This window comes from Setaria italica, chromosome I (genome assembly GCF_000263155.2).
Source record: "Setaria italica strain Yugu1 chromosome I, Setaria_italica_v2.0, whole genome shotgun sequence".
In the NCBI taxonomy this organism is placed as follows: Eukaryota; Viridiplantae; Streptophyta; class Magnoliopsida; order Poales; family Poaceae; genus Setaria; species Setaria italica.
The window spans coordinates 38,623,803-38,695,891 of NC_028450.1; the positions used below are offsets into that span (position 1 = coordinate 38,623,803).

The 72,089-nt window shown below is 48.9% G+C and overlaps 2 protein-coding genes and 1 pseudogene across 2 annotated transcripts; 2 read left to right on the plus strand and 1 right to left on the minus strand.

The window, feature by feature from the left end:
• Window positions 1–4,322: 4,322 nt before the first annotated feature.
• LOC101760738 (transcription factor bHLH94) lies at window positions 4,323–6,933 on the minus strand. Its single transcript, XM_004953927.4, has 3 exons — window positions 5,838–6,933; window positions 4,726–5,163; window positions 4,323–4,625 (listed from the first exon to the last, which is right to left on the minus strand). Exons 1-3 carry the CDS (start codon window positions 6,318–6,320, stop codon window positions 4,515–4,517), a joined length of 1,032 nt encoding a protein of 343 aa, XP_004953984.1. The 5' UTR covers window positions 6,321–6,933; the 3' UTR covers window positions 4,323–4,514.
• A 4,033-nt stretch (window positions 6,934–10,966) lies between these two features.
• Window positions 10,967–12,659, plus strand: LOC101761141 (E3 ubiquitin-protein ligase ATL31-like). Its single transcript, XM_004953928.2, has one exon. It carries the CDS (start codon window positions 11,032–11,034, stop codon window positions 12,301–12,303), a length of 1,272 nt encoding a protein of 423 aa, XP_004953985.1. The 5' UTR covers window positions 10,967–11,031; the 3' UTR covers window positions 12,304–12,659.
• Window positions 12,660–14,146: 1,487 nt separating this feature from the next.
• On the plus strand, window positions 14,147–51,102 carry LOC111258146 (annotated as a pseudogene).
• The last annotated feature ends 20,987 nt before the right edge of the window (window positions 51,103–72,089 follow it).

A 72,089-nucleotide genomic window follows, 5' to 3' on the forward strand; every position in this document is an offset into this window, starting at 1 on the left:
ATAGTTTGTTTCCTTAAAAATAGCTTGTTTCCTTAGAGGTAGATATCATATTTTACGACAAAAACTAGAAGTCTTGTGCTTAGGCTATAAATAGAGGCCCTGCGGGGTTTGTAAGGGAGACACATCATAATCAATACAAATCTACTATTCTCGCAATTTACTTTCAAGTCGGAGACTTCGCCATTATTTTCTTTTCTTCACAAGTTCTTCCAAGCTAGTTGGGCTGCATCGCTTCGATCTCCAGCTGGACTGTAAGTTCCGCATCTACTGAATACTTTCTAGGCTTTAACTTCGGGCGCATCACTGTTGTTTTGTCTAGATTTATTCACAAGTTATCGATATTTGCTAGATCTGCAAGCTTTATCCGTTAAATCTTGTTGTTTACCTTTTATCCTAGTTATCCAGCTTGGAACACGTTCCGATCGGCTTTTACCTTGTTTTTCTGATCAATCTACTGTCACACAGCCGATTAGATCTATTTCGAGTATTGTTCGCATAGTACTGTCTAGGTTGCGTTCATGTTTCCTCTGCATCTACTGCGCATACATCGGTTGATCTAGCCGATCGTTCTATCTCCGCATCGGCTGCTTGGCCGATACAATCCTTGGAGCTAATCAGAACACCAGCCGATTCGCTCTAATATTTAACGTCTTTTTATCCTTGTCAATCAGCAAGTCAGATTGACTGGCACGTCGCGGATCGAGAGGGCTATAACCCGAATAGGAGCAAAGCAGATTCTCCCGGGTTTCGTGTGTTAGCGCATGAAGGTCGTCTCCTAATTTTTTACGTCAACAGATATGCATAGCAACTCTAGATTTTCTGTTGAAATAACTCCTGAATATACTACACCTGTTGAGTCTTCTGAACAACCCGATGAACATGAGCATGAGGATATCCTAGAGAAGGATGACAGTGCAGCTCCTAGAAGGAGCAAGAGACAGAGGGTTGCAAAATCCTTTGGTGATGATTTCACCGTGTACCTTGTGGACAATACTCCCACATCCATCACTGAGGCGTATGCATCTCCAGATGCAGACGATTGAAAAGAAGCTGTCCAAAGTGAGATGGATTCGATTCTTACTAATGGGATATGGGAGCTCACTGAACAACCCTATGGTTGCAAACTAGTGGGTTGTAAATGAGTATTCAAGAAGAAGCATAGGCCTGATGGTACTATTGAAAAGTATAAGGCTAGGCTTGTGGCCAAAAGTTGCACACAAAAAGAAGGTGAAGACTTCTTCGATACCTATTCACCTGTCGCTAGACTGACCTCTATTCAAGCACTACTTTCTCTGGCTGCCTCGTATGATCTTATCATCCACCAGATGGATGTAAAGACAGCTTTCCTAAATGGAGAGTTGGATGAGGAGATCTATATGGATCAGCCTGATGGGTTTGTGGTGAAGGGTTAAGAAAGCAAGGTATGTAAGTTGTTGAAGTTTTTGTATGGCCTGAAACAAGCACCTAAGCAATGGCATGATAAGTTTGACAGAAGTTCTGCGGGCTTTGTTATTAACACTGATAGATGTGTGTACTATCATCATGGTGGGGGTGAAAGAGTTATATTGTACTTGTATGTGGATGACATACTGATCTTTGGCACAAACATTGATGTGATCAATGAGGTCAAGTCCTTTCTATCACAGAACTTTGATATGAAAGATCTGGGAGAAGCTGATGTTATTCTGAACATCAAGCTAGTTAAGGATGAGAACGAGATTACTCTTTCGCAATCCCATTATGTGGAGAAGGTCCTAAACTGTTTTGGTTATATGGACAATAAGTTTTCTCCAACACTTTATGATCCCAGCGTGATACTCAGAAAGAACAAGAAAACTGCGAAAGATCAATTGAGATACTCTCAGACTATCGGTTCACTCATGTACTTATCTAGCGCAACAAGGCTCGACATATCTTTTGCTGTGAGAAAATTGAGCAGGTTCATGTTAAACCCGGGCATTGATCATTGTCATGCACTTGAAAGGGTTATGCGCTACTTGGTGGGTACTATGAGTTATGGGATTCACTATTTTGGGCAGCCTGCTGTGCTTGAGGGATATAGTGATTCGAACTAGATTTCAGATGCTGATGACCTATATGCCACGAGTGTGTATGTGTTTACCCTTGGAGGTGGTGCAATATCATGGAGGTTTTGCAAACAGACAATTCTGACGAGGTCAACCATGGAAGCAAACTTACTACTTTAGAAACAGTCACTGTTGAGGCAGAGTGGCTGCGTGATCTCTTGATGGACTTACCTGTAGTTGATAAACTAGTGCCGGCAATCCTTATGAACTGTGGCAATCAAACGGTTGAACAGTGCTTAGGATAATGCAAAGTCATCAAGACATGTCAAAAGACGACTGAAGTCTATCAGAAAGTTGAGAAACTCCGAAGTAATAGGTGTGACTTATATTCAAATAGACAAAAACCTGACAGATCCATTTATAAAAGGGCTATCACGAAATGTGATAGAATGGGCATCGAGGGAGACGGGTATGAGACCAGTTTGAGTCACCGAGTGGTAACCTAACCTATGTAATCGGAGATTCCGCGAATTAGGATTTGGGAAAAATAAGCTGTCGGTTGACTGAGGAGAGTGATTATTAAACCCTCTTTATGTGAAGATGCAATACTCTCAAATGCTATAAAGAAGGTTAGCAATATGCTTTAATGTGCTTCTATTGACTTGATTAAGCGAAGATGCTGTCTTACAGAGCATTCTTGAAAGAACACATTTATATGAGCCTGACTGCAGAACGTCGCAGTCTATGAGACTTGATTGATCTCTAGTAATCTCATGAAGAGACCAAGGAGTATGACGAATATGCTCCACCCACGGAGTAGGTTACTGGCAGTCAGGTACTAGTTCCGACTTTGAGTGAAACTTGTCCGCACAAAACTTGCAATTCAAGGCTTAGCCCATTGTTCAAGTTGTGGATGAATGTAGCTTGAAGCTCTAGGCGAGAGTTCAACTTAACAGTCCTTGCTGAAACACTAGTATATCAAACAGTACTGAGAAAAACGCAAAACACTTAAATAGGTATTTGAGATCGGGTGGAGGATTGTTTGATATATAGGCTTGGCCCATATAAATAATTCTGAATAAATCTCAAAGGCCCATTAGTGTAAGAGGGGTACACCATCTATTAGTCCCGTATTGCTAATGACGAGGGTGTTTGGTGTTTTCCTCCCTATATATACGGGCCACCTCCCTCATGGAAAAGGTGCATCATAGACTACTATACGGGAAGAGCCCCCAGGTTAGGGTATCCCCAAGGTGATCTATACGAGTTAGGTTTTGCTTCTTCTCATTGTTGTGCCGTCACCGTAGTCAACTCCATCCTGAGCGCCGGCATGCACTGGCGAACGGGAGAGCAGGTATCCGAAACCTCTCACTCTTGTGATTCTGCACCGGGAGAGAGCGAATAAGGTTTTTGGGAAGCACTCCGCGCGACTGCTCAAGGTCTTCACCACAGCTCGTCGTCTGTCCCAGTCCGGCGTTGCGGCGTACCATCATCTTCGACATCGTCTGCTGCGTTCCGTCTGCAACACCGTCGTTGTTTCGTCAGTACCGCTTGTTATCACGGCTGCACCCGCTAAGTACGTACGTCGTGATCTGATTTGTTATTTCAACATGTTTTCTAAGATAATGAAGTTGTGCTTGATATTGCCTAGTATATCAGAGATTTGCATGCTAGATTTTATTCTTGTTACGATAAATCTAGTTCAAAAATTAATCATGCAGTTATCTAATTTTCCAACAACTTCATTGCACAATGCCATCATTCCGAAATGATGCCAATCAGGAAAGACTTATCGCTTAATCATTCAGATCCGAGAAAAGACACTCATGGCTGGGAAAAGGACTCCGATTCTGCAAGTTCTTGCCCTTATCAGTGGCCGCAGAATGATGTGAGCGAAAGCTCTACGCCATGCCAGCAGGTTCATCCACACCTTCTTGCACTTCAGGACTTGCGGAGCAAATGAGCGCGACGTATCACTGAAGATCGCTCTTCATGTGTAATCTCGAAACCTGGAGCGATCAAAGTACACGGGAGATTGCAGCCGGCCGATTCCATCAACAAGACTGCAATGCCCCACTAGTCTCTGAATAATCCATGCTAACTCTTATCTGGTGAAAGCGTGCTGACTCGTCAGAGAAAACATCGTTCAGAAGCAAAACTCGTCAGAGAAAGCTGGTCCACCCAGTTCATCGATCGATCTGATCCCCCGTGTGCACACGCAGGAGTCTCGACTGATGGGCGCTCGCTAATAATTGGTACTTGCGAGATGTGACTGGAATTCTGGATACACACAAATTAGTAGTACTGCGCTGCAAAACATATAATTAAGCTGGTCCAATCGATACATGTTTTCTTGCACGCAAACATGGAGTTCATAGTACTGCCCTGACAGTGGCGCGATTTGCCACTTGCCAGAGTTATCCATGTACTAGGATCAAATTGATGCTACAATACATGACACTTGCTTAGCACTGTTCTTCCAGCTAATTAATAAGCAGCTAATAACTGGCTGACGCGCTCGTCGAAGACCTTCGCGACGATCTCGTTCACCGCGGCGGCGATGTCGTCGACCGACGATAGCCGGCATTCGTCCTCCATCTGCAAACATAAGCGACGAGATGTTCAGATTCAGACAAAAGGCTGACATGGCAGATTGGCTGATCATTTGCTGTGCCGATATATAGTTTCAGTTTGTTACCTTAAGGCTGAAGGAGTAGAAGGCCATGTGGTCGGCGGTGGTGGTGACGTTGAGGTGGAGCACGGTGAGGCCGAGGCACTGCAGCGCCACTACCATCCTCAGCAGCTGCCTGGGCCGCCGCGGCGCGAGCACCTTCACGTTCGCGTGGCTCTCCGCCACGGCCACCTCGATGTCGGCCACGCCCCGCCGCGCCCCTGCGCAGCCGCCGCCGCCGCTCTGATCACCGCCAGCGGAACTAGAACTATCACTGGAGCCGACAGCACCGGTCGCGCCGGTCGAGTACTGAGGGAACGTGAAGAAGCCGGCGAATGGCGCCGCCGCCGGCTGTGGTTCGGTGCACGAGCCCGCGCGCCGCTTCTGCGCCTCAAGCGACTGCAGCAGCTGCTCCAGCTCCTTGACGAAGTTGATGGCGCCCGCCACGATCGACGCCTGGTCACCCTGCACGCGCCGTGCCCATCAGCACACGTTACGTTACAAACCGCACATGCCATCCGGTCGCGACCAAGAGCTTGGCGCACAAGAAGGTGCGGCTTTTGATGCGGGGAGCAGTGGCGGAGTACACGATCGCTAGAGATTCCGTGACGGATGCAACCAAGGCCATGTTTAGTTACTCCCAACTCCCAACTTTGACACTATGCAAAAAGAAGATTCCCCATCACATCAAACTTGCGGTACATGCATAGAGTACTAAATGTAGATGAAATTAAAAACTAATTGCACAGTTTTGTTGTACTTTGCGAGACGAATCTTTTGAGCCTAATTAGTCAATATTTGGACAATAATTCACAAATACAAACGAAACGCTACAGTGTGCTACAGTGCTGTAACAGTAATTTGGCACCTCCCAAATTCCCCAACTAAACAAGGCCCAAAGCGGCGAGGCAGCAGCAGTCAGCAGATGGCCAGGCCAGGCCAGGGGGCAGCAAGATTTGACGTCCTTTACAGTAAAAGTTGGGGGGACAGCGGCAATCAACGACGCGGTGAACGCCAAGCCGTTCGTGCACATGCATGGTGACGTGACCCGCGAAGCTCTTGCAGCTAGGACGATGCTGCCGGAGAGCGCGGTGTACGCTTAACACGGCTGGAGCCATGGAGATCGTACTCGTACGTACCCGCTGCGCGTAGGAGGGCGGCATGACGGAGCGGAGCACGGCGAGGTACTCGTTCATCTGCCGCCGCCGGTTGCGCTCCACGGCAATGTGGTTGCGCCGCTGGCTCTCCATCTCCTCCGTGTTCTTCACCGCCTTGGGGCGCCGCCGCCGCCTCCGCGCCGCCGACGCGGCCGCCTTGCCGCGCCCGGGCGCCACCGGCACCGGCGGCGGCGACGCGGAGAGGCGTCGCTGCGCGTCCCAGCACTCCTCCACGGCGCCAGGAGCGACGGAGCACGGGCAGAGCGCCGCGTCCCATGCGGTGGCCGCGCTGGCACCGAGCGGCAGCGCGGCGGCGGCGGCCTCCTCTTGCAGAACAACGCCGCCCTTCTCCTCGAGGTCGTCAATGTCGAAGCCGCACCCCAGTGACGCCAGGTGCGCGGCCACGCCCGCCTTGGCCGTGCACGCGAGGTGCTCCTTCGGGAACACCACGGCTTCGAGCGCCATGGCCAGGCCTTCCGCTCCTCCGTAGCAAGACCAACCTCTACCTATCAGTTGTCACGACTAGGTAGAACACGGATTGGGTTAGAGCTGCATACTAGGTAGGCGGAGCTATGACTAATGCTCAGCTGGGCTCCCCTCGACGCTCGCCACCATGACCACACCAAGGACATTGGAGGGAGGAGGAGCGACGGGGTGGTCCCTATAAAGGGGTTGTGGAATAACATGGACGTGCAATGGAGACAACGACCCGGTCTGCCACGGGGCATGGGGCCATGGAGTGCGATGCGTCTGCGAGGACGGGGAGAGCGTGAGGGTCAGGGGAGGCAAAACGACACGTATCCGCGCATGTCCGCCCTGTCGCCCAGGAGTCACTTACGTTTAGTATGGTTGGTGGCGTACCTGAGCATGAGATTAACTAAGTGATCACTCTCTGCCGTGCCTTCCCCTTGATTTTTTTTTGGGTGTACGGACGGGGGTAATTTTCTAGTGATGCTAGATTGATTCTTTCTCGCTAGGGTTGATGATGCAAGGGTGGACGGATTAACATACTCGAGTCTGACTATTCAGTCCAAGTTAAAGAAAAAAAACTGATTGCAATGGTAGAGAGAGAGAGAGAGAGAGAGAGAGAGAGAGAGAGAGAGAGAGAGAGAGAGAGAGAGAGAGAGAGAGAACCAACAGTTAGGCGTGCAGCTGCAAACCTGACGACCACCTGGCCTCCAGCTGCAAGGAACTGAACAAGGGCAGGTCACCATTGCCCGTTTGCATGCCCCCGCGACGCTGAAAGCTGCACGCGTTTGCACAGTGACGTGCTCTCACGCAGCGCTGGCGTCGCAGTCGGGAACCACGAGCGCGAGGCGTCTTGCCGCTGCAAAGAGTTCCCCGATTCAGAGAGCCCAAGCACACGCACCTGCCACCGGCGACGAGTAACCAAAAGCTCGCAAGGAACTGACTGACCTCAGCAAGCAAGCACGCTGCCGGATGCCGCCGGTCTCGTGGCAATCCCGGTCTCGAAGGCTTTTCGGCCCTGATTTCAGGGGAAAGATCGATGGGATTCCACGGCCGCTTAGCTGCCAATTAACGCCACCGGTGAGCTCCTCTCTTCTTTTGGACGCACCCTCAGCAACTTGGTCGAGTACAAACAGTCGCCATGTTGACTAAACTGCCCATTGCCATCACTACCGCGAAAGGAACCGGTCGTTACGGGTCTCCCCTGCGGCCCTGCCCACGCGCTGATCCGTTCACCTCAGACGCCCCCGACTGGCTGCCTGCGTGCATGCCATGACCGACGGCGGCCAACCATGTTCAGAGACACTACTCGAGAAATGCGCCATCACATCGCGGACGCGAGAGCCCCAGACAGGGACGGCACCAATGCGAGAGAACTCTTCGTTCCATGCAAAAGGGATCGATCGAGCCGAGCGAAGAGATTGCCGGGCTGGCCCCCTGCCCGGCCTCCAGGATGCAAAGGGAGCCGACGAGACCGGGGAAAAGATGGATGCACGTCGTCGGTAGTACGACTGTACGAGCGGGCGTGGCCGGCTGCCTGCTCGCCGCGCCGGGGCCGGGCGGAATCCGGAAAGCCCCTGGTGTCCCGCGGTGGCCGCTCGCGGCTGTTGGATGGCACTGTTGGTTGATGCCGCGATGGTGCACCGGCGCGGGGCTTTGTGGCAGTGGGCACTGTCGGGGAGCCTTTGGTGGCGCGGGGCAATCGGGATCTTGCAGTACGCGCGGTCACTGTGCGCGGGCAGTAGAGTGGAGAGACTGAATGCTGGTTTCAGATGGGTAGTAGACCAGTAGTAGTAGCATTGTAGCAGGAGTTGCCCGCGGCAGGCTCGGTACACGTACGTATCGAGATGCCGGTATACCGTCCGTATACGGGAGTGAGGATTGACGACGGCGGAGAAGTAAATGCAAATCGGGCCATGCCCCGGACTTCATTCATATTGATCGTGGTTCCTGCAGGCCCATTGTTTACGGCCCATGCATGGTACTACTTGCTTTGCTCGCGGTACTAAAAGGCTCGAAACACTACTTGCCAATGGACCGGCCCAATAGTATAACCTGCTCAACAAAAAAAGAGCCACCACGCCTGCTGTTTACTGTCCCAAACACTTCTAAAAAAAAAAAACTATCCCAAACAAGGAAACTCAGCACCAACAGGTCAGGTCAAGGATGGACCATGGGGCGTTGCCACATTGGCGATGGCGAATGTTGCCAAACGAAACAACGATAGATGCCTGATGCCTCTCTTTCTCTCTGAACAAGTGAACAACAATGACGGAAGCCTAACACAACGCGATGGCCGATGGCAGCGACGCGCTGCCAAATTCAGGGAGAAATGAAACATCGACCATCGCTAGGAGAAACCAGAACGTGAAATGAAATATAAACATTGACCATGCTAACACAGACGAATACAAGACTGAAGAAATAAGTCCCATTGGACACTTTTTCTTCCCCCTTTTCCGGTGTTTTTTTTTAGCATGACCAGCCACTGGCAGAAAAAACGCAAATTAACGTGCCGAACGACGCTGGACTTCCAGGGTTACGTGCCCGCAAAGCGCGCCATCCTCGTACTGTTGTACCCTGCCGTGCAGTACTGGCGCCGTTTGCAATCCCCCGGCGTCCGGTGTGAGAAAAGAAGTACACCGATTTTCCAACGGAACAGCCTGGCGCTGTGGTCGTCAACTCTAGGTTCGTGTGTGTGACAGACTGACTTCCAACTCTATAATCTTCATTTAATCATGTCATCAGTCGCCGTCAAACCGCTCATGGCTGAGTTAGCAGAGGATAAAGTTCAACGAGAACGTCTGGATCCTTCAGAGTTCAGAACTCTCCAGAGACGCGGAACCTGACGAGGAAACGAGGGCACGGGGTGTTTTGCACCAGACGTGCATGCAGGACGAACGTCAAAGATCCTCCATAACTTGACCTCCAAAGCTTCCTCGACACGTATACCTCGTCGCTCCTCGAAGCACTGCTCGCCCGTTTGTCACTTCCGCCGCCCGGAGCCGGAGCCTTGCCCTCCTCAAACTGTCGAACAGTGCGTGCGCGCACCTGTCGCCGTGCTAATGGTGGCGCGGCACGGCGGTGCCGCATGAAGCCGTCGGAGCCCCACGCCGGGACGAGCGAGCGAGGCCGCGAGCGATCGCGACTTGACCCGGCCGGGACCCGCGAGGTGTGGACGTGCACGAGCGCCTCTCTCCCCCGTGGTCCAGCCGGGTTTACCAGGTCGCGAGCGGGAGTGTGGCCCTCGCTTGCCGTCTCGTTCGGGTCTCGCCGCTCGGCTGGGCACGCGGCCGCGGCCACTAGCCCACTAGCGAGCAGCGGCAGGCTGGCATAGCGCAGCTGGACAACGCGTAGACTGGGACGTCCGGACGTGTACACGGCGGGGCCGACGCCCACCCCTGTCTGTACGTGCGCACTGTCGTCTCCCGTGGCAAGGGGGTGGCATCGAATCCGAGCCCTTGTTCGCGTGATCGGCGCTCGGCGGTTAGTTTCGGCCGACTGGCCGAGCCCGTCGCGTCTCAGCTGACGCTGACGGGACAGGCGTCTCTGTTGTCCCGTAGGAACAGGGCGGGAGAAGTCAAGTGCTCTGAAGTCTGACGTCCATGCCGGGATCCAAAAGCTCACCTGGTCGATCCATCGCCGGGTTATATTGGTTTTACACGCGGTTGGTTTGTTTCACCGACATGGCGACATGTCTTTTCGTTTTTAGAGCTCATGCGCTAAAAGTCAAATTTCTAGATATGCTACTACCCGAGAATAAGAGGAGGACGCTCTTTCTCACAGTCGTATCCGTTTAGCGTCGTAATGGGAAAAATTATGTAAGGATAGACCTCATAAGAGTTGGAACATAGGATATTTTTTTTTCATTTTTCTGTTGGAATTGGCACATTCTCGAGAAAAATTGCTATTGTTCTCACACATCCTTGGGTGACATATATGATATATGTTAATTATTCTATTCTTTCATTTTTATAAGTTGCCCACCCAACCCAAGATTTGATCTCTTTAATCTATACCAACATTTAGTCTAAGGATATGTAAATTCTATCACACAAATTTCCTATCATTGGTTTCACATTTAAAATGATTTCATATGATACCAACTTCATGGTTACTACATTATAAAGTGGGGCATTGGAGACTTACGTCAAGTCAAACCACGCCTTATAAAAGGAAAATGAGGGAGTCTGTTGCAAGGAAAATCTTGGAGAGCTGCAATACAATCATCATAGCAATAACTATATCTTCTCATATAAAAAAGGAGGCGCATGACCGTATTACCATCTGTACTGCTCTTGCGTCAATCCGTGCCCAAACGATTGCTGATATGAGCAGTCTCCCTTTTTGGTCGATTCACGATAAGCATGTTAACCCGATAAGCAGAGTGTTAATTTACACGCGGTTGAATTCAGACTTCACAGGAGTACACACAAATTCCAACTCCAACGGCCGTGCCCAGTCATGGCTTCTGAACACCTGGATAGACGGCCAGTCAAAAGTGCCAAACAAAGCGCACGCCTGGCCCGCAGCTTCCTCCCGCCATACCCGGCGCGCGCCGCGGGATCGCGACCTTCTTGGCGGCTCAGGCGCTCAGCTCCTTGGCCTCTATATAGCCCGGGCTCTACACTGCATGCTGCGCAGACAGGCTAGTCAACCCGCCCACACGTCTCCCGGTCCCCCCGCCTCTGCCCCGGCGCGCGCAAGGATGCCCACGCCTCGCCACGGCCGCGCGCTGCTCGCCGCGCTCCTCGCGTCCGCGCTCGCCGCGGCCAGCGCGCAGCCGGCGTCGCCTGGCGTCGACGATGACTACATGTCCGGCCAGGTGCACGTCAGCAAGGCCATGATCGCGCTCCTCGCCGCCGTCGTCGCGGTGTTCGTCTTCATCGCCTTCTTCACCGTCTACCTCCGCCACTGCACCGGCGGCTACGCGGCCAGGTCCGACGACGACCGCGCCGCCGTCCCCAATTTCGACGCCTTCATCTCGCGGTCGCGGAGGCAGCGGCGCCCGCGCGGGCTCGACGCCGAGGTGGTCGAGGCGTTCCCCACCATGAGGTACGCCGAGGCCAAGGCGCTCCGGATCGGGAAGGGCGGCGCGCTCGAGTGCGCGGTGTGCCTCAGCGAGTTCGAGGATGAGGAGCGGCTCAGGCTGTTGCCCAAGTGCAGCCACGCCTTCCACCCGGACTGCATCGGCGAGTGGCTCGCCAGCCACGTGACCTGCCCCGTCTGCCGCTGCAACCTCGACCCAAACAAGGACACGAGTAGCGATGAGGAGCCGAGCTTCGGATCGATTCCGGTAGCGAGCAGCATCTCCAGCGAAACAGTGGTTGCACGGCAAGGTGATGGTCCGCTACCGGTGGCCGTGGTGATCGACGTGGTAACCGAGGAGGAGGAAGAGGAGCGGAGGCAGGAGGCGCTGGAGCTGCAGCAGATAGGGTCCCAGCGGAGAGCCATGCGGCCGCGGTCGGGGCGCCGGCCGGCGACGGCGCAGCTTGCCCGGTCGCACTCCACCGGCCACTCCCTCGCCGTCCGGCTCGACCGCGACCTGGAGCGGTTCACGCTGCGGCTGCCGGAGCACGTGCGCAGGGAGATGGCCGCCGCGAGCGAGCACAGCTTGCAATCGCGTCGCGGGCGAAGAGCCGGGGAAGGAAGCAGCCGCGACGGCCGCAGCGCCCCGCTCTGCCAGCCGAGCAGATGGCAGTCGATTCTCGCGAGGACGTTCTCTGGGAAGCTTTCCTTCTTTTCGTTTTCGGCGTCGAGGATGACGTTTAGCTCCGACAGGGGAGAAGTGTCTTCCTCGTCGTTCACGAGGCTCAGAGAGAAGCGCGTGGCCGCCGTTGATGCCGCCGATGTTCCTACTAAGGGGAGCGTTCTCCTGGACTGCATTGGAGGCAGCGCATCCTGTGCAAAAGCTGGTGCTGCGTCCCGCGAGGTGGCGGTGGACGAGGAGAAGGCAGTTACGCAGCGGCTTCCGACGTAGAACGGGAACAGCAGGTTTGAACGTAGAAACCTGAAAAGTGATCTTGTTTCACACGCGAAAGAAATGGATCTTTCGGTCTGTGGGCAACAGGGTGCTGATTTCCTGCTGTAATCAACGTGGTAGTGCTCGAAATTCCGTTGAAAAAATTGAGATGTACAAATTGTAGTTGTAATTTTGTACAGGAGCAGAACCATAAGCTACAAGCAGTAGAGATGTCTGAACAAATGTCTGAATTTCTTCTCTGATTATGCATCGTCTAGATTCTGAAGTTGCGTACTTGTGTTTTACTTTGTACCCCCGGAATCTGTTTCGTTGCTATGCATTTTAGCAGACTTCATCATGCGTTTTCTTCAGAACTAGGACTGCGAATTGACATCGTAGTCATGTTTATCATGCTCTGAATCTTAGTAGTATGGTGTGTATCCAATGAAGTGAAACACATACTTCGCCTTAAAACATTTGCAATCGATCAAAGTAAGTACTCCTGCTATAAGTTCAGTTAGTAAATCATACCATCGAAGAATTAAAGAGCTGCTTGTTCTTCATTCAGCCATAAAACGGGAGCGAAATAATCCATTGGCTAGACAATGGGTAAATGAAGAAATGCTGCAACCATCGCCAGAAGAAGTGCGCTCATGGTTCAGAACCAAGCAGCAGCAGCTTTGTTTACACCTCTTTTTTTTTTTTTATGGAAGCTTTGTTCACAATTTAAACTTCTGCCGGAAATTCTTACCCTTAATCACCAGAAGTTAAATCTAAAAACTTCATAGCAACTAACCTCGATATGAATTTGGGCAATCGGCTAAGGAAAAGGCATGCATCGCCCTTGATTCCCTTATAGATGGAAACACAAGAGGACCGGACAAAATGTTTGTAATGACAGCAGTTCCCATCGATGAGACTTGAGAGGTCGGCGGGAGAGAAGAAACGAAGACATTTTACCCGACTTTCTGCGTGCACGCAGCGAAGAAAAAACGGATCAACAAGCACGAAGACTCGAAGAACGGGGATGGAAAACGGAAAGCCACAGCGAGTTGGTCAAACTGTCTGACAGTCTGAGACAACACGGAGTTATTACAGCTGTTACAAGCAAATGCAGTATTTATCATTGTCGCCATTTCGAGAAGATTGGAAGATCTAGATGTCTAAGGAAATTGTGCGTATAAATAACTTACTTCTTAGTTTAGAGTACTATATATTTATAACTATAATACTACATTTTATGTTTCTGTTTCAGTTGTTTCTGAATAAGCCCGTATGGCTGTCGATCTGGCCCAGCTGTTAGCTTAGACCTACCCACAATCCAGCCCACTGAGTCCAACTCCGACCCAAACTTGAATCCCAACGGTGCCGACCGACTTCGGAGGTGTTTGGATACGAGGTGCTAAACTTTAACAGTGTTACATCGGATGTTCAGATGCTAATTAGGAGGACTAAACATGAGCTAATTATAAAACTAATTGCAGAATCCTGTGCTAATTCGCGATACGAATCTATTAAGCCTAATTAATCCATCATTAGCAAATGGTTACTGTAGCACCACATTGTCAAATCATAGACTAATTAGGCTTAATAGATTCATCTCGTGAATTATACTCCTAATTAATAGATTCATCTTGTGAATTATACTCCATCTTTGTAATTAGTTTTGTATAGTATTCAAACATCCGATCTGTGTTAAACTTTAATAGGGGTATCCAAATACCCCTTCATCTTCCACTCTTTCCCTCTCCCGCCGCAACTCGCGAGTGGCAATCGTGATTTGTGAATCCGGCCGAAGCTCTCCTCTTCCCGCCGCATCTCAACCAAATCCTAAAGCACGCAACGGGCGGAGGATTGAGCCATGGAGCAGGCGGCGCTTCCGCAGCAACAGGAAGGTGTTCGAGACTTCGAGTACCACTTCGACGACGAGGGCAACAAGGTTAAGGTCACCACCACCACCCTCACCCGCAAGCTCGCACGCGCTCGCCTCTTTAGTAGCCCAAGTTCGGAGATGCCATGAACGATGACGCCAGGTTGCGGCTCACCATGGATTCCCCTGACGAGATTCTCCTCGAGCGTCCACGCCCTCAAGCAGGCAGCAAAGCTGAGGAACCAGCTGCTTCTGGTACCCATTGGCTATGGCAAGCAACGGAGGTGTTCTCACGGTTCGCGGAATCTGTGGGAAGAAGGATGACCACTTGACCTCAAATTGTCCGTACACGGACCTTGTTCAACAGACCAAATCCTTTGCTGACAGGCCTCCTACTGCCGATGCCGATGGCTTTGAAGCACGAGGTGGATCCCTTAAGGAAGCGCATCCTCTTTCATTTATGATGGAAGATGGTTATAGAATTAGAGACGTCGTGAAGGGGGGTATCTATGATGATAGATGTGCCCGTGTGACCAACATCTCAGAGCAAAACCGTGAAGTTGATCTGGCCGAGCTGTTTGGCTTTTTTGGCTATATTCTGTGTGTCTATCTTCCTGTGGATGAGAAGACTGGATCAGGCAGGGGGGTCGGCTTTGTCAAATTTGATCGGAGATGCGAAGCTGAGGCTGCTATCAGGAGACTTAACATACTTATGTCAAAGCACTCTATGTTGACGGCAAATAGCACGCCAAGTTGCGAACCGTTGACGGCAAATAGCACGTCAAGTTGCGAACCGCGAGCGTACGGATCATCTAGCTTTTTTCTTAGAATATTTTATCCAAAGTTTATCAATCTGTGGATTGACAGTGACTAACTAGATTTTTCCATCTAATCTAACGGATCTAATCCTAACATGAAGTATAGATTGCATACGAAGGGTAACCTTGATATAAAGATTAACATTATGAATAAGTTTATATCACATCCACAGATATATATGTATAACATCATCAAGGATAGCAAAAACCTTTCATCTTCTCGTTGTAGTCCAGCCAAAGCGGTTGTTGGCGCTAGAAATCGGTCAACCGAATCCCCAGCGTCTGACACACGACCCGGGAGAATCTGTTTAACTCCTGTTCAGGTGATTGCCCTGGTGCGGTTCGCGCGGCGTGCCAGCCAATCTGACCTGTTGATTGGCAAGGAAGAATACGTGTCAGATCCAAAAGTCACGATCGGCTAAATTTCCGATCTCGAGGGAGCTTATCAGCGAATCGGCCGATTTGCCGTAATAAAGAAATCGGCTATGAAGCAGCCGACTATCAGGTAGCGTGAATCGACGACTAATTGAAGTAATCGGTACAACGCTACAGTGGCAACACTAGGAACAGATCTAATCGGCTATGCGTGGAATAAGTAATTTAAACAACAGAATATAAGAAAAGCCGAAACTGCCGATTCCTAGCTGGATAACTGGTGATAAAAACTAGAAAAACAGGTAAAACCTACGATTCTAGTAAATATCGATAACTAGTGAATAAATCTAAACGAAACAACAGCGATGCGCCCGAAGTTAAAGTTTAGAATTTACTTGATAAACGGAACTTACAAGATCGGCCGGAGGTCAAGTCGATGCAGTCCTGCCAACCCGTACGAACTCGTGAAAAAGAAGAAAGTATTTGGCGAAGTCGCCTGCTTGAAAGTAAGTGCGAGGAAAATAGTAATTGGTTGTATTGAATCGTTGATGATTACAGATCTACAAAGGTAGCTATTTATAGCCCCGTACAGAGGACTCCTTATCTGACTAGAACTCTATCCCTAATTCAAATAGAAAACGAATATTTACAAGTACGATTCGTACTAGGTTGGTTATTATACGCTTCACGGGCTAATTTCCTCTTCATCCTTCTGCTCCCTTTCAAGCCCATACCGGCCCAATTATTTCCAACCTCCTAATCGGCCGATTCCTCATCGGCAAAGGGTAACCGATCGGGAACCTGGCGTGTCCGATCCACACCCCAAGGGTTAAGCGAGGCAGAAGTCCTAAAGATCCATCGGCCGATCCTGTACTGTAGCATCGGCCGATCTTGGACTGTAGCGCCAACCAACCGATCTCTAACTGTAGCGCCATTCGGCCGATTTCCAACTGTCACCCCCGCATTCTGCTGTACCTTCCCATTTCCTCTTCTCCTGGCGCCGATTTCACTTGTGACGAAATCTGGCATCAACACATGCCCCCCCAGTTTCGGAGTAAAACATAGTCTTTTACTTCGAAATTCTTTTCAACTTCCCCTCCGAAACAGCCGCAATGAAAATATCCTTCCGTTTCGCGGTCTTCCAGCTGATGATTGCAATCTTTTCGAAACGGGCGCCCACGACAACCACTACTCCCGAAAAACTCGAAACGCCGGCGCGGTAAAAATTCCACTTTTACCCTTCATCAGGCGCCCTTTAAATGCAGTTCACCCCGCACCTCCTTTTTAGGCGGATAGACATCGCATCACTATCCATCTTACGGGAAATCCCGGCCTTATCTGTCTCGGACCCATGGGGAACCTAGATCCAACCGAGCTCATCAATTTAGAAACCCACAGAATCCCCTTCAAACAATCCACCATGGACCTGGATCACTGGTTGGGCACCTTTAGGTCTTGGCCGAATGAAACCCCTGGTTGGAGGGAGTGGTACCAACGGATAGCCGAATCGAAGAGGGTCCAATGGGACGAGCTCAAAATCGGCCAATGCATCAACCTATCTTTGTCCCAGATGGAGCGAAATGAACCATTGGTGATAGCAGCCTCTTACTTTTGGTCTGATGCCCTCAATGCATTCTTGTTTGGGCATGGACCTATGACCCCCACACTGGCCGATGTGGTTCTGCTAACCGGCCTTGACATCTCCTCCCCGAACACACCTTTCCGCCTCTTAGCCGCAACATCGCATCGGCTGGACACAAGATGAATCGGCGGGTGGAAAGGATTTATCAGATGCAACAAAAGGGCCGGGTCGGTTGAAAATAGGGAGCATACGGCCTTTTTAATGATGTGGTTGGAAAAGCACTTCTTTTGCGGGAGAGCAGCCGGCCCATCAACCAATACCCAAGCCTTAGCCAAAGCATTATCAATAGGAACTCCTGTTCCTCTCGGAAAACACTTGCTAGGGGCAACCTACCACATGCTCCACCAAATCGGCACTAAACTTTCCAAGGGGGAGCCGATTGGAAATCCAGGCGGACCCTGGTGGTTCATCAATTTGTGGCTGAACCTTTATATGAGCAAGATCTCTCAGCAGAGGGTGGAACACATGATGTTCCCCAACATTGAATCGGCAGAAGATCCTACTGCTCGTCGCCGATGCACATCTTTTGGTGAAGCGGCGTCGGCCTTCCCGGGTTGCTTGTACTCTGCTACAAAAGTGGCCGAGTACTTCCGATGCTTTTACAACGGCTTTAATGAAGATGCAACCGTCTGGTTTCCTTATCAGCGAGATGACCCAATCTTCAAACTCCCAACTTGCTTCGACTCGACCACTGGCCGATTCGACGAAGAACTCACCGATGAGTTAATCAAGCCAGGAATCCTGCCAGCCAACTTCTTTTCGGGGAAAGATGCCCCTACATATGAGTTCTACAATCCATCTGCTGCAGCACGCCAACTCGGCATGGGTCAGCTGCCGATTCAAGTATATTTTGCTGGCCGAGCCAAGTTCAGAGATGGGCTCACAACAGGTCTGGACTACAGTCGGCTGCGAGACCGGATCCCAGACTCTACCACCATTGACCTGAACAACTGGATAGTAGCTCCCTTCGCTGTCCAGCCATTCAAGCTTTGGTGGGCCGAATGGAAACAATTCATTTTCTACAACTCCGCATCGGCGTACTGCAATCTCCTGGACCCAACCAACATCGACCCAAACGCCGAGGTATTTTCCTTAGCCGATTTTTATTCTTTTATCAACGCAGCTGAACACTTACGTTTTTCTATTGTTTCAGTCCGAGAACCGTGTCCCCCCAACACACAGCCGGAGTGGTCGGATAATAGAAGATCATCATCCATACACCACTTTTCCTCTTATCGGCTATGATGCCCCTTCCGTGGACGTAATTGCCGGCCGATCGAAGCAAGCGCAGAAAAAGGTCACCAAGAAGACTAGTCGCCGAGTCCGGGCCCGTATAGAATCGGCGGATCCTCCCATGCTCGTATCGGCAGAGACTTCGGCCGCACCACCCCCTCAAGCTACCAGAGAGATCGACACTCAAGTCGTCGTGCAAGCTGGGGCAGCCGTCGCATCACTGCTATTAGAGGCCGTGCAGGTAAACTTGTGTTTAACCCTTCCGATTGTCATTTCGATATTAATCCTTCTTATCTTAGACTGCACAGATTACCCCCATGGACACACAACAATCGGCAGCAACCCAATCGGCCATCGACGCGCCCCTGCTCCCATCCGTTGAGGTATAACACAGTTTCACCGATTCCCCTGGTATTTGAATAATATGCTTACTCAACCTTCTGACACAGGTCATCGGCACGCCAAGCGCTCCTCAACCACTGGTCCCCTCTCGGGAAGCTGGTCCAAGCACAACGCCAATTATCGTGGAGTCTTCTTCTTCTGACGAACCCATGGCACCAGCCCCTGAACCGAGGATGACGGCTTCCCAAATGCAGCTTGAGGAGATCCGATTCAAAGAGGTAAGAAACCTTTCAACTTTATTTAGCCGATTTGCTATCACCATCAGCCGATTTACTTTTCTTCTTTACTATTTCCAGGAACAGGACACCCCTGACAACAACCTCTTCTCTTTTGCGGTCACCCTCTCTGACGACGAAGAATTCGCCTCCCGCCAGGTCACCCTGAGCTCCATCCCCGACGACGTCCGAGCCAAACTTACCAGCATCCGATCCCTTCTTCAAGGAGACATCGGCCGATTGGTAGAAGATGCCTCGCCGATTCGGCAGCTCTTTGGTGACATCAGCGGACGAGTGCCAGAAGATGCGGAGGAAGCCTTGGCACCGACCGCATACATCGAGTCGATGAGGATCCCGGTCTTCAGAGCCCTTCGTCACATGGCCGATCGCGCCAAGTTGGCGAAGACTCGTGAAGAAGAGGATGCGTACAAACATCAGGCCCAAGAGGTGCACCAACGTATTCACTTTCTGGAGGACTCCCGCCCAGGGATCGTCGGCGAGATAGACCGCCTCAAACGCCGAAGGGCAGAGCTCGCCAAGGAGATGGAGCAGGTGACTAAAGCAATAAACACCGAAGAGAAAAGGCTCCAAGAACTCCCCTCCATCATTGCCGATCTAAAACAGGAGAGGCAGCATTTGGCCCATGAAGCCCTGAAACTCCACCGTAGTGCATCAGAAGTCCCCGGATCGGCGGATGATGACCAACGGGTCTTGGACTCTGCCGATCAGATCTGGCGTCGAGCGATTGCGGCTATCGATGCCCTTCTGGGTAATCTGTAAAAGTACTGACTATTTTGTACGAACCTTTAATGACTGCTTTGACCGTCCTTCGTGACGCCTCTTTTATTTATTACCTTTCCCACTTCCGACGGGACGCACCTTTACGCCTCTTTTTCTTATAAATGCTGGCCTAGACCCTCCTTCCGAGAGTACCAGTTTGGCTCGGTTTTGTTTTCTCAACCTGCTCTCGTCGGTGTGACCTTCAACTATGTCTTCCTCATCTTCCTCTTCCTCTGTCAACCAGGTGAAAATCTGGCCTCGATCCTTCTTCTCTATTTAACTCTTTTGAAGGGGATCTTCTTTTTAATCATTCTTTTCTTCAGCCACGGCGTCTTAGCCCTGAGCTTGAACACGCCATCGAGCTCATGCATTCTGATGAACCGCTGTCGTCAGAGGACAAGGATTTAGTCCGGGCTCATTGTGACGAACTTCAAGAACATGTCCCTGCTGACATCCGTCAGATCTGGGACTTTCTGGACGGCAACGCCCGCCGGCGACCTCAAGCCGACTGAAGTCATCCGCTTCCTCCACGAGTCGCCCTTGAAGATGCGGCGGCAGGGACTTCGCGTCCGACCATGGACCGGAGCCACCCTCTCCCCCGTCAAGTCGAAGCGGAGGCTTCGATGAAAGAGACAGAAGAAGAGTACATCCGTCGTATGATAGAGTTAGATCGGGCTGAGAGAGAGCGTAAGAAAAGGAATGGTGAGGCTTCAATGAAAGAGATGGACGAAGAGTACATCCATCTTATGATAGAATTAGGTCGGGCCGAGAGAGAGCGTAAGAAGAAGAATGGTTAATTTTATTTTTTGTTCTAAGGGCGACTTGTACCTTGTCGGCCGTGTAACCCACCGTCCATACCGAATGAAAACATCGGCCGATTTGGACGATTACATGTTTCTTTCCTAGATGAACCGTTTTGTATCGGCTGTGTACTGTTGTTTTGTGGTCAATCCTTTATGCTCCGACCCATATACTAGGGTAGTATCTTTTCAGGTACCTTCCATTCAGAGCCCTAGTAAACTCTTCTCCCTCGATTGTTTCCAAAATATAAGCATTTCCTGGAGCACATCTGCCGATTTTATACGGCCCTTCCCATGTAGGGGACCACTTTCCGAACTTAGGAATCTTTCGACCCAATCGGCAATACTAACTTCCAAACCAGGTCCCCTGGGGAGAATTGTTTGACTTTGACCTTCTTATCGTACCACCTGGCCACTTTCTTCTTGTTTTCCTCAATGCTTATCAAAGCTCTCAATCGCTGGCCAGCCAAGTCATCAAGTTCCCATTTCATGAGTGACGAGTAGTCGTCGGCCGTTAGCTGGTCTTGGAGCGAAATGCGTCTTGACCCCGCCCTTGACTCCCACGGTAGTATTGCATCGTGACCGTACACCAACTGATAAGGGGATAACTTTGTGGCCCCATGGCAAGCCATCCTGTACGCCCATAGGGCTTCAGTTAAACATAGGTGCCATTTCTTCGGATGCTCCTCTATTTTCCTTTTGATTAACTTAATTATCCCTTTGTTGGAGGATTCGGCCTAGCCGTTGGCTTGGGCGTAATATGGAGAGGAGTTTAACAATTTGATCCCCATATCGGCTGTGAATTCTTCGAATTCCTCTGATGTGAACATTGTTCCCTGATCGGTTGTAATAGTCTGGGGAATGCCGAATCGGTAGACGATATGGTCCCTTACGAAGTCGGCCATGGTAGCTGATGTCACGGCTCTTAACGGAATTGCTTCCACCCATTTGGTAAAGTAATCGGTAGCCACCAGAATAAATTTGTGCCCTTTGCTTGATGGTGGGTAAATTTGACCGATGAGGTCTATTCCCCATCCCCTGAACGGCCATGGCTTGATAATGGGATTCATGGCCGATGCGGGTGCACGTTGGACATTCCCGAATTTTCTGACAATCCTGGTATCCCTTATAATATTTGAAGCAATCTTCGAGGATCGTTGGCCAGTAATACCCATTATTCCTGATCATCCATTTCATCTTATGGGCCGATTGGTGGGCTCCACATACCCCTTCATGGATTTCTCCCATCAGAGTCTTAGCCTCCTCTATTCCCAGACATTTGAGTAGGACGCCGTCAATTGTTCGGTAGAACAAGTCATCTTCAAGCAGTACGTATTTAGTAGCATGGAAACGCACTCGTCGATCCACTTTCTTAGACGGATCTTTTAAGTAGTCGGCAATTTCTTTTCGCCAGTCATCGGCCGCAAGTTCCAGAGCCATAGCGCCTAGAATTGGCCGATATCCAGATGCGTGCTGGGCGAGTTTGTTGGCATCCTCGTTGTGATCTCTTGGGATGTGCTCGATTACTGCCGATTTAAATTCTTTTAAGAGCTGCAGGCAATCTTCATAATAAATTCTCAATACATCGTCCTTGCATTCGGACCTCCCCGTTAATTGATCCACAATAAGCATGGAATCTCCGAAGACTTCAACAGAATCAGCCTTGACTTCTCTTAGTAGTTGTAAACCCTTCAATACAGCCCGGTACTCTGCTTGATTGTTAGTGGCGGTGGCTTCTATCGGCAGAGAAAAATCATAACTTGCCTCCCGAGGCGATATGAGGACGATGCCGATTCCTGATCCGACCCCACATGACGATCCATCAAAGTATAAAGTCCAAGGCACCGGTTCTACAAAGGTAGTTTCTGGTCCGCAGTGTTGGGCGACGAAATCGGCCATGACCTGACCCTTGACGGCTTTTGCCGATTCATATCGCAGGTCAAACTCTGACAAAGCTAAGATCCATTTGCCGATTCGTCCTTTCAAGATCGGCAGTGACAGCATGTATTTTACTATGTCATCTTTGCATACGACCACGCATTCCGCCGACAGTAAATAGTGCCTGAGTTTGGTGCATGAGAAGTAAAGACACAGGCACAACCGCTCTACTGGAGGATATCTTGTTTCAGCGTCCAGAAGTCTTCTACTGACATAATAGATTACTCGTTCCTTTCCTTCGAATTCCTGGACCAGAGCCGACCCAATAGCCTTTTCATCGGCCGATAAGTATAATTTAAATGGCTTACCAGTTTGAGGAGGAACCAATACCGGTGGTGAGACCAAGTACTGCTTGATATCTTCTAGTGCCTTGCGTTGCTCTTCCCCCCATATGAACTCCTGGTCAGGCTTCAACTTTAATAGTGGTGTGAAAGCCTGGATCCGCCCGGATAGATTAGATATAAATCTTCTGATGAAATTCACCTTACCGATTAGAGATTGCAACTCAGTTTTATTCTGCGGGGCCACGACTTTGTTGATAGCCGCTATGGTCTTCCGATTGATTTCTATTCCCCGCTCGTGCACCATGAATCCTAAGAACTGTCCGACGGATACGCCGAAGGCACATTTATTTGGGTTCATCTTTAGCCCGTGTTTCTTAGTGCATTCCAGCACTTTTCGTAAATCGGCCAGATGCTCCTCGTGTCCTTTGGACTTGACCACGACGTCGTCAATGTAGATTTCTACTAGAATGCCGATGAGTTTGTGAAATATGTAGTTCATGGCTCTCTGATACGTGGCGCCGGCGTTTTTCAAGCCAAAAGTCATCACCACCCACTCGAATAAACCAAGGTGGCCCAGGCATCTGAAGGCCGTTTTGGGTATGTCCTCTTCGGCCATAAGTATTTGATTGTACCCAGCGTTTCCGTCCATGAAGCTAATAATCTTGTGTCCCGCGGCAGCGTCTATTAGCACATCGGCCGTTGTCATGGGGTATCCATCCATCGGTGTGGCCTGATTAAGGTTCCTGAAATCAACGCACACGCGTAGCTTTCCGTTTTTCTTGTACACCGGTACAATGTTGGAGATCCACTCGGCATAACGGCATTGCCGAATAAATTTTGCTTCGATTAGCCGAGTTATTTCGGCTTTTATATCTGGTAGAATTTTAGGATTGCACCGCCGTGGCGGTTGTTGATACGGCCGATATCCTGGTTTTATGGGTAGCCGATGTTCAACAATAGATCGGTCTAATCCAGGCATCTCATGATACTCCCAAGCAAAACAATCCTTAAATTCTCTTAACAAATTTGTCAGTTTACATTTGTATTCCGGATCTAAATTTGCACTAATATAAGTCGGCCTTGGTTTGGTGCCATCGCCTAAGTCTATCATCTCCAATGAATCGGCCGACGTGAACCCGTGCCCCAGCTTCCCGTCTTCTCGGGCGAACTGATCCATTTAATCTGAGTCCTCGGAGCCGACTGCTCGGATCGGCTGTAGGCCAAAATCGGACACCTTCAGGAAGTCGGTATCCCATACTCTACCGGATATGCATTTGACTGTTTCGCAGCTCCACTGTTGCGTTTCGGCTGCCGCGATGCTGTATGCGGAATCGGCGTTGACCACCTCGATGCTGTCGCCGACCCATTGTACAAGACATTGATGCATCGTCGATGGGATGCAGCAATTTGCGTGTATCCAGTCTCGACCGAGTAGCATGTTGTAGGATCCCTTGCCATTAATAATAAAGAAGGTAGTGGGAAGGGTCTTACTGCCGATGGTGAGGTCGACGCAGAGGGCGCCGCGAGCGGGAGACACGTTGCCCTCGAAGTCCTTGAGCATCATGTCTGTCTTGGTCAAGTCATCGTCACTTTTCCCAAGCTTCCGGAGCACGGCATATGGCATGATGTTGACTGCAGCTCCGCCATCTACCATTAATCTGGTGAGGGGGCGGCCGTTGACATGCCCTTTAAGGAACAATGCTTTCAGGTGTTGCCGTTTGTCGTCCTCAGGCTTCTCGAACGTGGCTATCATTGGCTCCAAAGCCAATTGTGCCATCTGTTCTTCTATCGCCGACACATCGTGTCGGTCGGCAGGAGTCATAAATTCCATCGGCAGTATGAAAACCATGCCGATGTCGGCTGCCGATTCATCACCCGCCGATTCGTCGCCCCCTCTATCGTTTCTTTTGGGGCGCCATACCCGAGGCCTGCCTTCCCTCTTGTCCGTCGTGCTCTGTTGTTCCTCCTCCTGCTGTTCCCACTGGTGGAGACGTTGGATCCTTCGTTTTTGAGATTTGGTCAATCCGTCGGGACACCACCTGGGGTTTACTGGTTTGGTCCTTGGCCTGGCGCGTTCCCATTCCGGCTCGCGTCCTAAAGGGTTTTCGTCTGTCACCCGAGCATCGGCCATCTCTTCAAGCCGACTGTGAACGTTGGCCCTGTTTTCTGATCGGTCACGTTGATCAAACCTGCCCCCCGGCCTGTCATGGCGTTTGTCTTCCGACCGGTCATATCGGTCACTTCTGCCCCCCAGCCGATCACGCGCGGAAGGGCGCCGGTCATCTTGGTCGCGCCAGTTCCTGCTGATCGGTTGTGGTCTTCCGTCTCTGGAGCGAGACCTGTTGAACGGCTGATTGTTACGATACGGGCCGTTGCATTCCGGGCAATTATCGGCCGAAGGTAGCCTGAGGTTGCTTTCCCAACAGTGGATGAAGAATGGGCACCTCCAGTGATCTTCGTGACGTCGCATCGCTTCTTCCCGGGATCTTGAGCGTTCATGTTGACGCTGATATTTTTGGAGCAGGAACTGGGAAGTAATGCGTGGCTCACCTGATTTGCCATCGTCGTCCTCCATCCGCCGCTTCCCCTTGACGTCTTTAGGCGTCGCTTGATTTCTGGGATCTACGGCACCACTCTTTTTAGCCGATTCGGACGTTAGCACCTTTGTTTGGAGCGAGTTCTTCCCTGTGTCAACCATGTTGGTGGGGAAGGGGTGCTGGTCAATCTTCATTGGCTTGGCTGATTTTGTTGGCACTTCAAATTTAAGTCTGCCCTGCTCAATGGTCGACTGTATCTGCTGCCAGAAGATTTTGCACTCATTAGTGTCATGGGATGTGGCGTTGTGCCACTTGCAATATTTCATCTTTTTTAGTTGTTCGGCAGAAGGTATTGTATGATATGGCGAGAGCTTGATCTGTCCTTCCTGGAGGAGAAGGTCGAAGATTTTATCGGCCTTCGTCGTGTCAAAGCTGAACGTTTCTGGCTCTTTCTTGCCGAACGGGCATGATATTGGCTTTTTTCCCTTGACCCACTCCGCAAGACCGACTTCAGCATCTTCTTCGGCTTCAACCTCTTCCAGGAACGCAACCTTCTTCTGGAAGTTCCTCCGTGGGTCGAAAGAACGTACCTCCTGTCCAGACAATCGGTGGACGATCTGGCTTAAGCTCTCAAACTCCTGTGAGGCGTACTTCTCTTTGATGTGGGGTAGGAGACCTTGGAAGGCTATATCAGCTAGCTGAGCGTCGTTTAGAGCCAAAGAGTAGCATTTGTTCCTGATTTCCCGAAACCTCTGTACATATGAGGATATCGGCTCGTCGCTTCTTTGCTTGAGGCTGGTCAAATCGGACATCTTCATCTCATGCACCCCGGCGTAGAAGTATTTATGAAACTGTCTTTCCAAATCGGCCCATGTAATAATCGAGTTCGGCGGTAATGTCGTGAACCACTGGAAGGCCGACCCAGACAGAGATGACGAGAATAGCCGCACCCGTAGAGCGTCTTGCGCTGCTGCCTCTCCACATTGGATGATGAACCTGTTAACGTGTTCCACGGTTGAGGTGTCATCCATCCCCGAGAACTTGGTGAAGTTAGGAACTTTATACCGATGGGGAAACGGCAGTAGGTCGTACGTAGACGGGTATGGCGTCCTATAAGTGTAAGTCTGTACCTTCGGCTTCAAGCCGAATTGTTCCTGAATCACTTCTGCTATACGTGCCGACCAGTCCGGCTTTTGCTGGTAAACTGTTGGCTAAGGGACTGGCACGTGCTGGTATATCGGAGGTGGAATGGCCTGATGCTGAGTGAAAGTAGGTGGCATCTGAGTGAAAGCCGGCTGTGCATTCAGGGTCGGCTGTTTGAATGAGCCACTCGCTACATCGTATAGTACGAGCTCTGCTGCTTTACTCATCTCTGGTGCGACAGGCTGGTACGGCGGCATGGTTGGTCGAGTGGCTGCTTGGAAAGATGCCTGGAATTGGGGACTTCCCTGACCGGCCGATTGATCCTGAACGGCCGTAGCTGATGGTGCCCCCCAAGGCGCTGGATTAACTGGAGGGAATGGCGCAGAGGACAACTGGACGGGGTGTGGCTGAAGGTGTTGTGTGCCACTATACCCCATAGGAACTGATGATGAGGAAGCGCCTGAACCTCCTACAGGAAATTGGATCGGCTGTGAAGCCGAATTCAAATAACCCTTGTTCGGTGGAATCGGCTGAGTATATGCCGGTCCCTTGTATCCTTGAGGTACCCCGTTAGCGAAGGAGCTGATGACGGCGTTGTACACCGTATTTGCAAGCACCGGGGATTGATCAATGAAGGTGTGATAAACGGACTGTTGGACCATCTCGGCCATCTTGTCCGAGTCCTCGGTGATTGTGATCTGACGGGGAGTTGGAAACGGAGACTTTTTGATAGTCTCCCCGCTTCTGGAGCGACTGAAGGACTGCAGGCATGCCTTCCGGTAGAGTGCTGTCTGCTTCTCTAGTTCTTCCTTCTGGTCGTCCTTGAGATCTGCTTCTGTCACTTCGATGACGTTATCTTCGGTGACTTCAGCAGCTTTCGACATGGTGGCGGTTGTATTGGTCCCACCAGGCGTGCCAAAAGTGTGTTGGCGCTAGAAATCGGTCAACCGAATCTCCAGCGTCTGACACACGACCCGGGAGAATCTGCTTAACTCCTGTTCGGGTGATTGCCCTGGTGCGGTTCGCGCGGCGTGCCAGCCAATCTGACCTGTTGATTGGCAAGGAAGAAAACGTGTCAGATCCAAAAGTCACGATCGGCTAAATTTCCGATCTCGAGGGAGCTTATCAGCGAATCGGCCGATTTGCCGTAATAAAGAAATCGGCTATGAAGCAGCCGACTATCAGGTAGCGTGAATCGACGACTAATTGAAGTAATCGGTACAACGCTACAGTGGCAACACTAGGAACAGATCTAATCGGCTATGCGTAGAATAAGTAATTTAAACAACAGAATATAAGAAAAGCCGAAACTGCCGATTCCTAGCTGGATAACTGGTGATAAAAACTAGAAAAATAGGTAAAACCTACGATTCTAGTAAATATCGATAACTAGTGAATAAATCTAAATGAAACAACAGCGATGCACCCGAAGTTAAAGCTTAGAATTTACTCGATAAACGGAACTTACAAGATCGGCCGGAGGTCAAGTCGATGCAGCCCTGCCAACCTGTACGAACTCGTGAAAAAGAAGAAAGTATTTGGCGAAGTCGCCTGCTTGAAAGTAAGTGCGAGGAAAATAGTAATTGGTTGTATTGAATCGTTGATGATTACAGATCTACAAAGGTAGCTATTTATAGCCCCGTACAGAGGACTCCTTATCTGACTAGAACTCTATCCCTAATTCAAATAGAAAACGAATATTTACAAGTACGATTCGTACTAGGTTGGTTATTATACGCTTCACGGGCTAATTTCCTCTTCATCCTTCTGCTCCCTTTCAAGCCCATACCGGCCCAATTATTTCCAACCTCCTAAACGGCCGATTCCTCATCGGCAAAGGGTAACCGATCGGGAACCTGGCGTGTCCGATCCACACCCCAAGGGTTAAGCGAGGCAGAAGTCCTAAAGATCCATCGGCCGATCCTGTACTGTAGCATCGGCCGATCTTGGACTGTAGCGCCAACCAACCGATCTCTAACTGTAGCACCATTCGGCCGATTTCCAACTGTCACCCCCGCATTCTGCTGTACCTTCCCATTTCCTCTTCTCCTGGCGCTGATTTCACTTGTGACGAAATCTGGCGTCAACAGCAGTAACCAACCTATATAGCACCTTGATAAAGAGTCGTATCTCATAATGGCGACTCGCAAGAGGCCTATTTTCTCATGGTCACCATTGCGAGGTGGATGTTGACACCTCCGGTTTCCCAAAGCTTTACCTCAAACGACTCCTACAATACTTGCCATCGATCCTACTCAACATTACGCAATTGTTTGGCCTTTTCCCTCCCACATGTTGTCACCACGCAAGGGTAATCACACCGACTTCCTACGCACTACTAAGATGGATCCGCAAGATATAGACTAATCACCACGATTATACCTATTCCTACTAAGAATATAGGCTAGCTAGACATATGAGAATAAGCATGCATCATAGTAGATTAAAGCACAAGATTAGATTGATATCACCGTCATGTGTACATAGGCCTTGATGAATACAAGGCTTAACTCTTGAACTCCACCATGGCTTCGCCGTGCAGGGACGACCATGGCGGCTAGGGTTTGGCCTAAGTCATCTCCTAGACTGTCGGGGATAGATCCCCAATAGGGAAGGAAGAATACCGACTCCTACTAGGATTCCTCTGTAATCCTACTAAGACTCATACCATGTGTTGGCGCTAGAAATTGGTCAACCGAACCCCAGCGACCGACACACGACCCGGGAGAATCTGCTTAGCTCCTGTTCGGGTGAATGCCCTGGTGCGGTTCGCGCGGCGTGCCAGCCAATCTGACCTGTTGATTGGCAAGGAAGAACACGTGTCAAATTCAGTAACCACGATCGGCTAAGTTTCCGATCGAGATAGCTTATCGGCAGATCGGCCGATTTACTGTGATAATGAAATCGGCTATAAGACAGCACGATCCCTGTAGCTCCGTAAACAGATAAATACTAAAGCAATCGGTACAAAGCTTATGAAAACAGTACTAGGAAAAGATCTAATCGGCAACGAATGAATCTGACTACAGAAAGCGACGGAAGCCGATACTACCGATTCCTAGCAGGATAACTGATGATAAAAACTAGAAAAACAGGTTAAAACCTATGAATCTAATCGATATCGATAACTGATGAATAAATCTAAACGGAACGACAGCGATGCGCCAGAAGTTAAAGCTTAGATATTACTCGATAAACGGAACTTACAGAATCGGCCGGAGATCAAGATGATGCAGCCCTGCCAACCCGCACGAACTCGTGAGAAGGAAAAGTAATGGCGAAGTCGCCTGCTTGACAGTAAGTACGAAGAATAAAGTAACTTGTTGTATTGATTGATTGTTGTGTTTACAGATTTACAAAGGTAGCTATTTATAGCCCCGTACAAATAATCTTCTTAACCGACTAGAACTCTATCTCTAATTCAAACAGAAAACAAATATCTACAAGCACAATCCGTGCTAAACTAATTATCCCACGCTTCGTGGGCTAAACCCCACCTTATCCTTCCATCTTTCCAAGCCCATACAGGCCCACCTTAGTCCACCTTCCTGATCGGCCGATTTCTTATCAGCAAAGGATTGCCGATTGGGAACCTGGCGTATTCACTCTGAAGCGAAGTAAAAGCCACTTGACCGACTCCGCACTGTAGCACCCTTTGGCCGATTCCTATCCGTACTCCTTCAATTTCTTTCTTCTTTGGCGCCGATTCTACTGATGACGAAATCCGGCGTCAACACCATGTAATCCTACAAGAACTCCTACCTTATAATTGACTAATAATCCCGCCCCCTGGAGTATATAGAGGAGGGTAGGAGTTCCTAGATTGGTAGGCCAAGACCTCATAGAACCATAACAGAAGACCAAATCCTCAATACCAAACAACACTCAAGCGCAGGGCGAAATATACAATACCCAAACAGGACTTAGGGTATTACGCTACTGTATCATCCGCATCTGCATCTGCATCGGCGACCACACCGATTACTCAGAATTTTATACCGGAGGTAAATACCGAATCTTTCCTCTATCGGTAACGTATTTATCTTAGATCTACTCTTTATATTTCTTATGCCCCTTTTCCTTTTTTAGGCGGTTAGACATAGAATTACTATTCATCTCACGGGTAGTCCTGGCCTTGTTTGCCTCGGTCCCATGGGAGACCCGGATCCAGCAGACCTCATAAACTTGGAAACTGATCGGATACCTTTCAAACGATCTGATATGAACTTAGATCAATGGGCCAGCACTTTTAGATCTTGGCCGAATGAAACCCCAGGTTGGAGGGAATGGTACCAACGGGTAGCCGCATCAAGAAGCGTCTCGTGGGATGAGCTCAAAATCGGCCAATGTATCAACCTTTCCCTGTCGCAAATGGAGAAAAACGAACCGCTAGTGATGGCGGCTTCCTATTTTTGGTCTGACGCACTTAATGCATTCTTATTTGGACACGGTCCCATGACTCCCACTCTGGCCGATGTGGTCCTCTTGACCGGCCTGGATGTATCCTCTCCTGACACGCCTTTCCAACTTCTGACCGTACCATCGCATCGGCTGGACACAAGAAGAATCGGCGGCTGGAAGGGCTTTATTAATGATAATAAGAAGACCGGTACTGTTGATAACAGGGAGCACACCGCTTTCCTGATGATGTGGCTCGAAAAACACCTCTTCTGTGGAAGAGCCGCCGGCCCAACAACCAACACCCAATCTTTAGCCGAGGCACTGTCGAAAGGAAACCACATTCCTCTCGGGAAACATCTTCTGGGTGCTGTGTACCACATGTTCCACCAAATCGGCACAAAACTTTCCAAGGGAGAACCAATCGGCAACCCAGGTGGGCCTTGGTGGTTCGTCAATTTATGGTTGAACCTTTATATGAACAGGATCACTCGGCAGCCAGTGGACCGCATGACATTTCCCAATATTGAATCGGCAGAAGACCCTACCGAGCGCCGCCGATGCATGTCTTATGGTGAAGCAGCATCAGCTTTTCCAGGTTGTGCGTATTCCGCTACAAAGGTAGCCGAGTACTTTCGGTGTTTTTATAATGGATTTAATGAGGACGCAACTATCTGGTTTCCATATCAGCGAGACATTCCCATCTTCGAGCTCCCTTCCTGTTTTGATTCAATTTCTGGCCGGTTTGATGAAGATCTCTATGAAGGGTTGATCAAGCCAGGGATCCTACCGGCCAACTTCTTCTCAGGGAAGGATGCCCCTACGTACGAATTCTACAACCCTTCTGCCGCAGCACGACAATTCGGCATGGGTCAGCTGCCGATTCAGGTGTACTTTGCTGGCAAAATCAAGTTTAGAGATGATCTCACATCTGGCCTAGATTACGGTCGGTTGCGAGACCGAATTCCAGATTCCAGTACAATTAACTTGAACGACTGGCTAGTAGCTCCATTTGCTGTCCAGCCGTTCAAACTCTGGTGGGCTGATTGGAAGCAATTCCTCTTCTGCAACTCAGCATCGGCATACTGCAATCTTCTGGACCCGACCAACATTGATCCAAACGCCGAGGTACCTCACATGGCCGATTTTTATTCCCTTTCATTCCTCTTAACACGATCAAGTACTAATGATTTTATTATTTTAGGCCGAGAATCGGATCCCTCCAACACACAGCCGCAGCGGACGACTGATAGAGAATCATCCATACACTACTTATCCCCTTATCGGCCATAACGCCCCGTCTGTTGACGTGATTACTGGCCGATCGAAACAAGTTCATAAAAGGACTACCAAGAAGACCAGTCGCCGAGTCCGGGCTCGTACGGGATCGGCGGATCCTCCTGTGAGCGTATCGGCAGAAACTTCGGCCGTACCACCTCCTCAAGTCATTCAAGGTGCCGATACTCAAACCATGACGCAAGCTGGGGCGGCCGCCGCATCGTTGTTGTTGGAGGCCATACAGGTAAAACTGAGTTGCGCTGCCTCCGATTATTATTTTTGATATTAATTTTTTTTTCTTTTATCTTTAAACTGCACAGAGCATCCCTACAGAAGTACCACAATCGGCAGCAGCCCCTCCAGCTATTGACGCGCCCCCGTTTCTTTTCGTTAAAGTATAGAACTTCTCGTACCGATTTCCTTTGGGCATTCACGTACCGTATTTATTCAGACTTCTGACACAGGCCATCGGCACATCAATCGCTCCTTGATCGTCGATTTCTTTTCAGGGGGCTGGTCCAAGCACGGCGCCGATTATCGTGGAGTCCTCTTCATCTGATGAACCCATGACGCAGGCCCCCGAGCAAGGCATGGCGGCTTCTCAAGTGCAACATGAGGAGATTCGCTTCAAAATGGTAACTTTTCTGCTTCTGCTTCTATCTCAGCCGATTTGCTCTTTCTTACAGCTGGTTTATTTCTTTTCTTTATTATCTTCAGGAACAGGATACCCCCGACAACAGCCTCTTTTCTTTTGCGGTCGCCCTCTCTGACGACGAAGAAGTCGCTTCTCGCCAAGTCGCCTTGAGTTCCGTTCCTGATGACGTCCGAGCCAAACTTTCCAGCATCCGATCCCTCCTTCAAGGGGACATCGGCCGATTAGTAGAAGACGCTTCACCGATTCGGCAGCTCTTCAATGACGTCAGCGGACGAGTACCAGAAGAGGCGGAGGAGGCCCTGGCGCCGGCAGCCTTCATCGAGTCTATGAGGATCCCGGTCTTCAGAGCCCTTCGTCACATGGCCGATCGCGCCAAGCTGACCAAGGCTCGCGAAGAGGAAGACGCTTTCAAGCGTCAGGCTTAAGAGGCGAATCGGCGTATCCATGTTCTAGAAGACTCCCGCCCGGCGATCATAGGTGAGATAGACCATCTCAAACGTCGGAGGGCGGAGCTTGCCAAGGAAATGGAGCAAGTGACCAAGGCAATCAGTGCCGAAGAGAACAAACTCCAAGAGCTTCCTTCTGTTATTGCCGATTTAACACGGGAGAGGCAACGCTTTGCTCACGAGGCACTGAGACTTCATCGCAGCGCATCGGAGGTTCCTGGATCGGCGGAAGAAGACCAACGGGTTCTTGACTCTGCCGATCAGATCCGGCGCCGGGCCATCACGACTATCGATACCCTTCTGGGTAATCTGTAAAAACACTGACCGTTTTGTACGAATCATTTACTATCTTCTTTGACCGCCCCTCGCGACGCCCTTTCTATTTATTGCCTTCTTATTACCGATGGGACGTAGCTTTACCAGATTTCCACGCATTCTTTTATAAATACCAACCTCGGCGCTTACTCCTGGTAGCACCAATCTTGGCCCTCGGTTTAACTTTTCTGCCCCTTCTCATCGGCGCAATTTCTCTGCCATGGCCTCGTCGTCTTCTTCTTCCTCTGTTAACCAGGTGAAGTCTTTGACCTCTACCTTCCTTTCTTTCTTAGACCCTAAGGGAAAGGATATCCCCCCTCATTCCTTCTTTGTTTCAGCATCAACGTCTTAGCCCCGAGCTCGTGCGCGCCATTGAGTGCATTCATTCCGAAGATCCATTAACATCGGAGGACAAGATGCTGATCGTGGCTCACCGAGAGGAGCTCCAGGACCACATTACCACGGAGGCTCGCGTGGTCTTGGATTCCGTGGTGAGTGAAAGTAACCATCAATCTCCACCTGTCAGGAGCGATCGTTGTGGTGATCTTGAAGACGACATCGCCACGGAGGCCCGAACGATCCTGGACTTCGTGGAGAGGAACGGCAGCCGGCGACCTCCCATCGGCAGGAGTCATCCACTCCCTCGGCAAGTCGTTCTTGAAGATGCGGGAGCGGGGACTTCACGCCCTCCCGTAGATCTCCCCCGTCAAGTCGAAGCGGAGATTTCAATGAAGGCCATAGAAGAAGAATACATCCGACTCATGATAGAGTTAGGTCGGGCTGAGAGGGAGCGTAAGAAAAAGAATAATTAGTTGCTGTATTTTTTGTTCTAAGGGCGACTAAACATGTTGTCGGCCATGTGACCCGTCGCCCGTACCGAATGAATGTAATCGGCCGTTCCGGTCGACTTCATGTGTGTCTCAAGACCGAATCGTATCGGTCATGTATGATCGTGTTGATTCCTTAGGCACCGACCCATATACTTGGGTAATATCTTTTTAAGTACCTCCCATTCAGAGCTCTAGTGAATTCTTCTCCTTCTATTGTTTCCAAGATATAGGCATTCCCTGGAGCGCATTTGCCGATTTTATACGGCCCCTCCCAGGTAGGAGACCATTTGCCGAATTTAGGATCTTTCGACCCGATCGGTAGTACCAACTTCCATACCAAATCTCCGGGGGAGAACTGCTTGACTTTGACCTTTTTATCGTACCACCTGGCCACTCTCTTTTTATTCTCTTCGATACTTATCAGAGCCCTTAGTCGTTGGCCGGCCAAATCATCAAGTTCTTCCTTCATAAGAGACGAGTAGTCATTGGCTGACAACTGGTCTTGAAGTAAAATACACCTTGATCCTGCCCTTGACTCCCACGGAAGTACTGCATCGTGACCGTATACCAACTGATAGGGAGATAACTTGGTGGCCCCATGACAGGCCATTCTGTATGCCCATAGGGCTTCGGTCAAACATAAGTGCCACTTCTTCGGGTATTCTTCAATCTTCCTTTTGATCAACTTGATTATTCCTTTGTTGGAAGATTCTGCTTGACCATTGGCCTGAGCGTAATATGGAGAAGAATTTAACAACTTGATGCCCATATCGGTCGTAAATTCCTCAAATTCCCCCGATGTGAACATTGTTCCTTGATCGGTTGTTATAGTTTGAGGGATACCGAATCGGTAGACGATATGATCCCTTACGAAATCGGCCATGATAGCCGAAGTCACAGTCCTTAGTGGGATTGCCTCCACCCATTTGGTGAAGTAATCGGTAGCAACCAGAATAAACTTGTGCCCCTTGCTTGATGGTGGATAAATTTGGCCGATAAGATCTATTCCCCACCCTCTGAACGGCCATGGTTTGATGATGGGATTCATGGCCGACGCGGGTGCACGTTGGACATTTCCAAACTTTTGACACTCCTGACAACCCTTATAATATTTAAAACAGTCTTCGAGGATCGTAGGCCAATAGTACCCGTTGTTTCTGATCATCCACTTCATCTTATGTGCCGATTGGTGAGCTCCGCATACCCCTTCATGGATTTCTCCCGTTAGAGTCTTGGCTTCTTCTGTCCCAAGGCATTTAAGAAGAACACCATCGATCGTTCGGTAGAACAGATCATCTTCGAGCAGTACGTACTTGGTAGCGTGAAAGCGCACTCGTCGCTCCACCTTTCTAGACGGATCCTTCAGGTAATCGGCAATTTCTTTACGCCAATCGTCGGCTGCAAGCTCTAAAGCCATGGCGCCCGGAATCGGCCGATACCCAAATGCGTGTTGAGCGAGTTTGTTTGCTTCCTCGTTGTGGTCTCTTGGGACGTGTTCGATTACTGCCGATCTGAATTCTTTTAAAAGCTGTAAGCAATCTTCGTGATGAATTCGTAATATGTCATCTTTGCACTCAGCCCTTCCGGTTAGTTGATCCACAATTAGCATCGAATCTCCGAAGACCTCAACAGAATCGGCCTTGACTTCCCTCAATAATCGTAAGCCTTTTAATACGGCTCTGTATTCTGCTTGATTGTTTGTGGCGGCGGTTTCTATCGGCAGAGAAAAATCATATCTTGCCCCCCGAGGCGATATGAGAACGATGCCGATTCCCGATCCGACTCCGCATGATGATCCATCAAAAAATAACTGCCAAGGAGCTAGTTCCACGAAGGCAATCTCTGGCCCACAGTGCTGGGCAACGAAATCGGCCATGACTTGACCTTTGACGGCTTTTGCCGATTCGTACCGTAGGTCAAATTCTGATAAAGCTAAAATCCATTTTCCGATTCGCCCTTTCAATATCGGCAGTGACAGCATGTATTTCACTACATCATCTTTGCATACGACTATACACTCTGCCGACAGTAGATAGTGTCTGAGTTTGGTGCACGAGAAGTAAAGGCACAAACACAAACGCTCCACTGGAGGGTATCTTATTTCGGCATCCAGGAGTCTTCTACTAACGTAATAAATTACCCGCTCTTTGCCTTCAAACTCTTGGACTAGAGCTGACCCGATAGCTTTGTCATCGGCTGATAGATATAGTTTAAACGGCTTACCCGTTTGAGGGGGAACCAGGACTGGGGGTGAGACCAAGTATCGCTTGATGTCCTCTAACGCCTTGCGCTGTTCTTCTCCCCATATAAATTCCTGGTCTGGCTTCAACTTCAGAAGTGGTGTGAACGCCTGAATCCGTCCAGATAGATTAGATATAAACCTTCTGATGAAGTTTACCTTGCCGATTAGAGACTGTAGCTCAGTTTTGTTCTGTGGAGCGACGACTTTGTTGATGGCCGCTATGGTCTTCTGGTTGACTTCTATACCTCGTTCGTGCACCATGAATCCTAAGAACTGTCCGGCGGAGACGCTGAAAGCGCATTTGTTGGGATTCATCTTGAGGCCATGCTTTTTGGTACACTCTAGCACCCGTCGTAAATCGGCTAGGTGTTCCTCGTGGCTTTTGGACTTGACCACAACGTCATCGATGTAGATCTCCACCAGGAGGCCAATGAGTTTGTGGAAAATATAGTTCATGGCTCTCTGATATGTAGCACCAGCATTCTTCAAGCCAAAAGTCATCACCACCCACTCGAATAGACCAAGATGGCCTGGACATCTGAAAGCCGTTTTGGGTATATCCTCTTCGGCCATAAGTATTTGATTGTATCCGGCGTTTCCATCCATGAAGCTAATAATTTTGTGCCCCGCGGCAGCGTCGATCAGTACATCGGCCGTAGGCATGGGGTAACCATCCATCGGTGTGGCCTGATTAAGATTTCTGAAATCAACGCAAACGCGCAGCTTCCCGTTTTTCTTGTACACCGGTACGATATTAGAAATCCACTCGGCATAACGACATTGCCGAATAAATTTTGCTTCAATTAGCCGAGTTATTTCGGCTTTTATGTCTGGTAAAATTTTAGGATTGCATCGCCGTGCGGGTTGTTGGTACGGCCGATACCCTGGCTTTATGGGTAGCCGATGTTCAACAATAGACCGATCTAATCCGGGCATCTCGTGATACTCCCAAGCAAAACAATCCTTGAATTCTCTTAATAAATTTGTCAATTTACACTTGTATTCTGGATCTAAAGTTGCACTAATAAAAGTCGGCCTTGGTTTGGTCCCGTCACCTAAATCTACCATCTCCAATGAATCGGCCGACGTGAATCCGTGTCCCAGCTTCCCGTCTTCTCGGGCGAACTGATCCATTTATTGCGCTTCTTCGGAGCCGACTGCTCGGATCGGCTGTAGGCCAAAATCGGTGACCTTTAGGAAATCGGTTTCCCACGCCCTACCTGATATGCACCTGACGGTTTCGCAGCTCCACTGCTGTGCGTCGGCTGCTGCGATGCTGTATGCGGAGTCGGCTTTGACCACCTCGATGTTATCACCGACCCATTGTACAAGGCATTGATGCATAGTTGACGGGATGCAGCAGTTTGCGTGTATCCAGTCTCGGCCAAGAAGCATATTATAGGACCCTTTGCCATTGATGACGAAAAATGTGGTAGGAAGGGTCTTACTGCCGATAGTGAGGTCGACGCAGAGAGCACCGCGAGCGTTTGACACCTTGCCTTCGAAGTCCTTGAGCATCATGTCCGTCCTGGTCAGGTCGTCGTCGCTCTTTCCCAGCTTTCGGAGTACGGCATACGGCATGATATTGACGGCAGCTCCCCCGTCGACCATCAATCTGGTGAGGGGGCGACCGTCAACATGCCCTTTAAGGAATAGTGCCTTCATATGTTGACGTTCGTCGTCTTCGGGCTTTTCGAACGTGGCCATCATTGGTTCTAAAACCAACCGTGCTGTTTGTTCCTCTATTGCCGACACGTCCTGTTGATCGGCAGGGGTCATGAATTCCATCGGCAATATGAAAACCATACCGATTTCGGCTGCCGATTCATCGCCCACCGACTCATCGTTGCCCTTGTCGTTTCCTTTGGGGCGCCATACCCGAGGCCTTCCTTCCTTCTTGTCCATCGTGCTCTCTTCTTCTTGCTGTTCCCATTGGTGAAGGCGTTGGATTCTTCGTTTTTGTGATTTGGTTAAACCATCGGGACACCATCTGGGGTTTATTGGCCTCCCTTCTTTCCTGGCGCGTTCCCATTCTGGCTCGCGTCCTAACGGGTTCTCGTCTGTTACCCGAGCATCGGCCATGTCTTGGAGCCGACTGTGAACGCTGGCTTTGCTATTTGATTGATCGTGTCGGTCGGTCCTGCCCCCCTGCCTATTATGGCTTCTACTTTCTGACCGATCATATCGGTCACTTCTGCCCCCCAGCCGATCACGCATGGAAGGGCGCTGATCATCTGGGTTGCGCTGATTCCTGCTGATCGGTTCTGGCCTTCCATCTCTGGAGCGAGACCTGGTGAACGGCCGATTGCTTCGATAGGGACCGTTGCACTCTGGGCAAGTATCGGCCGATGGTAGTCTGAGGTTGTTTTCCCAACAATGGATGAAGAATGGGCATCTCCAGTGCTCCTCGTGCCGCCGCATCGCTTCCTCTCGGGACCTCGAACGTTCATGTTGGCGTTGGTACTTTTGGAGCAGGAACTGGGAAGTAATGCGTGGTCCTTCTGATTCACCATCATCGGCCTCCATTCGTCGTTTTCCCTTGACGTCCTCAGTCGTAGCTTGATTTCTAGGATCGACAGCGCCACTCCTTTTTGCCGACTCGGACGTCAGCACCTTTGTTTGGAGAGAATTCCTCCCCGTGTCAGCCATGTTGGTAGGAAAAGGGTGCTGGTCGATTTTCATTGGTTTGGCCGGTTTTGTCGGCACTTCAAATTTAAGTCTGCCCTGCTCAATGGCCGACTGTATTTGTTGCCTGAAGATTTTGCATTCGTTTGTATCATGTGACGTGGCATTGTGCCACTTACAATACTTCATCTTCTTCAATTGTTCGGCAGAGGGTATCGTGTGGTAAGGCGAGAGTTTAATTTGTCCTTCCTGGAGTAGAAGATCGAAGATTTTGTCAGCTTTAGTTGTGTCGAAACCAAATGCTTCCGGCTCCTTTTTGCCGAACGGGCATGATATCGGCTTTTTTCCTTTAATCCACTCTGCGAGTCCGATGTCGGCGTTTTCCTCATCCTCTAATTCTTCCAGGAACGCCACTTTCTTCTGGAAATTTCTTCTTGGATCGAATGGACGCACCTCCTGTCCGGACAATCGGTGGACAATCTGGCTCAGGCTCTCGAACTCTTGTGAAGCATATTTCTCCTTAATGTGTGGCAGCAGGCCTTGGAAAGCTATATCGGCCAACTGCGCATCGGTTAGAGCCAAGGAGTAGCATTTGTTCCTGATCTCCCGAAATCTTTGTATATACGAGGGTATCGGCTCATCACTTCTTTGCCGAAGGCTAGTCAAATCGGACAGCTTCATTTCATGGACCCCAGCGTAGAAGTACTTGTGGAACTGCCTTTCCAGATCGGCCCATGTGATAATTGAGTTTGGTGGCAAAGTAGTGAACCATTGGAAGGCCGATCCAGACAAGGATGACGAGAACAACCGTACCCGTAGGGCATCTTGCGTAGCTGCCTCCCCACATTGGATGATGAATCTATTCACATGTTCTACGGTAGACGTATCATCCATCCCTGAAAACTTGGTAAAATCAGGAACTTTGTACCGATGGGGAAACGGCAACAAGTCATACGTGGATGGATATGGTGTCCTGTAGGTATACGTTTGCACCTTCGGCTTCAGGCTGAATTGTTCTTGCATTACCTCCGCGATTTGCGCCGACCAATCTGGTTGTTGCTGGGGAACAGTTGGCGGTGGGATCGGCACATGCTGATAAATTGGAGGTTGAATAAAAGGAGGTTGATGAAAAGGTGGTATCTGAGTATAAGCCGGTGGTGTAGTAAAGGACGGCTGCTTGTAGGCACCACTTGTCTCATCATATAGCATGAGCTCTGACGTCTTGTTGACCTCCGGAGCGATAGGCTGGTATGGTGGTATGATCGGCCGAGTGGCCGTTTGGGAGGGTATCTGGAACGGAGAATTTCCTTGGCTGACCGATTGATTCAAACCGGTCGTGTGTATGGGTGCCCCCCAGGGTAAAGGGATGACTGGAGGGAGTGGTGCAGAGGACGGCTGGATGGAGCCGTATCCCAAAGGAGTTGATGTCGTAGAAGCACCAGATCCTCCGACTGAGGGTTGGATCGGCTGTGAAGCCTGATAAGCCTGATTTGGTGGCATCGGCTGAAAATACGTAGGTCCCCTGTACCCTTGAGGTATACCCCCGGTGAAGGAGTTGACAACAGCATTGTGCACCATGTTTGAAAGTACCGGGGATTGGTTGATGAAGGCGTGATGAAGAGATTGTTGAATCATATCGGACATTTTATCCGAATCTTCTGAAATTGTGATCTGGCGGGGAGTAGGGAAAGGAGACTTTTTAACAGTTTCCCCGCTCCTGGAACGACTGAAGGATTTCAAGCAAGTTTTACGGACTTGCTCCAGATACTGATTCAGCTCTTCTTTTTGGTCGTCCTTTAGATCTGCCTCCGTCACTTTGATGACGTTATCTTCGGAGACTTCAGCAGCTTTCGACATGACAGCGGTTGTATTGGTCCCACCAGGCGTGCCAAAAGTGTGTTGGCGCTAGAAATCGGTCAACCGAACCCCAGCGACCGACACACGACCCGGGAGAATCTGCTTAGCTCCTGTTCGGGTGAATGCCCTGGTGCGGTTCGCGCGGCGTGCCAGCCAATCTGACCTGTTGATTGGCAAGGAAGAACACATGTCAAATTCAGTAACCACGATCGGCTAAGTTTCCGATCGAGATAGCTTATCGGCAGATCGGCCGATTTACTGTGATAATGAAATCGGCTATAAGACAGCACGATCCCTGTAGCTCCGTAAACAGATAAATACTAAAGCAATCGGTACAAAGCTTATGAAAACAGTACTAGGAAAAGATCTAATCGGCAACGAATGGATCTGACTACAGAAAGCGACGGAAGCCGATACTACCGATTCCTAGCAGGATAACTGATGATAAAAACTAGAAAAACAGGTAAAAACCTATGAATCTAATCGATATCGATAACTGATGAATAAATCTAAACGGAACGACAGCGATGCGCCAGAAGTTAAAGCTTAGATATTACTCGATAAACGGAACTTACAGAATCGGCCGGAGATCAAGATGATGCAGCCCTGCCAACCCGCACGAACTCGTGAGAAGGAAAAGTAATGGCGAAGTCGCCTGCTTGACAGTAAGTACGAAGAATAAAGTAACTTGTTGTATTGATTGATTGTTGTGTTTACAGATTTACAAAGGTAGCTATTTATAGCCCCGTACAAATAATCTTCTTAACCGACTAGAACTCTATCTCTAATTCAAACAGAAAACAAATATCTACAAGCACAATCCGTGCTAAACTAATTATCCCACGCTTCGTGGGCTGAACCCCACCTTATCCTTCCATCTTTCCAAGCCCATACAGGCCCACCTTAGTCCACCTTCCTGATCGGCCGATTTCTTATCAGCAAAGGATTGCCGATTGGGAACCTGGCGTATTCACTCTGAAGCGAAGTAAAAGCCACTTGACCGACTCCGCACTGTAGCACCCTTTGGCCGATTCCTATCCGTACTCCTTCAATTTCTTTCTTCTTTGGCGCCGATTCTACTGATGACGAAATCCGGCGTCAACACCATGTAATCCTACAAGAACTCCTACCTTATAATTGACTAATAATCCCGCCCCCTGGAGTATATAGAGGAGGGTAGGAGTTCCTAGATTGGTAGGCCAAGACCTCATAGAACCATAACAGAAGACCAAATCCTCAATACCAAACAACACTCAAGCGCAGGGCGAAATATACAATACCCAAACAGGACTTAGGGTATTACGCTACTGTGTCGACCCGAACCTGTATAAATCTGTGTCTTGTGTCCTTGCTTTTACCTTCAAGTTCTAGGTACGATGATCCCCCATCAACTAATCTACTACCTTGGGATACCGCTCGGTAGGTTGCCGGATATAAAACATCAACATAGACAACTTTGGCCCTCAGCTCCCTCTGGTGAATGCCCTTGGTTTCGTCGAGTTTTGGTGGATGGATTCCGTGTACCGATGAAAATTGGGCATATTTATAGTTCATAGGTGCCGTGGAGCGAATGGCACGTCGATCGGGACTAGAAATGGGCTAGGCCGATCAGCCTATGTGATTTCACCACCTTCCCGGCCTCAAACGCCAAAACTTTCTATAAAAATATTGTAGATATTTTCAAGCCATGCAATTTAGATACCAAATTTGTCCCAATCGTGGTATGGATGAGGGAGATATGCTTCATGCAAGACCTGCTGCTTCCGCGGGCCTTATGACCTTCCAATCTTGGGTTTCCCTTAGCTTGGCCACGAGATTGATTTGCCAAATCACCACATACTTTGCCTCTAAGTCATCTAGAATGATGGTTCATCGAATGTGGATGCATTTGGATGGCGAATTGGTCCAAGCTGGTTGGCCTCTGGGTCCCAGGCCCTCCCCTCTTTTGGTCTCTGCTGATCCTCGTCTTTCTCATGTAGACTTCTTGTGTTGTCCAAAGTTCAGGTCCAAATCCAATTTGTAGAAAAATCCTTCATTATGTCATATTTCTTGTGATTTTATAATATGGTCCAAAACACAACACATATGCGAATATGGGGTTATTTCAGGTGCTAAGTGGCGGGTTAGTATAAGAATATTCATGAAAATGTTGACGCAAATCTAAACCTCAGGCTTCTGCGTGGAACAACATGGAGGACTTGGGAGATCTACTTAACTCCAGTGTAGGATACAAATCGGCTCGCGAGTGGTGCAAGGCGTGCCAGTCAATTTGACCTGAAAATTGACAAGGTAAACATTAAATTCCTAAGCCAACCGGCGGTGAAGCCTTTCGAACTCATGGGTAGGCATTCTTGGAATAAACACCATGATAGATAGATATTTAACGTAAGCATGCAGTGTGAATAAATAAAATATTAATGGCATGTGCCATCGGCTATATGAGCTGACATGCTAAGATAAAGTATTGTAACACAACAGCCATAGAAGGAGCCCTTGTTAACCATGCGCACATCAGATAGATTAATAGATCTAGTCAATATCATGATAAGTGTAATTGAACTTAGACAAGATAACACGAATGGGAGGGCATTAACATCAATCTATTAACCAAAAAGATTAGAACATAGTAAACAAGGACCTCTTGCCTACCGCTTGCAAGATAATTAAGCTAATAAAACCTAATCAATGTCATGACCGTGTAATTGAACTTAGACAAAGTAACATGGTGAGAGGGCATTAACTTTGGCCCATTAACTCAACTAGACAAGCTCGCTACAACAAAGCCTCCTATGCGCCCCTATCGGCTCAATGGCGTCATCATGCTTCCGTGAGATACAGATAAGACTCGACCGAAGCATCGGCTCTTAACAGTAGCGTGCTGACGTGAAGCCTGATGGTTAGCAATACGAGGGGGAGGGGTAAAGATCTATTGGACCTAGCATATATAAAGCAATAAAAGTCTGCAAAGTCTACCAACCAACATGATCTGATAACCGTGAAAATTTAAACAGGGTAAGGGAGCCGATGAGGACACCTAACCAGATCTAAGCCATTTGATAAATGTGAGTGCTTGATTAAACTAAGAGATCGATACAATACGACTTAATAAAACCAAACAACTCGATACTCGATAACTGTGAGAAACCATCGAAGACAAGCAGAATATTGGACAAACCCTTGAAAGTTCTACTTGCAATCTAAGATAACTCGATAACTAGCCACACAACAATACCAGAATATAATACTTAACTTAGAAAGTTCTGATAGAGGTTGTAATGACCGGGTGATGGAACTTACAAGCTCACCTGAGATCGAAGCCGATGCAGCCATGCGTGCAAGAAGGAACTTGTCAAATCTACTCTACTCCTACTCCTAGGGTTTTGGCGGTGTGGCGCTGAAAAGTTGTACCGATTGATTGATTATTATTATTTACAAGGCTCACGGGTTTATATTTATACCCTGAAGCAAGCTAAAATCCTAGTCGACTATGACATGACTATTACAGCTATTTCAAAAAACTACCAAAGATAAATCTCTAGGATTTCTCTTATTTGGTGGAGTCGATTTTGCTTCGGACTGGGCCCACCAGGTCTTCCATCAGTTTCTGGAATCGTGGTCAACAGTGGTTACTCTTGGTCCACACGGCTTCATCTGCAACCCTTTTCTCTCTCCTTCATCGGCTGTGAGAACCTTATCCACAGTGGTTGACCGTGGTCAAAAACCGATGTCAACAAAAAACACTATTCAAATGGCACTAAAAGGGTATAGATAATGAGCGTCAACAATCCCCCCATGCTTAAACCTTGCTCCTCCTTGAGTAAGTCCAGAATACTTGCTTAATCAAGAAATTAGCATTGCCCTTCGATGTCATCCCTACACTCAGTTATACATAAAAAGACACATTGCTCTTTCAAGTATTTAGCATTTAAAGTTAAGTTGTGACCGACTATTTTTCATCATGGAAGTAGACTAGCAATAAAGAACATGCCATAATAAAATAAATATAATTCTCTTAAACTTAACTGAACTTCAGACCTTTACTTTGTTCCATCATGAAGAGTTTTTCAAAAAGATGCAAATCCAACATAAGTGAGATTCTCTTGCAAAAGCTGATGGAAACACTCATCTCATTAAGTCACTCAAACCTATACTAGATTATTTTCAACCTATTCTACTTATATATGAAAGTGGAAGGCTTATGTGGAGCTTGGTAGGTAGAAACAATCCTAGCAAAATATTATATTCGAAATATTGTCAAACTAAGTAAGAGATCTATTAGGATTACTGAGACTTGTCAAAATGGCCATGAAAAATAAATGTTGGAGAGGGATTGTCGGTGTTTTGTACCGTCAACTAGTTATTGTACGCTATGCTTTCCTCACTTCCGATGACTAGCACACAAGAGATAAGGAGTTATATTGGTTCGGGAAGATCCCTAATCCAGTTTCGACAGGAGTCGTGTTCCTTGGATCAAATGCACTGGGCTTACAACGGGGTGCTTGCAAGCAAGCATTCGTGCGATGTGTGGGTGTATGTGTTGAATGCGAGAGAGAGTGAATGGAGGCTCGGTTGCCTTTATATAGCCTGGGATTGGGTAACAATGTTGAGAAATGGAGGAGATCCCCGACCTTAGAGGTCAGGGGTTGCGACGTGGTTGGGTTTTCCTTGCACCAAGAGGCTTCCCTATGCTATCCCCTTAGCTGGTTGTGGGCCTCGCATGTCTTGTACAGTGGCTCCTTTGCGACATGGGCTGCTTACACATGGCCTTGCTCCGTGGTGTGCTCCCGCAGCGTCCGCCAACTCTGTGGCAGAGAATGGGACGGGTGCTGCTACTGTCGTCCATACTAGTGATGAATGGGCAGACCTTGATTAGTGGCCTGGACGGGGCATGCCGCTCGTCCCAGCTTTCCCCGACCTCTTTAGTGCGCTCACAACCGCTCCTCACCGTGATGTTTGTTGCTGGGTCCCACCTCACCTGCGGGATCGTACTGGGTCTGGCGCGGTGGCATGGCCTTGATCTTGATGGGTCTCTTTGATACGAAGGTGATGATGACATCGGGGCGCATTCGGCCACACGTGGCCTTGTCCTACAAGCTGTCCTGGACGGTCCGAAGGGTGTAACCTCACCCTCGGACCTCCTGGTTAAAGGCCGGCTCCCTTCGCTTGGTCATGTCTCCAGCATGGGGTGGTCGGGGGGCCACACCCCACATTTAATGCCTCTCGTATGGCGTAGGTCTTCTTGAGTCAGGGAGTGTGTGAGGTGCTGTTGGCTCTGCCCCCGAGTTGGCTAAGCCGGCAAGTCATGGCTCTTGGCTTCCGACCAAGGGAGGTCGGGTGGTGGGCCGCGATGTCATTTGGGCCATTTGCATGATGCTTCCGACTATTGGGCAGTTGGCCTTTTGGTGCCTGATCGCCCTAAGCCCATTTCCTAAGGGTACCACTGATATAGGAACCCATTAGTAGCCCTCGAAGCTTCTCCCGACCTTGTGGTCGGGGGAAAGGCTCCTTCACCCTTCTTGCCATTCGATGTCTTAGGTGTCCTATGGGTTCGTGCGAGCAGACCCACTAGGTCTATTCCCCGAGTTTCTGAGGGAATTGAAGATTCGCTTAGAAGGTTTTTAATGCGGGCACTACCCGTCCCTTGCCACCATTCAGGCATTGTCAGGAGACCCTTTTTGACCTTCTGGTTCCTTCATGGTTGCACACCGGTGTGCAACCAGGACCAGTTCGCCCGGTGCCTTGCACAATGTGGAACCCCGAGGTCTTGCTTAGGGCATGATTTCGTCCTGTAGCTTTTCACGTGGGTTTGCCGGTGCATCGGGGCTCGCGGCATCCTTGCCTGGTGGGTGCCCCTCTTTGAACCTTGCGGTGTCGCATGGCTTAGCCCTGCTTTCAGGCTATAAAGCCTGTGTCTTGTGCTACTTGGGGCTCCAGGCTTCACTTTCCACGAATGCTTCCTTGTGCGGGTAGAGGGATGAGGCCTCCGAAAGGGCGTCTCCCAGCCTACCCTTGATGCTAGAAGAATCTCAGCAAGTGGCTGGGCGTGCCACAGGAGGTCTGAGGCACCTCCGTTCCTGTTGCTGATCCTGCTCCAAGATCCTCGCGAATCCGGCGGGAGGAACCGGTAACATGCAAGAATAGCCTCTGGGTTTCTCGGGGATCACTCAGGAGCCCCGATTGCTCCCGTTTCAATCCTCTATGGACTCGCAGGCTCGATGAAGACCGCCATGACGCTGCTCCTGAGCCTGTTGGGTACAACTATGGCCCCCTCTCATCTCCGATGGGAGGCTTTAAGTGCGGTCGTGGTTTGCTCTCTTTCCAGGGGAGATGGTGGCATCACTTGAAGGAGCTAAAAGTGCTCTCATCCTTGGTACCACCTCTGCACAGGCAGCCCCCAAGGTGCTAATTCTACAAGAAACTCAGTGACGTGAGCATCCACCACTTCACGCTGCCCTTGTAGCAGCACTCCCCGTGGGCCCCAGGTATTGCCTTGCTCGTCAACACTAGCATTTTTTGTATCTGTCCATGGCGTCTTGGACGCCCTTCTTTTAATGTTTGTTCCACGGAATAATAAATTTTGTCCTTGGTGCATGTTGCGAATGGCTTGCTTGGACTCGGGGGCTAGTCGCTCTGAGCCCCTGGGTGCGCTGCTCCCGCGATAGTGCGCTTGTGTGGTTGGGGTCATGCGCCATGCGTTCCCTTCGCGGGGAGAGGCTCCTTGCCTACCATGCTGGTTGGGCAAGTGCGCTCGTTCGAGTGTCGCAGGACAATCTGAGCGGGACCCTATCATCTTTGTGATTGTGGAAAGTTCGGCTTTGTCTTGCTAGGAGATGTCCTATTATTTGCCCGTTTGGTCCCCGACCTCCTGCGTGGGAGGTTGGAGGGCTCGTCGCCTTCCCTTGTTGGGAATACACAGAGCGGACTTGTAATCAGGACTGAGATACAGTGGGAGGATGTTTGGGGCCACGTGGCATCCCGAATCATAGTTACTGGGACTCTCTCAGCCCATCTGTCCCTAGCTCTAGGTTTAGTTGGGCCTTAGGATGACCGCGAGCCTGTCCATTGGGCTGGCCTTCGTATCCTGGCCTGCTACTTAGGCTTGGCCCAACCGCTAGGGCGGAGCAGCTGAAGGGTTGTTGCACGAGAGAGAGAGAGAGAGAGAGAGAGAGAGAGAGAGAGAGAGAGAGAGACAGAGAGAGAGAGAGTTGACACTATTTTTGACATGTGTCAAAATTGGCGTCAAAAGGAAGCAGAGATGCTGATGCACGACAGAAGGGCAACGGCTAGCAAAAATGACCAATAAAGTCACAAAGGTTCAGCCGATGAAAGGTGCTGGAGACCCAGCTGATGAGGACGGGAGGTGTCAGCCGATGAAGGGTGATAGGGACCCAGCCGATGCGAGCAAGAGGATTCCAATCGATCAGAGATATTGGGGTTCGACCGTTAAAAGACAAGAGAATCTTGATCGGCAAAGATATTGCGAGACAATGGATGTAGAGTTGGTCGAGGGAGGACAAATTCGTTTTCGTCTCTTGTACGAGTCCTTTTATTTAGACAAGTTTGTTTCTTTGGTTATAGATATTGTATTGCGTTGTAATCGACCATGACTAGGAGTCTTGAGTTTAGGATATAAATAGAGACCCTGCAAGGTCTGAAAAAGATGTACACTCAAATAAATAAATCTACTTTATTTGTAATTTACTTTCAAGTCGGCGACTTCGCCAAAGTTCTCTTTTTCTTCACGAGTTCTTCCAAGTTAGCAGGGCTGCATCATCTTGATCTCCGGCTGGATTGTAAGTTCCGCGTTTACTGAGTAATTTCTAGGCTTTAACTTCCGGTGCATCGCTGTTGTTTCGTCTAGATTTATTCATCAAGTTATCGATATTTGCTAGATCTGCAAGTTTATTTGTTTAAATCTTGTTGCTTTAGCTTTTATCACTACTATCCAGCTTGAAATAGGTTTCGATCAACTTCTTATCCTGTTCTTCAATCAAGAACTGTTTTATAGCCGACTAGATCTGTTTCAAGTGTTGTTTGCGTAGCATTGTTTAGGTTGCGTTTCAACAGTTCCTTTGCATTGATTACGCATACATCGGTTGACCTAGTCGATTGTCTTTTTCTGTATTGGCTACCTAGCCATTTACGATCTCTTGGAGCTAATCGGAACACCAGCCAATTGCTCTCGAATTTAACGTCTTCTTTGCCCTTGTCAATTGGCAGGTCAAATTGACTCGCATGCCTTGGATCGAGAGGGTTACAACCTGTACTTGAGCGAAGTAGATCTCTCAGGTTTCGTTTGTTACTATGTGAAGGTCATCGTCCGATTTTTGTGTCAACACACTTTTGGCACACCCAGTGGGACGAGCAGTTTTCAACATGTCCATTCCGGAACCTTCTGAGCTCTCAAACAAAAACATCATGGAGGTTACGGAAGATGATCTTTAGGAGGATCAGAAAAGTGATCTGGCAAGAGTTATGGAGGAATATAAATTGATGTACTTGAGATCCTATAGCCTTACTAAGAGGGGAGAAGCTATTAAAAAGCATGATTTTCCAACCCCTCGTCATATCACTATCGATGAGAATCTAGGGAAGATTCAAGAGATGGTCAACCAAGCTGTTCATCAAGCGTTGGTCAATCAATCTTTAGTGATGACCAACACCGTTCACAACGTTGTCGTCAACACATTACTCGGGGGATCTTCTCAAGGTTATCGAGGTTTGGCCTATGAGTCCCCTAGTAGGGTGAATAGTGCCCCAATCAGAAACATCATGACAACGCCTGGTATGACTCATTCGGTTTCTCAGCCGATGCAGTCAAGAGGAGGTTATAGTGTTATGCCACCACTGACACCCAATGCTACACTACCTCCACCGACGCAGATGGGGACTCCGACTTCCCCAATATATTCTACTTCATCGCCGTTGACTTCATCATCGGCACAATGGGGAGCAGCAGGAACACCAGTCAGATGGAACCCGATCACTGGGTTTGGAATGCCTCCAGGGTCATTCACCCCATCCATAGGGTCTCATATACTAATACTACAGGTGTTGACTCCTCAACCGACGACTCACCATCAACAGCAAGATACTTCAGAAGTCAATGGGGGAACCGACACTTTGATGCCTCATCAAGATGGGTCAACGATGATATTGTATAATGAGGAGGTAGGCACACTAGAGCACATTAACCTTCCTAAGCGGCAAGCATCGGTTTCTCAGCTGATAGTTCAGTCGTAGCCTTAGCAACAAGCATCGGCTTCTCAGCCGATAGTTCAGCCACAACCTCAACAACAAGCATCGGCTGCTCAAGCGATAGTTTTGCCACAACTGCAGCAACAAGCATCAGCTTTTCACCCGATGACTCGGCCGGTCATGCCGCAACAGCCACAGACTGCACATTAGCAGGTAGATTGGGCTGCAAAGATAGCTGAAGTAATGCAAGATTAGTTCGGGTTAAAACCTAAGCAGCAGACTTTCATGTACAGAATGTCGTATCCACCTGCTTATGATCTGCTTCCTTTTCCCCAACGGTATAAAGTACCTGACTTTACCAAGTTCTCTGGACAAGATGATACTTCTACGGTGGAGCACATCAACCGATTCATTATTCAATGTGGAGAAGCAGTTGCGCAGGATGCGTTGAGGGTTCGGCTATTCTCATCGTCTTTGTCCAGATCGGCCTTTGTGTGGTTCATGTCACTTCCAGCGAATTCTATTATTTCCTGGGCCGATCCGGAGAAGCAGTTTCATAAATACTTCTTTGTCGGAGTTCACGAGATGAAGCTCATGGATCTGATTGGATTGAGGCAGAGGAGTGATGAGTCAGTAGCTGGCTTTACACAAAGGTTCAGAGAAGTCAGAAACAAATGCTATAGTTTGGTCCTAAGTGATAGCCAGCTAGCTAAAGTAGCCTTTCAATGACTCTTGCCGCACATCAAAGAAAAATACGCATCACACGAGTTTGCAAGCCTGAGTCAACTTGTGCATCGGATGTCAAACCAGGAAGTGCACCCTTATGAGCAAAAGAGGAACTTCCAGAAGAGAGTTGCATATGTGGAGTACTCTGATTTGGATGAAGAGATGGAAATCAGCTTGGCTGAATGGGTCAAAACAAAGAAGCCAGTGTAGTGTCCATTTGGCAAGAAAGAACATGAAAAGTTTGGGTTCGATACTACCAAAGCCAACAAAATCTTTGATTTGTTGTTGCAAGAGGGGCAGATCAAGTTGTCGCCCCATCATACTATCCCGTCGGCTGAGGAGCTCAAAAAGATCAAATTTACTGTAAGTGGCATAATGCTACGTCTTATGATACAAATGAGTGTAAAGTTTTCCATCAACATATCCAATCGGCTATTGAGCAGGGAAGACTTAAGTTTGAGGCCCCTACAAAGCCAGCAAAGCCGATGAAGATCGACCAGCACCCTTTCCCAACTAACATGGTGGAAGTTGGTGGTAAGCGTGCGATCCAGACCAAAGTATTGACTTCAGATCGGCGAAGAAGAGTGGAGCTGTAGATCCTAAAGTTCAGATTTCAGCCAATGACATCAAGGGAAAAGGTCGATTAGAAGAAGGAGAAAGTTCAAAGGGACCTCGTAGGCCAATTACTTTGGTCCTCGGGCTCAGGCTCATGGTTGAACTCCTCCTCGTGCTCCTCCTCGGGTACTCCACGATCTACGGCACACACAAACGAGCACACAATAAATAAAAAGGAAATAAGATTTTACCCGTTGAGCTCTGAACAGAAAATGTGAACGGAAAATAGGTAGGAGGGATATTTTCATGAAATTTGGATATACCTCAGTGGAAATATATGAGAGGAGGCCATGGTCGAATTTAGGATCAATTGGAGGAAGTTTGGCGCATGAAATGACGGGTTACAGGGGTGGTAGGGCCTTAAATTAAGGTTTAGGACTAAACCGCGAGAACCAGGGACCTATTTGTAATTATTTCTGAAATGGTGGAAGGGCTTATTTGTTAATATAGAAAACTAGAGGGTCAGATTGAGAGGGGGGGATTTATCCCTTCTTCTTTCTTCTAGCTTGGAACAGAGGTGGGGGAGGGCACGGCCGGCGGCGGACCGGCCGGCTTGGCTTGCCTGCGGCAAGGCCGAGCGGCGGGGGAGGGGGAGGAGAGTGTGGGGAATCCATTTGAGGGGTCACCTCGGGCGATTGGTGGCTGGATCTAGGGGGCCAGCGGCGGCGGTTGGCGTAGGGAGGTGGGAGGTGGAGGGTCGGGCGAGCTCGTGGTTTGTGAGGAGGAGGCTGGCCTCGGGCGGCTTTTATAGCCGGCGGAAGGAGGCGGGCGGAGGGCGGAGGTGATGATGGCGGCCGGACTTTCGGCCGGTGGCGTGCCGGAGTGGTGAAGCTCATGGGAGGCGTGGGCTCGGTCGATGAGGGGGGCACAGGGGCGACGACCGCGTGGGGAGGCGCGCTAGGAGGGGCGGCGTGCGGTGGCCGGTGGGCGGGCCGGCGCACAGGGCGGCGACGCGACGGCGGCCTGGCGCGGAGCAAGCGGCGCGGCGCGCCTAGCTGGGTGCAGCCACGGGCGTGTGGGTGCTGGTAGGCACGCGGGCTAGCGCAGCGTGGGGCCAGCGCGGCAGGAGGTGGCGCAGGACGACGCGGCAGGCGCGGCGCGTCGCAGGAGCTGGCGGGCACGGGTGCGGCGCGCGGGCACGGGCGGCGCGACGCGCTGGGCAGGCAGGCGCGCGCGTGGGCGTGGGGCTAGCGCGGTGTGCGCGTGCGGGGAGCGGCGCCAGGGGCAAGGCGCCGGGCGCTAGGCGCCAGAGGAAAAAGGAGGCGGGGAAAAGAAAGGAGAGAGAGAAAGGAGGAAGAGAGAGAAGGAAGAAGGAGAAGGGAAAAAGAAGGAAGAAAAAGGAGGAAAAACGAGGGGAAAGAGAAGGAGGTAAAAGAAACGGAAGGAGACGGCGGAAATTGCGGGATTTGACCGGCACGCGTGATGGATTTGACGGGCACGCGGTGAAAAATACGGGGAACGGAAAAAGAGGGTTGATGACGTCGAGGCTGGGACGACGGGTCTGACTGGAAGGAAAGGATTTTTCGGGAGCTCAACGGTCGGAAAAAATTTGGAATGCATTTTTAACGAGTGATTTAAATTGGTAATTTTTACGGGCGTTACAAACGAACCATCACAACATCACGTACATGCTATTCCCTTTGCCTCGCGATATTTGGTCTAGCTTCAAGCTGACCGCTCTTTCTCGATCCTGTGTTTCGAAATCCCTTTGTAGGTTAACTCTTAACCGTATGTAGCATGGTCATGCATTTCCGGATCCGATCATTTGAGGGGCCCAGAGATATCACTCTCAATCAGAGAGGGGAAAATCCCATCTTGATTGACCATGCCTCATAGCATGCTTCCTGACAAACCCGAAAGCTACCTTTTTAACTACCCTTTTACGTGTAGCGTTTGATTGCCCCTAAGTAAGTCGATGCACATCTTGAGTACATGCGACAATCTCAGGTCTAAGGACAAAGCGTACATGTTGTGTAAAGAGAGGACTACTTCTCATGTTGGGTCAGTCCTAGCACATGTCTCTACATATGCCTACATTATTAGTTTGACATCTCCATGTCCATGACTTGTGAAACATAGTCATCAACTAATACATGTACTAGTCTAATATTCATGTGTGTCCACACATGAACTCCGACTAGGGACAACTTTTAGAATAACCATACAAGTAAAGAGTTCGACATACAATTCACATAATTGCAGATCAATTCAAGTAGCCTTTAATGGATATTCAATGAACACAGTATACAAATCATGGATACAATCAAATATCATCATCTCGATGATTGCCTCTAGGGCATACCTCCAACAAGCACGTATAATCAGCTGGGAGAGATAGCCAATGCAAGAGTCTCCAACGAAAATCCATTGGGCCAAGAACCGGGTTGGAAACGTATGAAGCCGCCGGGTAAACCAGTGAACCCCAGATGGTTCCCGGATGGTTTGACCAAATTCCAGAAGAGAAGAGGGTCCAGCGCTTGCGCCAATGGGAAGAACAAGAGGAAGAACAAAGGGAAGCATTGGATAAGAAAGGAGTCAAATCTCAAGTTTGGTGCCCCAGAAGAAAAGCCGATGAAGAAAACGACGACCAGGGTTTGGCTGCCGACGTGAACATGGTGTTCATCTTACCAATGGAGTTCATGGCTCCCGCTGACCGCGATAACGCAACAGAGATAGAAGAGCGGATTGCACAGTTGGCTTTGGAGCCAAGGACCGCCACTTTTGAAAAACCCAGAGATGAAAAATGCTAGCATCTCAAGGCGCTATTCCTTAAAGGGAAAGTCGACGGCAGACCTGTCACCAAGCTGTTGGTAGATGGAGGCACGGCAGTGAACATCATGCCATATGCCATGTTCCAAAAGCTTGGCAAGGGGGAAGAAGACTTGATCATGACAGACATGATGCTCAAGGACATTGAAGGCAACATATCCCCAGCCCAGGGGGCACTCTGTGTTGACCTCACCATCGGCAGTAAGACCCTACCCACCACTTTCTTTATCATTAATGGTAAAGGGTCCTATAATATGCTGCTTTGGCGAGACTGGATCCACGCAAACTGCTGCATCCCATCTACAATGCACCAGTGCCTCGTCCAGTGGATTGGCGACACGATTGAAGTGGTCACCGCCGATTCCTCTTACCGCGTTGCCACAGGCGACACGCAGCAATGGAGTTACGAACACGTCAGATGCATATCTGGCAGGACCTGGGATACCGATTTCTTGAAAGTGTCCAATTTCGGTCTACAACCGCTCCAAGCAGTCGGCTCAGAAGAATCTTCTTAATGGATGAGTTCATTGGAGAAGATGGGAAGCTTGGGTGTGGGTTCACGTCGGCTGATTCGTTAGAGATGGTAGACCTTGGAGATGGTAGCAAGCCAAGGTCGACGTATATTAGTGCTAAATTAGATCCTGAGTATAAGCGTGAGTTAGTAGATTTGTTAAGAGAATTTAAAGATTGCTTTGCTTGGGAGTATCATGAGATGCCTGGTATAGATCGGTCAATTGTTGAACACCGGTTGCCCATAAAACCAGGGTATCGGCCATATTAGCAGCCCGCACGACGTTGTAATTCAAAAATTCTACCTGATATAAAAGCCGAAATCACAAGATTGATTGAAGCAGGGTTCATTTGGCAATGTCGATATGCTGACTAGATTTCTAATATTGTTCCTGTGTACAAGAAAAATGGAAAACTATGTGTTTGAATTGATTTTAGAATTATTAAACAAGCTACGCTGATGGATGGATACCCAATGGCGACGGCTGATGTTTTGATAGATGCTGCCGCGGGACACAAGGTCATCAGCTTTATGGATGGTAATGCCGGATATAATCAAGTATTAATGGCCAAAGAAGACATCTCCAAAACCACCTTCAGGTGTTCGGGTCATCTCGGTTTGTTCGAATGGGTAGTCATGACTTTCAGTTTGAAAAATGCTGGAGCTACATATCAGAGGGCCACAAATTATATATTCCACAAGTTTATCAGTGTTCTGGTGGAAATTTACATCTTTGATGTTGTTGTCAAGTCAAAGGGACATTGACAACATTTGGCCGATTTACGCAGAGTGCTGGAGTGCATGAGGAAGCATAGGTTAAAGATGAATCCGAACAAGTGTGCTTTTGGCGTCTCGGCTGGTCAATTTCTGGGTTTCATGGTCCAAGAGGGCGGCATTGAGATCAACCAGAAGATCATAACCGCCATCAACAAAGTTGTGGCCCCACATGACAAGATTGAGTTGCAGTCCTTAATCGGCAAGATCAACTTCATCTAGAGATTCATATCAAACCTGTCTGGACGCATTCAAGCTTTCAGCCCATTGTTGAAGTTGAAGCTCGACCAAGAATTTGTTTGGGGTTGAAGAACAACATAAAGTGTTAGATGACATCAAACAATACCTAGTGTCCCCTCCTGTGTTGGTTCCTCCTCAGGCTAATAAACTTTCAGATTGTACTTATCGGCTGATGCACGAGCTATCGGTTTGGTGCTGGTCCAGGAGTTTGAAGGAAAGTAAAGGGTGATTTATTATGTTAGCAGAAGACTCTTGGACGCCGAAACCAGGTATTCTCTGGTGGAAAGGTTGTGCCTTTGCTTGTATTTCTCTTGTACCAAGCTCAGGCACTACCTGTTATCGGCGAAATGTGTGGTCGTATGTAAGGATGATGTCGTCAAGTATATGTTATCTCTGTCGATCTTGAAGCGAAGGATTGGAAAATGGATTCTAGCCCTCTCAGAATTCGATTTGAGGTACAAATCGGCCAAAGCCGTCAAGGGTCAAGTAATGGCCGACTTCGTAACCCAGCACTGTGGAGCCGAGATTACTATAGTCGAGCCAGCTCCATGGACATTGTACTTTGATGGATCTTCGTGTGGGGCTGGATCAGAAATTGGCACCATCCTCATATTGCCTCGGGGGGCAAGCTATGATTCTCTCTGCCGATTGAGGGTTCCGCCACTAATAATGAAGAAGAGTATCGGGCTGTCTTAAAGGGCATCCAACTGTTAAGGGAGATCAAAGCTGATGCGGTGGAAATATTTCAGGATTCCATGCTTATCGTAGAACAATTGACTGAAAAATGTGAGTACAAAGATGATATTCTAAGGATTTATTATGAGGAATGCCTCCAATTACTCAAAGAATTCAAGACTGTAGTTATCGAACATATCCCCAGAGATTACAATGAGGAAGCCAATAGACTTGCCTAGCACGCTTCTGGTTACCAGCCGATTCATGGCGCTTTTGGCTCTAGAGCTTGCGACCGACGACTTGAGGAAAGAAATCGCCGACTATCTGAAGGATCCGTCCAAGAAAGTTGATCGGTGGATACGTTTCCAGGCTACAAAGTACATATTACTTGAAGATGATTTGTTTTATAGGATGATTGATGGAGTATTACTCAAATGCCTTGGCATAGAGGAAGCAAAGACTTTGATGGGTGAAATTCATGAAGGCGTATGTGGGGCCCATCAATCAGCCTTCAAGATGTAATGGATGATTAGAAACAATGGGTATTACTGGCCAACAATACTTGAAGATTGTTTAAGTATTATAAGGGATGTCAGGATTGTTAGCAATTCGGCAATGTGCAACGAGCACCGGCCTCGGCTATGAACCCAATTATAAAGCCGTGGCCATTTAGAGGTTGGGGAATTGACCTCATCGGTCAGATCTATCCACCGTCGAGCAAAGGGCATAAGTTCATATTGGTGGCTACTGACTATTTCACCAAGTGGGTTGAGGCGGTTCTTTTGAAAGTCGTAACGTCGGCCAACATGATTGAATTTGTAAAGGAGCATATTATTTATCGGTTTGGTATTCCTCAGACTATTACGATTGATCAGGGGTTAATGTTTACCTTAGGGGAGTTCGAGGAGTTCACTACCGATATGGGGATTAAGTTGTTGAATTCTTCTCTGTATTACGCTTAGGCCAATGGTTAGGCCGAATCGTCCAACAAAGGGGTTATTAAACTGATTTCTCCCAAGAATAGATGATCTGTTTGATCAACTGAAAAGAGCCAAGTATTTCTCCAAGATAGATTTGAGGTCAGGATATCATCAGCTCAAGATTAAGGAAAGCGACATTCCGAAGACGGCCTTTGTCACCCGCTATGATCAATTTGAGTTTACTGTGATGTCTTTTGGACTAACCAATGCACCTGCATACTTCATGAATCTCATGAACATGGTGTTTATGGATGAGTTAGATAAGTTTGTCGTAGTCTTTGTCGATGACATACTTATTTAGTCCAAGAGTGTCCAAGAGCATGGACAACATCTACCGGTGGTGTTAGAAAAATTGAGAGCCTACCGACTCTATGCCAAATTCAGCAAGTGTAAATTTTGGCTAGAGAAAATAGCATTTCTAGGCCATATTTTGACCGCAGAAGGAGTAGCAGTTGATCCTGAGAAAGTTGAGGCTATTTCCAACTGGCAGCAACCCACCAATTTTAGTGAAATCAGAAGTTTTCTTTGTTTAGCTGGGTACTATCGGAGGTTTATTGAAGGGTTTTCCAAGATAGCCCGGCCCATGATGGAGTTGCTCAGGAGGGATAAGAAATTCACCTAGATAGAGTCATGTGAGAGAAGTTTCCAAGAACTGAAGGAAAGATTGACGACCGCCCCAGTGTTGACCCTGCCGGATATTCAGCTGGACTTCATCGTCTATTGTGATGCATCTCGACAAGGATTAGGATGTGTCCTTATGCAGGATGGGAAAGTAGCGGCATATGCTTCTCGCCAGCTTAAGCCTCACGAGCAGAATTACCCAACCTGTGATTTGGAGTTTGTAGCCGTAGTGCATGCCCTCAAGTTTTGAAGGCACTATCTGATTGGGAATAAGTGTGAGATCTACACTGACCACAAGAGTTTAAAGTACATCTTCACCCAACCAGATTTGAACTTAAGGCAAAGAAGGTGGCTGGAATTGGTTAAGGATTATAATCTGAAGATCCATTATCACCCCGGCAAAGCTAATGTGGTAGCCGATGCCTTAAGCAGAAAATCCTATGGGCAGCTTGGACCCAAGGATACCCGTTTGCAAGAAGAAATGGCACAATTAAATATGCACATTGTTCATCAGAATCCCAGCTGCAAGCTAAGTGTTCATCCCACCTTAGAGGATAAAATTAGGGAAGCCCAAGGTTCAGATCAGGACTTAATGAAAATCTGCAAGCAAACTGGAGAGAATAAGGCCCCGGATTTTAGGGTAGATGGGAAAGGAACCTTGTGGTACAAGAATAGAATTTTCGTACCCAAAGGAAGGTGATTTCCGGGAAACCATCATGGATGAAGCCCATAACTTAGCATACTCCATCCATCCAGGATCCACCAAAATGTATATGGATTTAAAGCAGAAGTACTGGTGGAATGGGATAAAGGCGGACATAGCCCAGTTCGTCGCCCATTGTGATACTTGCCAAAGAGTCAAGGCCGAACATCAGAAGCCAGTAGGCCTACTACAATCACTACCCATCCTAGTTTGGAAATGGGATGAGATTGATATTGATTTTGTGGTGGGTTTACCCAAGACTCAGAAAGGAAATGACTCCATCTGGGTAATAGTGGACCAACTCACTAAAGTTGCTCACTACTTACCTATACGGACCGCTTATGGTGGAGAAAGACTAGCTCGGCTCTACGTGGACAACATAGTAAAGTTGCATGGTGTGCCTGGCTGAATTGTTTTGGATAGAGGAACCCAATTTACCTCTAGGTTCTGGAGAAGTCTGCATAAAGCCATGGGCACCAAATTGGATTTCAGTTCAGCTTATCACCCACAGACCGATGGCCAAACAGAGAGAGTAAATCAAATTATGGAAGATATGTTGAGAGCCTGTGTTCTTACCTATGGAAGGACTTGGAATAGAGTTTACCCTATGCAGAGTTCTCATACAACAACAGTTATCAAGCCAGTTTAGCCATGTCGCCATTTGAGGCCCTCTACGGAAGGAAGTGCAGGACCCCTTTGATGTCGTCAGAAGTGGGAGAACGCACTTTAGTTCGACCTACCTTTATAAAAGTGGCAGAAGACCGAGTGGCTGAAAATCCGAGAGAAGCTGAAAGCAGCAAAGTCTAGACAGAAGAGCTACTCAGACAAGAGGAGACGGGAATTGAGTTTCAATGAAGGAGATTTCATCTACCTCAAGGTTCTCTGATTCGAGGTACTCGAAGGTTTCAAGTGCAAGGAAAACTAGCCCCCCGGTATATTGGACCGTACCAGGTACTAAAGAGAGTTGGAGCTGTAGCATACCGTATCCAACTACCTGAAGAAATGTCAGATATACACCCAGTATTTCATGTCTACCATCTACGAAAATGCTTGGGAGTACCTGAAGAGCAAGTACCGGTGGAAACAATAGACTTGCAAAAGGATCTCTGGTATCAGGAGGTACCCGTCAAGATTCTAGACATCATCACTAGAAGAACAAGAAATTTAGTGGTGCCGATTTGCAGAGTCCAATGGAGTAGACATGGTGAAGAAGAAGCTACTTGGGAACGCAAGGATGCGTTAAAGGAGGAGTTTTGCCATCTTTTCAGGATTCAGCCGAATCTTGAGGACGAGATTCAATTTAAGTGGGGTAGGTTTGTAACATCTGTAAAATCTACTAACTCAAATCATCCGCTAAAAATTCATCTTCAAAATCTTTTGACCGTTGAGCTCCTGAAAATCCTTTCCTTCCCGGTGACTTCGCCGTCCTGGCACCCAATGCCGGCAACCACCTTTTCTTCCTTTGCAAATTCCACCGCGTGCTCGTCAAAAATCCGTCACACGTGCCCGACCGTTTTCCGCATTTTTCACCATCTCTCCCTCTCTTTTCTCTTTTTTATTCCCCTTCTCCTTTTTTCCCTTTTCTTTTTCTTCCATCTCTTTCTTCCTTTCTTTCTTCTGCCTCCTTCCTCCTTCCTTCTTTCTTCTCCTTCCTTCCTCCCTGGTCATGCACACAAGCCCCCTGGCCGGCCCTTCCCTCCACCTGCACACCTGGCCTGGCCCCCTCCTCCTGGCGCACGGCAGCAGCACCCCCCAGGCCCCACGCCGTCAAGCCTCGGCCCACTCCTACTATGCTTGCACGCTGGTGCCAAGGCCGCCCCTGCCGTACACCACGCCGCCCCCTCCCCTGGCGCGCCTCACCACGCTGACTATCGCCCCTGTGCTCCTCGCCGCCCTAGCCCGACCCCACCACGTCCCCACGTAGAGCTCCACTCCACCACGCCACCGGCCTCATTAAAAGCTCACCGGCCACCAGCCTCTGCTGCCTCTTTTTGCTGCTCATCGCCGCCCCCTCCCCCACACCCACCAGCGCTGCCCTCCCTTGCAGACCGCCGATGCCACCCCCTTCTCTCTGCGCGCCGTCACCCCTCGCGGCATCTCGCCGCCGCCCCACGCACGCCCGGCGCCCCCCTCTCCCGTCGCCAAGCCGCCAAGGTAAGGACTAAAATGGAGCCCCTATGACCCCCTCTATGTGGCAGAACCGCCCAAATTAACTCGGCTAAAGGACACTTAAGTCGCCTGACATGCGATCGTGCACCTTAATCAAGCCAGTTTGGTCGTCTGTCGGATTCTTTCCGATGAAACCACGCTATAGGATCGCGAAAGTGGACTCACCCGAGAGTGAGCGGTTGCAGAGATTACAACAGTCCATTCTTTTAACAAGTGCATAAGTTTATTACAACAAAAGAGTTTGAAATTCAACACAAGTTTGCAAAGTGTTCAGCAGCGGAAATAAACAACGGTAACTAAACGTAGACGCCGAAACCATGACCAAGCCAGTCACGACATCAGTAACCTCCATCCTCGCCATCCGAGGAGGGAGCCCACTTGACCGTCCATCCCAAAGGGAGCTGGGAGGGCTAAGCGGTACCTTCTTCCACAACAAAACCTGAAAGATAAGCCACAACAAGGCTGAGCGACTACGCTCAACAAGACTTACCCGTCGGTGGTACTAATCCACCGACACCTAGACATGCAGGCTGTTTGGCCAGAGGGGTTGTTTTGCCAAAAGCGACTAGTGGTGGATCCTTACTTTGAACATTTTAGCCATGAGTTCTAGTTCATTAACCATTCTACATTTGCAACTCATACTGAACAAGCATGGTTATACAAACAATTAATAGAAAACATCAGCATTAACATCATCAACATGTCCTCTTCTTACTCAGTGTAGCATAGTGATCAAGTAGTCTCAAGATGTGAGAGGCAGACGAATCGATCCAAGTTTTAACCATGCATGGTGGAAATAATCCCACGACATCCGCTCACCACAAAGGATAGCTTCACTTGTCCACCATGCCCATAAATTCCCAAGCGCGTGTCACGTCCAAACCGCCTTTGGCATGCAATGCTCCACAGTCCCGGTCTCTACCATACTGTGACCGCACTTGCACCCACATGATGCACCATGGGAACTACGTTCCAAGGACAGCAGGGGTATAAGCCACTTGCCGGTTCAATCAGGTACTAGGCTTCCCCATCCCATTCTAGGTATGAGATTAGTACTATTCAAACACTTGATCACGAACACTAGCACATCTCAACCTTAGTGAAATTCATTTAGACAGATAGGGCAATCCACCGACCACCAAAACAATTCACAAGGCCCTGCCCCGTGCATCGTCCTTATAGTTGTTGCAAAAAGAAAGCAAGAAACTCCTATAACTTGCGAGTGACAGGAAATCACTCAACTTTTACCGAGTCCTATTTAAGCAAAGCAGCTACTTGAGATCCTGTCATACTAGTATTCAAAACAAAGGAACCTAGGATCATGCAACTAGAGTTTCCAAACAACTCTTGTAAATGTAAATGCACAAACATTAACAACAGAAGGCATGCCCAAGTTTAGAAAAACCGGGTTATGCTCCGGAGCTTGCCTTCACACGCTAAGTTAGCTTGAGGGCCTTCGGCGGGTTCAGCAATGGGCTCTGCTCCAGCTTGGAGTAGCTCTGCAGCAGGGTCCTCGTCAAGCACTTGATGCAGCTCATAGGTGCCGTCGGCAACGCTTAGTTTTACACGAGATGCAATGCAAGGATAAGATAATTAGACGGTGATTTCAACAGTATTTGCAAGGATTTAAACCCAAAACTGTAGCAAAACTATAGGAAAAGGTATGAAACCTACTTTATTGGATTCTACTTAGAACGAGGATTCCAACCAAAGTGATTTCACATTTTTCTAATTTTTCCTCGATTTAAGATGTAATTTCCAAGTTTTTGTCAATTTAATTCGAGTTAAAGGAGTCGGATCGGGAAAAACTTATGATCTGACCCTTAGACTTAAGGAATAACTGTACCGGGATCCTCAGATTTAACACAGAGAAGTCCTCGAAATTTAACACAGATACCCTCGGTCAAAAGAAAAAACACAACCGAGCCCTCAGGCGAGGCGGACAACACTCGGGCGAGGCGGACAAGGTCCGGTCGCTTTCGCGGACGATTCAGGGTCGGGAAGAGCTGGAAAGGGGTCGGCAGCTCGGGTCGGGTTGGGAAGAAACAAGCCGAGGCGGAACAAGGAACAATGGCGGCTCGGGTCGGCGTCGTGGAAACTGGCGGCGGCGATCCGGCAAGACAGGGGCCTCAGAGGCTCCTTGAGCAGGTCGGCGAGCTCTTCGAATGGGTCGGCGAGCTCCAGGCGACCAAGGTGAAACTGATGGTGAAGGAGTCGCTGCGCGGGGCTAGCCAGAGTGGCAGCTCCAAGTGCGGCGGTGAGTGCGGTGGAGAAAAATAGAGCTGGTAGTGCGACAATGGCGGTGGTGGCAAAGGGAACTTCGATAAGAGGCTTCGGTACCTTTTTATAGATGCACGAAAGTGTTCGAAGGAAGGAAACGAGCTTGAGTGGGTGAGAGGATAAGATCGAGGGAGAAGGAAGTGCTCTGTCGCGGTGGTGATTGGTCGGCGCCTCCATTTGCGAGCTCGGACGCAATCTTGCCCTAGTTGGGCAGCAAGGATTTGGGGCTGGGGGCAAAGCGGGTTTGCTGGGAACGCGGATCTGCTAGGTCTGCGCGCGCGTGTGGTTGCTCACGCTAGTTACTCAGCGAAGGCATGCGCCAGTGAGCTTTGGTGGTGTGGTGTTCGCGGAGAGGGAAGAGGTGGAGCGGGATTGGGTGCTGGGGATTCAGAACAGAGAGGAGGGATGGCCTGCTGGCACGATTGGGCAGTGCTAGCGCTATCCTGTCGCGTCACGGCTGCGGATTGGTTGTCGGCGAGCTGCCGGTGGTGGCGTGCCACGCGGCGACATCGCACAGGGTGCTCTGGTTAGGGGCGCGAAGAGAACAGAGCAGTTACATGCTTTGCAACTCTTCTCCAAAAATTTGAACCGCGCGCCAATTGAACCCTTTAATAAGTTTTTGTCCTTGAACATGTGCACAACTTTGCCAAAAGAAGTTAGATCAAGATCGCAACGGATTGGAGTAAAAAGGCTCCAAGGTTGAACTTGTCTCACAGATTTAGAGCTCTGACGGGCTAAGGAAAAACAAAAGTTGAGAACCAAGGTTGCTGGTATTTAAACAGTTGGACAACTTTCTTGTTGGTGAAACTTAAAGTTGTTGTGCAAAAACGTGGTTTAGGATGTAAACAACAGTTTAACTCCTTAATGTCATTGTGGTCTTTTTGCTGTGAAAGCTGCTAATTCATCAGCTCAAAAAGACTCTAATGATCTTGCTGATCTTAACGATGTTCATTAGAGAGCTCAATCAATACACTCTACCTTCCCCCGCCGTAGGTCTCACCGCCGGCGAGCTTGGTCGGCCGGTCCGCCGCTGGTTTTGCCCCCCACTTCCCTGTGCTCATGCGCGAGGAAGAAGGGAAAAATCCCCTCCAATTTTGATCTAACCCCCTATTTTCCCCTATTCACAGACCAGCCCTCCCACCTCTCTCAAAGTTCTCTCGTGAATATGCCTTCCACCTTCTAGAAATATTCACGAATAGGTCCCTGGTTCTTGCAGTTTAGTCCTAAAACTTGTTTTAAGCCCCTAATACGCGGTTATCTCATCATTTCATGCGCCAAACTTCCTCCAATTAATCCCAAATTTGACCACTGCATCCTCTAATATATTTCCGCCAAGTCATTTCCAAATTCCATGAAAATACTCACTCCTCCTAATTTTCATTCACGTTTTCTGTTCGAGCTCAATGGGTAAAGCTTTAATTTTCTTTTATTTATGGTGTGCCCGATTGTGTGTGCCGTAGATCGTGGAGTACCCGAGGAAGAGCACGAGGAGGAGTTTGACCATGAGCCTAAGCCTGAAGACCAGCACCGTGAGTAGGAACTCCTGGAAGGCTTTGAGGATGGCAAGTCCAATCTCACTCTTTGATGCAAATTTATCCTAAATTTTCAAACACAACCTATTGCCCTGTTTTATAAATTGCATATTGTTTTACTGCTGAAACATGGTTGGATAGCCACCCCTTGATTGTTATGATTATTCTTTGATTGTCCTATAATTATCTCTAAATATAACTTGCTCTATTTGGATGATAATTACTGCTTGAATGCTTAGGATCTTGTTACTCAATTCAATCATGACTAGAATGTGTTTTGATAAAGAATAAATGTGCAAGTGTTTTTAAAAGGAAAATGGGTGTTTGGAAATGAAGGAAAGACATGCTTAGATGGGATGGATGGGTGTTTCTTGTGTGAAATGCCAATAAGTTGGGCTCGTAGCTTTGTGGTTGAGCAAGGTTGGGAGGTATCCATCTTGTCACAAATTAAGGACCAAGTTGATATGTCATCTTGCCTAACCCAACCATCGCGCAACCACTCAACCGTTGTATGTGGCAACAACTTAGCACAAATCCCACTAGCTAGTCTGTTAGTCATCAGGAGAGCTGGTGAGCAATGGGAGACCATGGAGAAGGAATAAGAACTTTGTGAACTTAGGTCCCGGTTAAGACCTCGTTGGTGAGTCATTAACCCCTTGGTTGCTTCCGTGTTGACTAGTCAGGCTCAGCTAAGGTGGGTAATGGCTTAGATAGGATCTGCACCGACGCTAAGGTGATCATGTTGCGGAACCCTACTTGTGGGAAAAGTGTACAACCTCTGCAGAGTTAAAATCTATTCGGGTAGCCGTGTCCACGGCATTGGACAAGTTACGGCTTGATCACATAACTAGTACTTGGAGATGGATGATTTTCATGGCGTGTGTTGGATTTCGGAAGTGTCCGACAGTTGTGCCGTGAGCTATTGCGGACGGGGAGTTCAGTAGCATTAAAACTTGGATCCTTTGTGTAGGATCAACCCCACTTAATGATTCAGTTACTAAAAGAAATGCTTTGTGAAAACTCTTTTGAAAATGAACCCTTGCATGTGTTAAAATCTAGCATTACTGCAAATAAACCTTAGCCTTATTCTTGTTATATCCTATGCATATTCTTGCTTGTTTCCCCTCCGTGGTTGGGGTTGGACTTGTTGAGTACTTTTGTACTCACCCCTATTTTGTTGCTTTAGAGGAAGACCCGGACTTCGTCGCCGAGGATTTCGAGTAGGAGGTCGCTTCCACACCCAACGCTACCTGTGGTGTTGGCCTTTGCAGAATGCTTCCGCTGTCGCTTAGTTCCGATTGCAGCCTGGGGTCTGACTGGACTGCAACTTGGATCTGTATTGTTGTTGGTTTGTTTCTCCTTTGGGTGTGGCTTGCTCACCCGCTCCTTCGGGAGTTGTACGATTTTTGAACCATCTGTTGAATAAATCTATTATCAGCCTCCTGGGACTGATATTTGTATTATATTTAGTCTCTACTTATGTGGGGATGCTTCATCTATGTACGTTAGGCTATGATTTTGAGGTCTTGTGGTAGCCTTCCATGTGCGTGTAGCACAAATCCCTCAAAATTGCTTTTCATGAAGAGTAGTCAGAGCTGATTATTTGCCTCAATCTGCGCGTGACTCTAACAAACCTTTGTCATCTTGGGAATTATGGCGTGGATCCCTCGGTCTGCTTGATCTCCCAACTCGAATTGGATTTGCCTCTGCCTTGATCAACGAGCCGCATGCAGCAGCCTGCAGTGGAAACCGACTCGATCTTCAACTGGAACACGAAGCGCATTGAATCTGTCTCGGCGTATTTTTGACTGCTCGGAACTCCAACTTGACGACTTGCTTCTTGTCGAGTAGATTGATCTTATGATGAGGTCCTTCAAGCTCGCTTGATGATCTCGATGATCACCCCCACCTGGCGTGCCAGATGTCGGTGTTTTATACCCGGCAACCTACCAAGGGGTATCTCGAGAGAGGGATATGGGTACCCCATGGGTCCCCACCAACTAGGATACTGGCCGGTCCTAGCAAGTGGGCCCATCCGACAAGAACATGCGGGCTAAGGACATGAAGATACTTGGAGCACACGTCAAGGAGGTCGGGCGATTCAAATCAGCCCGGATATTGCAGGATACGTATTATAATCCAACTCATATTGCTTTCCATATAACATCTGACTAGATTAGATTCAAACCAACTTGGAACCATAGGTCGTTAGCCTATATAAGGCAGCCAAGGGCGCCTCCTGAGGGCATCGAATCCCAACTCAACTCTCTGCATACCATACTAGCAATACAATCTAGCAAAACACAGGACGTAGGGTATTACTCATTGGAGGTCCGAACCTATCTAAACCTTCGTTTTCTCATGATTACCTTTGAGTTCTTGGTCTCACAATCCTCTCTGCCTACAACCCCTTGGTGACTGCCGGCCTACTAAATCTGACAGTTGGCGCGCCAAGTAGGGGTGATTGTGAGATCCTCCCTAGCAAGCTCAATGGCATCTCACCCCCACGTCATCTTCCCCGAAAGCATGAAGGACATCCTCGCCAACCCAATCCAGCTTTGCTTAAGGACCATACCGACAGATCCCGATTCTACTGCTTTCTTCATCGACTCGACGTCCATCGCTAGCTCGGCGTCTGTTGGATCTGCGCTAGAAGAACAATACCTCCACTCGGAGACCTTCGTGCTACTCGCCCAGCATATTGTCGACCTCTCCCTCTTCGAGAGGATTCACAACATCCTTGCTGCGACCCGCCCACCCACACCCTCCGACATGATTGCGGGGCTAGATCACATCATCAACATCATTGCTGAGTACATGAACCTCTTCAAGGCGTCGCTACGCCTAACAAGGTTGGCCAGGGTCCTTCCCGCGCCCCCTTTGGTGTGAGGAACTCGGCTACCATGTTTTTCGCGAAACTCACGCAGTCTCTTTAGATCCAATCTAACGGCCCACCCAAACCTGCCTAGTTTCTGGACTGTGGCGAGTTCTAGATCCCTCGCATTGTTCTGACTCCGAACCCTTATGGAGATGTTGTCGAGAGCAACTCCACCACGCCAAACCGTGAAGCCTTCATGGTCTCCACAAATGATCCACCCAGGGATGGCGAAACCTCTTCTTAGGAAGAATGTCGCAATGCCAAGAACTGGGACCGTGTAGTATGGCACCAACGGGAGCAAGCCGACGCCCAGCAACGCCCACAACCTGCTGCTAACATGGGAGCTGAGGCAGCAGGCGACCAGGGCCGACTACTATCCGCTGCCAATGTCGACCCACCGGGAGCCAACGATGTTGACAATGCCGACCAGGACGATGCCCGGGCAGACTCAGGTGCCCTATGCGCGCCCACAATCTACAAGCTGACCTCGAGGAGGCCAGCCACAGCGTCTTCACCACACCCCAGGCTAACCTGGGGTTTACCTTCGCCGACCTAGAAAACCTTCCAGACTCGGAGCCGCTCCGGTGGATCAGGGCATGTATCCGCATCGCCAATGCCAAGATCAAAGAGTGGACCCACAGCCGGTCAGCACACTCCCGGTCCACATCTACCCGACACTCTCGAAGTTGGTCTGCTCATAGCAGATCCGGACAACACTGAGGTGACCACGGCAACTGCGCGGCAGGTCGGCTGGAGCCCGTCCATGAAGAGGAGGTGGAGCAACCTACCAACCCACCCGCCAACAATATCGACAACCGTGACAATCGCCACCGCGGCAAGAGAGGCGACTGCAAGAACCAGGCAGACAAGATCGGCAACGTGACCTCCGTGAAGAGCTACGCGACCGCTGCGACCTCCGCACGGACCTTAACAACCGCCACCATGAGTGGGAAGAGGCCGAGCTCTGCTACCGCGCCAAGTATGACTGCGACTATGGTGCTCTTGGCGGGCTAAACCGCGACGTGGAACGTGAGGACCTCCGATGCCAAGAAGATGAGATGCGTCACCGTGCCAACTATGACTGCATGTATGGTGCACCTAAAGATGCCTACGAGCCCCCTAGGCACAACAATGGTAGACGCCCCAGGGCACCACCAGTTGAATACAACCTTGAGGATGATGACAACACGGTGATCAATGGTTTTACCACCTTCACTCCTCGCCTCAAGGCCATTGAGTGACCTGCCTCGTTCAAGCCGGCCATCAACAAAAAATACGACGGCCCCTCTGACCCCACTTTATGGCTCAAGACGTATAGCACCGCGCTGAAAGCCGCCAACAGCACCTACGACCAAATGGCCACCTATTTCCTGGTGGTGATGGGTCCTGCCCCTCTCCTGTGGCTAGAGAACCTCCCGCCGAGCCTCATTGACACCTGGGGTCAGCTAGCTAGGGCTTTCACCCAGAACTACCAGGCTACCTACAGTCGACCTAGCAACATGAAGAATCTTGGGGAAGTCTGCCAGCGGAAGAATGAAACTCTCCGAGAGTACATGAACCACTTCTTCGAGAACCGCAACAGGCTAATCAGTGTTGAGGACCGCGATGTCATCTGGTACTTCCGCTCCGGCCTGTCGAACCATAACATGTTCTGCAAGCTGTATGAGGCTACCCCCAAGATGGTTGGGCAGATGATGTAGCTCCTCAACGTCCAAGACGGTTGGGCAGATGATGTAGCTGCTCAACGTCCAGGACAACACAAACGAGGCAGCGCATCCACAGTTCTATTGACGCAAAAAATCAGATAGTGGTCCCGACTCCTGCGTTGAGCACACGACCCGGGAGAATCTAGTTAGCTCCTGTTCGGGTTATCACCCTGGTGCGGTTCGCGCAGCGTGTCAGTCAATCTGACCTGTTGATTGACAAGGAAGAAAAGATATCAAATGCTAGAGATTCGATCGGCTGAAGTTCTGATCTATTCCAAAAAATGTATCAGCGGATTGGCCGATTTGATATAAGGATGACCGGCTATGAAACAGCCGTTAATCACATAGCGAATGTAAAAGAAACTACTAGAGTAACTTAAACAATGCTACGGAAACAACACCTAAAATAAATCTAATCGGCTGTATGGTAATTAACAATGTATAAATATAGCTGACAGTTCATGCCTCAAGCTGGATAACTGGTGATCAAAACTAAAATATCAGGCAAAACCTATAATTCTAGCAAATATCGATAAGTAGTGAATAAATCTAAACGAAACAACAGCGATGCATCCGAAGTTAAAGCTTAGATACTATTCGAAATTCGGAACTTACAAATTGACCGGAGGTTGCGTTGATGCAGCCCTGCCAATTCGCACGAACTCATGAATAGAAGAAAGGTTTGGTGAAGTCGCCGACTTGAAAGTAAAGTTGCGTGAAAAAGTAGATTTGTATTGATGTTTTGTTGCTGATTTTACAAGCCTGACGAGGCACCTATTTATACCGTGTTACAACTTGTTTCCTAACCGACGACGATTCTATCTCTTATTCAAAGTAACAAATATTTACATACGGATACAACTCACATCGGAGTCGAACACCATTCAATCCTCTATAGGCCAACCCTATCTTCATCTTGTTATTGCCTTGGCCCATTCAAGCCCATATCGACCGAGCTGTTCTGGCTCCCAATCGGTCAGTCCCCATCGACCTCATCGGCTAACCGGCCGAAACACTGTAGCTTTATCGACTGATTTCTCTAGCCACAGCCTCTTGTTTAACCGCATTGGCCACTCTCTTCTCCTCTTGACGCCGACCCTGACACGTGTCAAAAACCAGCGTCAACACATGCCTCCCAGTTTCGGAGTGAAACATATCTTTTGCTCTGAAATTTTCTCAACTCCGATTCCTTCCTCCAGAAGAGACACTACAATAAATGCGGCAAAACCCTCTTTGCTCCAAAATCTTCTCCTTAATGATTGCATTTTTTCGAACAGAGCGCTTGCAGGCAATAGCTCTTTTCAAAATTAGCGCAGACAGCATGGTAAAAATTCCATATTTACCCTTCTCTTGAGCCATCCCACAGATACTCATCTCTTCCGCTGCTTCTTCTTCCTTCGGGCGAAAAGGGTTTTCTTTCCGACAAATCATCTCCCAATGCACCCCGGCGACCTTGTTCGTGCCGCCTCTAGGCACATCCCAGTGCACTCCGACGACTTGCTCATGTCCTTCACCGACTGCACTGGCTTCCAAGTTCCAATGGCGGCACCCATAGCTACCATGGCTTTTGTTCCTCAGGTAAGTCTTCTAGACTCTCCTTATCTTTTCGCGATTTTGGATCTGTTCTTAGTCTTTCTTCACACTTGCTCAGGAACTCAGGCAGAGAATTACTATCCCCATGGCCGACACCCTCGGATTCATCAGCCTTGGCCCTATGGGAGATCCTGACCCGACCAATCTGATTAGCCTAGTGTTGACGCTAAAAATGGGCCAATGACTCTCTGCGTCGGACACACGACCCGGGAGAATCTGCTTAACTCCTGTTTGGGTTATTGCCCTGGTACGGTTCGCGCGGCGTGCCAGTCAATCTGACCTGTTGATTGACTAGGAAAGAAAAGTATTAAATTCTAGGGGTCTCGATTGGCTAGAATTTTGAGATATGTATCAACGAATCGGCTGAGTTACTGTGTAGATGACCGGCTATAGGACAACCAATGATCACGTAGCAATTGTAAAGAAACTACTAGAGCAATCTAAACAATGCTACAAAAGCAACACTTGGAACAGATCTACTCGGTTATATGACAATAAATATAAATAATGATGAAAAAGCCAACAGTTCGTGTCTCAAGCTTGATAATTGGTGATAAAACTAAAACAACAGGTAAAACCTATAATTCTAGTTAATATTGATAACTGGTGAATAAATCTAAATGAAACAACAGCGATATGCCCAAAGTTAAAACCTAGATATTACTCGATAAGCGGAACTTAGAAATTGGCCAGAGGTTATGTTGATGCAGCCCTGCCAACTCGTACGAACTCGTGAAAAGAAAAGGATTTAGCGAAGTCGCCGACTTGAAAGTAAAGTGCAAGGAAAAAATAGATTTGTTTTGTTGATTGAAGTGTTCTTCTTTACAAGCCTTACGAGGCAGCTATTTATACCCTGTTATAACTAATTTCCTAACCGACTAGGATCTATCTTTAACAGATATTTACAAACGAACACAACCCGCATTGGAGTTGGTTATTATTTTCTCATGGGCCAATCTTCATCTTCAGCTAATCATCATCCTGGACCACTTTCGGCGCACATCGGCCAAGCTGTTCTGGCTCCCAACCGGCCAGTCTTCATTGACTCCCTCAGCCCATCGGCTGAAACACTATAGCTCTAATCGGCCGATTCCCAACTGTAGCTTCTTGTTCGCCACATCGGCCGCCTTCTTCTCCTTTGACGCTGATCT

What these genes read in the sequence shown, in the direction of transcription:
- LOC101760738 (XM_004953927.4), bottom strand. Translation starts at nt 6,320, where the DNA reads ATGGCGCTCGAAGCCGTGGTGTTCCCGAAGGAGCACCTCGCGTGCACG. An exon ending in CGCCCTCCTACGCGCAGCGG is followed by an intron (nt 5,164 to 5,837) that starts GTACGTACGAGT and finishes CGGCGCGTGCAG; the next exon opens with GGTGACCAGGCGTCGATCGT. An exon ending in TCTACTCCTTCAGCCTTAAG is followed by an intron (nt 4,626 to 4,725) that starts GTAACAAACTGA and finishes TTATGTTTGCAG; the next exon opens with ATGGAGGACGAATGCCGGCT.
- LOC101761141 (XM_004953928.2), top strand. Translation starts at nt 11,032, where the DNA reads ATGCCCACGCCTCGCCACGGCCGCGCGCTGCTCGCCGCGCTCCTCGCG.